The sequence below is a fragment of the Haliotis cracherodii genome, unplaced genomic scaffold, assembly GCF_022045235.1.
Source record: "Haliotis cracherodii isolate W230 unplaced genomic scaffold, xgHalCrac1.p SCAF_20, whole genome shotgun sequence".
Lineage (NCBI taxonomy): Eukaryota > Metazoa > Mollusca > Gastropoda > Lepetellida > Haliotidae > Haliotis > Haliotis cracherodii.
Genome location: NW_027266276.1, coordinates 2,305,232 through 2,377,320, shown reverse-complemented (window position 1 = coordinate 2,377,320; position 72,089 = coordinate 2,305,232). Strand labels below are relative to the sequence as shown.

Below are 72,089 nucleotides of genomic sequence, written 5' to 3'. Positions count from 1 at the left end.
AGAGGAAGAGAGAGGGGGTGAAAAGTGGAGTACATTGGTCGTGTTTCAATAATGACAATTTTGTTTGTTTCGTTTGTTTAACATGTAGTACAATTCCCGATACCAGCTAGGAGGTCACGATCAACCATCACGCTGTATGGCGACAACTCAAAGAAAAACATGACAGAATTGGAATGATTTACGCTGAAAATAAAATATAAATGCTAAAAAGATTTCAGAGATATCAGGGACTGTTCTCAGTATGGAGACGTAGTCAGCGAACTCGACACGGCCAGAATGTCGGCACGGAGTGGCTTCCACCGAACGCAAAATCCCAGTTTCACTGATGACAAATAAACACAGATGAGTTGTAGCGAATCGACCAAATCCCTGACGTTCGGTTTCATAAATTCACCCGCTTTACCTCTCGCTCTGTTGAATACATCTTATACATTATATTCGTAAGATGAAATAATGTAAAAAGACAATTCGTTAGTAACAAAATCTTAAAATAACCCTACATGAAGTGGTTCCTCGTTTAAAACAAACAATTGATCACAATCGCCATATCGCAACCGAATTTTTGCGAATCAGTCATGCGCAGACAGACGACAGTTTTGCTGCGGGATCGGCGTCAATATGGCGTCAAAAGACGTTTTATAATACGGACCCAGCAAGGGGTCTGTGCCCAAGTCTATTCTCTCAGACACAGCTAATACATTGTGAATAGCCCTATCGAAGGCCTGGAAAATTAGGCCTCTTTAGAACCCACTTGATTTGGTGGTGTATCGACGGAGCAGACACGGGTAACGGAGCTTTTAAGTGACTGACGACGCTAAGGACGTATGTTTGTTGTCACGGATGAATAAACACAACAAAATGAACATTCACCGTTGACTTGCGTTACAAGAACATTGCACTGCGGAAACAAAAAGTAGACAAGGCTATTATTTAAAACTATCAACACAACACATGTTTGTGGACCCTTACAACGTGTTTAAACAGTTTGAATCTTAACTAACATATATTTCTACAAACAGTGCCACATGGGTACAATGTGTGAAGTCCGTTTGTGGTGTATCTGCCGTGATATTGCTGGAATATTGCTAAAACCGGCGTCAAACAATATTCACTCACTTAAATGTACATTGTTTTTCCTTGTGCATTTTAGAAAAAATATGTTAATGCAAGAATATCAACATGTTGACATTAACCACAATATATGTACATTGTTGAAAACTTTGAATTGTTTATAACAATGGGTTGATAAGACGTAGAGTTCCCGTGTGTGGGGACAGTCTGAAATAATAGCGTCATAAATTGCGGTAAAGTGTCTGAACATATCAAGAGAGATTTAAGAAATATTCGTGGAACACATATCTTGAATAATTTAGAGAACAAAGCTAATCTCGCCTTTTCTCGAGTCAAACGACATCAATGGTTCCGGCATGACGGACTTCGTGGCCATTTCACGCTACAGCAAACAAGTATGGCCGGAGCGGTCAACAAGAAACGCACACAGTAAACAAATCGCTGACCTTTCTAATAATTCAGGTCATTAACTCGACAATGGGCTGTGAGATTTTAAACTTTAAGGACTGATACTCTCAATAGTTACAGATTCTGTTTTAAACAACAGAGACCTAGTCCAGTAGATATTTGTTTGTTTGTTGTTTAACGCCGCATATATTCCAGCTATATGACGGCGGTCTGTAAATAATCGAGTCTGGACCTGATAATCCAGTGAATAACATTATGAGCATCGATCCACACAATTGGGATACGATGACATGCATCAACCAAGTCAGCGAGCCTGATCACCCGATCCGTGAGTCGCCTTCGACGACAAGCATAGTCACCTTTTACGGCGAGATGGGTTGCTGAAGCCATATTCTACCCCGGATCTTCACGTGTCGTCCAGTAGATGAGCGAATAGGTAGAATAACAGGTACATAAACGTACGTGCGTTTGTCTCGTTCTTTCAACAACTAGACGTTTAGTTGGGCTTGCTTGTATTCAAGCCGGCTTTCTGCAAACGTTAGAGCATATTCAGCTATATTTGATGCATCAGAATGTGCATATCGTAAGTTATAAAACATAAAAATGATTACATTTAGTTGTATTCATTATATTTATTTATTGTTTCCTTGCGAGAAAGTTCAAAAGAAAGTCAGAATCTGTTAACATTTGGCAAGAACAGTAAAATTATTTGATTAAATTCTTGTAGCCGATCAAGGCTGTGAAACAGCATATTTACCATAGAACGGCGTCTTGGCATGTACGGGGGTTAGACGTGGGCGCTGGGTTGTGATAATTTAATACATATATATCACACGGTTTATAACTAATCATTCATACGTATGGACGTGTAGTTTCCATCGTCACACACGCTTTCAAACCCAAGGAATAGGGCAGAAAATACCCAGATATGATAATTGCCCGTCAAGGGTGCCATACTTGTCAAGCATGCCCCGTCAACTCGTCCTTTGCTTTGATCGTGGTGGCTGTGCTGGTACTGTGATGTAAACGATACGTTTAGTTCGGAATGTTAAAGTCGACGTGTTGTACAATATTGGTTAGTCTCTCTCGGTGTAGCCTGCACTGTCATATTTGTAAAGGTCAGGGGTCGCTGACGGATGCCACTCATCCACGCATGCGCAGTAGCATACTAGTAAATCGAGAAATATACGCGACCTAAAATTGCCAATATATATTTCCTTATTTGTTTATGGTGATAATTGAATAATCGAGACAATCCAGTGATTGACATCTTAGCATCGACCCACGCATTTGGGATACGATGACATGAATCAACCAAGTCAGCGAGCCTGACCACCCGATCCCGTTAGTCGCCTCTTACGACAAGCATAGACGCCTTGTATGACGAGAATGGGTTGCTGAAGATCTATTCTACCCCGGATGATGGGGCATGGAGGAGGATGAAGTTTCCATTCGCTATTAGATCTTCGAGTTGAGTGCACCTCTCGCACATAAACATAGTGGGGAAATTTGAAGTTGTATTTAAAACGTAAATGGTCGATAATATCTGAAAATTTAAATACAAATTCCTTTCATAAATGTTTTGAGTTCGAATCGAATGACAAGACTCTAAGAATAAACGTCCATCAAATAACATTTGTGTGCGAAAGAAATTCTGTGGAAACTTTAGATAGGAGTGAGAAGAGTTTTACGCCGCTTTTAGCAATATTCCAGCTATATCACGGCGGGGAGACGACCAACAATGGTCTTAACACAAGTGGGGAATCGACCCCGGATGTTCGGCCTGAAAGCGAAAGCCTTAACTACTAGGCTACCCCATCACCCCTCTGACAGGAGAGATGGAGAGTGTGACGTCCCTTCCCAAACAATGCTATGGTAGCAAACGTTCCAGGATATTTACCATAATACAACTGAAATGTAATACCCTGCATCAACGAGGATGGGCCCGGACTGATTCATTAAAAATTCACTACAAATTTTCGCAAATATATCGAAATTTGAAAGCGCGTTCGTGAGCAAATATTCGTGTAGTAACAGGAAATGGAGATTGCAGCATGTTTGAAGTCGTATTGAATATCTTAATGGTCGATTGCAAAATTAAATGTCTCTGTTTTAGACAAATGACAGGGCACCAATGGAGGACATATCGGCGGTAATGTATCCCTAAACACTAACTGCATAGTGATAGTTCCTCGTGAACAGCAATCCACGAAACTCTGACATTTGTATTGCAAGTCAATCCGTTGATTGTAGATTCTAAATTCCCTCTAAGCAGGCTGACGTCCATTAGTCGCCATGCCGGTGACGTTTTTCATGTCGGTACACTGCAGCCACCTTCCACCAACGTGGGAATGGTGAGGCACCAAGCTATCAAACTCCTAATAGGCGCCACTGGCAAATATTATTTAATTAGACAAGGGTACTTCAGTGGATTTCATAATATTGATAAAGATCGCTAGACTGAATTATAGCACAACCGAGTCAAGATGGCGGCGTTTCCGGTCTAAATTATCGTCTGCTCTTCCGAATTCAGCCAAGCAGAGGCGCAGTAACTGTAGACAGACGTTGGCGATCTTATCTTGCCAATATGTTTTAGTACAGAATGTCAAATTTGCCCGAGGTACAATACAAGCGGCGCCATTGAGTTGCACAATACCATGTAATTGCTGGGAAAATACGAAAATAGTAGAAATTATCTATCAGAGTATGACTGCTCCCGCCTTGAGGCCTGGGGCGCTTTTACCGGGCTGTTAGTCGCATGTTTGGGAGAAGCTTATCTAATAGCATCTCAACCACCCCTCCATCACCGGCGCTCGCAAACCAGTTAAATTTTGATAGGTTAAAATGCGTTTTGAGTGGGTCTTTAGTGTCGTGTTCTGCCAACATGATTTTACAGTGCGTATATGCGAAACACGGTTGACGGATGTCATTTCGGTATAAAAGGAACTCTTTTACAATAAGTAGTAGTGGTAGGAAAACAACATGCAACGTGGTCACGTGGTCGAATTACACACCAATATGGCGGATATTATCATCACAGTCTTCATCATCACCATGAAAAACATAAGCTTAAAAAAAAGAACCCGATTAAATTTTACGGATAAACAGTGAAGACCCAATTTTTAACTTTTGACTAACGGTGACGGTTCTGGCAGCCTGAGACAATATCTACCTATGTCCCACAGATATATCTACATGAGCTTGTAAGCCACCTCGTCATTCTCACTTTCAGACAGAAACCATAGAAGAAGATTTCGTCTTAAACACAAACAGGGGCAAAGCGTGAACGTGACTAGTTGCAATGAAAAGTTATAAACTCTGATATACACATTGGACTACAGACATTAAGGCTCCGAGAGGAGATGCAGATTTTCTTTGCATGAACATTTTGTAAATGGTGGATTTAGTAGTATATAAATGTTATTGGGTGGGTGCATAGCTAAAGCGGGTGATGATTGTAGTTCCTGTCTCAGGTCTTTGTAGAGAGGACTCTGCAGCAGGACATGTTCCTCATCTTCTATTTCATTAATATCACAGGTGTTTAAGTATCTTCCTCTCTCACTCTGAAAGTCGTGAGCACTGCGTCTCAGGCATGTAACTACTTTACGGCGTTCTTATGTGGTGGTTACTTTCAGATATGGTTTAATTTCGAATTTGTCTCCGTTTGTCCCGAGGTGTCTGTGCTTATGTGGTTAAGTGGCTGGAACCGGATCATATGTGGTTATCCAAAACAACTCCATGGTCCCAATTCTAGATCCCAGCTCATGACCCCAATTCAAGATCCCAGCTCATGACCCCAATTCAAGATCCCAGATCATGACCCCAATTCAAGATCCCAGCTCATGACCCCAATTCAAGATCCCAGCTCATGACCCCAATCCAAGATCCCAGCTCATGACCTCAATTCAAGATCCCCGCTCATGACCTCAATTCAAGATTCCAGCTCAAGACCCCAATTCAAGATCCCAGCCCATGACCCCCATTCAAGATCCCAGCTCATGACCCCAATCCAAGATCCCAACCCATGATCTAAATTGAAGACTCAAGCCGATGACCCCAAATCAAGACCCAACCCAAGGCCCAAGACCCCGCCCACCTCAGGTTTTTAAGTATGTCCTTGTGACAACCATATTTACCACCGGTTTGGTACAAGCAGTTTCCGACTGTCGTTGCTAGGTGCCGCTCAGTCTGTCAGCCTTATTAACACCGACATCAACATGACACCTATCAACTATAGCATCTTGCTTTCAATCATGATACAAACACGCCCAATCAATCACATCCCTCCTTCGTTATGCACTCATGGAACCAAACACGACATTAAACCTACGCACATAAATATGCAAGGGATCTTTTCCTTGTCAAACTATTGACAACATTCTTCTCCACTCAGAGTCCTGTGCAGAGCACCGTTCACCCATATAGAATATTTTGCCAATCAATGCTGACATGTTTACATGCCGGCTTAACTATAATAATATCAACATTCAGTGAAATAATTATGGTCAAGCCACTACCGATTTGCGTACATTGCGTCATTAACAAGGGTAAAAACTTAAAAGAATTTGTCAGACAAATCCCAAATGTATTTTATTACAGTCATTTATATTATATCTCCCTGAACGCCGATTAAGTCCATCGCACCACCACACTTATGTATCAGCTTGTTTAACGCTGTTGAGTTCATTGCCCCCTTGGGTGGGTTTAGACTGGACCTGTAAAATATACAATCGGTAGTCACTCCATTTAACCGCCCGATTTCTTTTATTTTTCTGTCTAAGACACGAAGCATGAACACATTGTGGGTCACGCACGAGTTTCAGGCAACCCCTTTTTACAAGACTCCTGAAATGGGTAAGCCCGACAATTGATTGAATACAGATCTAGGTTATATTTAATTCGTATACAATGAAACCTGGTTAAATCAATCGGTTCTACTTTTAGTAAAAGAGTCGGGTTTAACGCATTCCCGGATAAACGAATCACGTGCTGTATCAGTATAGCGGATCCACCAGCCCCGGGGTGTCTCGACAAGGGTACGGATTAACAGGGTTAGACTGTATTCGATGGATAACTTGGAGATGCGGTAACAACAAAATATTCCACTATAAACAATTTCACTGTGGGTGTAGTGAAGGCCCTTCACATCACACAGACCCTTCCACAAAAATATCGCGAAAACTCCCAAGGAAATCTTTTGCAAGTCTATATTCTTTATACGAAGCTGTGCTCCTTTCTATTATATATTAAATGTAAATCTTAAAATACTTTGAATTAAGAGACTAATTATAAGTCTATGAATTACAAGAAATATTTTTCAGTGTGTACACAAATCACACGTTAATAGTGCATTTAAAGTAGGCGACCATTCGGTTTATCCGAATTCGTTAGAGCCGGATATGGACGTATATTTGGAGTCAAGGAACGCGAAATATTCACCTTACTCAAATGTGGATATACGTGTGAAAAAACATGCTGGGATTGTGAGTTTTCTACGCTGCATTTAGCAATTTTACAGCTTTTCCATGCTTGCCGAAAAAGGCGACTCTGCTTGTCGTAAGAGGCGACTAACGGGATCGGGTGGTCAGGCTCGCAGACTTGGTAGATGCATGTCATTGTATCCCAGTTGGGTAGATCGATGCTCATGATGTCAATTAAAGGATCCAGACTTTATTATTTCCACACATATATACGCCATAGTGCTCGAATAGTGCGGTGCGGTGTTAACCAAATAAACAAACTGACCTCATAATGTGGGTTCTCATATATTTGACAGAAGTGTACCCCTACCCTCGATGTTGTAGTCACGTGGTCACGAAATGGCAGGTTAAATGGCACAAACCTGTTAAAAGTGGACGAGACGTGTATCAGGTTATTCACCGAATACAATCTAACCCCGTTAATGCGTACTCTTGTGTACTCCAGCTTGTAAATGGCGTAAGAATCTACATCGAAACGTGGCTAAATGCAATACTCAGAAGCTGTAATCCATAAACCTTTATGTTTTCTTATCTATCGAGATATTATTGTACACCAAATGACGATATCTCATTGGACAAGGTAGTCCAGCTGGGCTTCTATAAACCCTTGGTTTAATGTCTTAATTAGAGAGAACTATCTGTCGCAATGTTGATGAAAAAGACATTTTATAGAATGAGCACATTGTAATCCACTTCACGTTCACTCCCACGCTGATGTTTAAATTGATATTGTCCAGCAGAGACTCAACAATATATAACTGCGTCTGCCATTTGTAAATGGTTAATTGAGAGGCGCGACATTTTGACGTCCGTCTTGAATAAAAAAACCCACATGTATTCAAACAACTTCGAATGAGTACAGCGCCACGATTCGACTTGACAATATTCTGGAAACGAAATGGCTATCCTAATCCCGATATACATAATTAAACCCGTTAATAGGGGCAAGCGTATCTTTCGTGGGGGCACGACCAAGTGCACGGTGTTCCTTGAAGGGAACGCATATAAACCCTTCATAATTGAGATCAAATGTCGACTCTGCAACAGGGCCGGTTCATTGCCACTGAACCGTGGAGGTAAAATTAGGGACGTGTGAGGAAAATGAGTAGATAGAGGTACTGGGGATAGTAACCGTCGATAGAGGTAGACTGTGAACGCAGGCCTCGCTAGGCGCCTGACGGATCGGACTATAACTCGACTTATTTGCTCAATGTATAAAAAAAATGAAAAAAAATATTGAACCCATTTGTTTGCGATTTCGAATGGTCTGAAAACCCACTTGTTCAAAAGACGGTATCTTATTTAACTCGAGTAGAAAACATTAAGAGTAATCATTCCACATTTTGCCTTAATATCTCAAATCTAATATTGAATTTGATCATGTTCCTACACTCAAGTCATTTCCGCTGTCCTGGCGCTGAATATACATTTATTTACTGCCATTACTGTCAGACTTGACAACTACTTACAAATCTGATTTGAAGAGAAGTTTATTGACTTAGCGTTAAAGCGAAGCCTCATGTCCAAATTCCTCTCAAAAGATCCGTATTGAAAGTCAACAAGTAGTCTACGACGTCCTATCGAATGATATGCTATAGGAACGCCAGCAAACACGATCTACTCGCAATGTTCACTTCACCACGTGGTGAAATGTGTACCTCAAATCACCAAGTACAACGCTAATTGCTTGACATAAGACACGCTACTGCAGACATGTCTTTCACAATATGACTTTCTTAGTTTAGTTTCTCCACCGGCGAGTTATTTCTGACCAGAAAGGTGTGTATTGACGTTTAACCCACGGGAGGAATGCAAATATTTGCCCTGAATATAAAAGCTTATTAACAAGGGCACTGAGATCCATCATTGAAAATGACAAGCAATTAACAACTTAAACATGGTCGTATATAACAAACTGCCAAGCCGCCTTATGATAAAGCGGAAGCCCCCTGGCTTCATGTGAAACAGACATACAGTCGACATTGGAGACTAGATAACGATATGTATCTAATAAAAGCAAAACGTCAATAATTGACCGTAAACATTTCATTTATATTTAGAAACCGTCATTGCCTTTTTCTTCTCAAGTTCATGAATTTTGTTAAAGATTTTATAGAAATAGATTAGCAGTGTTGAGACTATTTAGATTATTTTCCTTACCTTTACAATATTAAAAAATAGTCCTCTACAAGCACATGTACATATAATTAGTTGTCACTCAAACCGTATAATTTACTCCAACCAGTTGCCATAATCGAGAAACTTTTAAACCCTAGTTGTTATTTAACAATGCCAGTAATGGCTAATTACTTCTCAACCGATCACCCGATTAAACTAATATTTGCAGTCGAATTTTCTCTTGTAAAGTCAACACACATTTCCTCTCATCACTTAACAAACAATAACCTATTGAACAATCTCCACAAAAAAATCTTTGAAAAAATCTAACTCAAATTGTGCTTTTAGTTTTCAAACATTAAACGCACACCGTTTCTTGGTGGCCATAATTGATCAGTTGAGTTTGTACCTGACCCAACAATACATGTTTCGTGGCGACTCCTTATTACACCACGGTCGCTCCTGAATGGACTGTGTTTGTCTTGTTATTATAGTGTTTAGGCGGTGTTTCTTGCCCCATTATTCCCAAGCCTTTATTCTCGTTCCCCTTTCTCTTTGTTACAAGGTTTCCGAGGCACAGCTACTATTTTCCTTCCATACTTGGCAATTTGGCAGTTTATTTCAGCGTGGCAAATTATTTCAGACACGCAAACTCGGCTAATAAGCCCTTCAAGGTTCGACCCAGCTCCGGTGTTAAACAAAAGGCTTGAGATTGTTCAACAAGATTAGTATATCCCATGACGGTAGCTTGGCCGCGGTTAGGTTCTGGGAGATGGCAATTGCCATTAACACATTTCCTTTATAAATAGCATAGGTTGTTAGGATAATGTGTTCACATTCGATTTGACTACGAACGCTGCTTTTGTGTTCATGGTTTACAGATCGTAGCTATTTCTGAAAGATATAACATTTTTTCAAACATAAATAACGTCGTGAAATATTAAGTACCTTAGTTTGTATCATTTCATGTGGCGTTGGGCAAAGGTAAGATCGTTTTTTTTCAAAGTCGCAAAGCAAACGAATTTTGTTCTGAGAACTCCCTGCTTAAGAATCAATAATTAATAGGTCGTGTCAGACTAATTGTTTGTGTTTTTAAAGTTAAGTAAGTTAGTATCTACAGACAAAATACTTTGATATACGCAGTGCCTAGAACAATACTATGTGTGTACGAACAGGGGTCGACATGCGAGTTGATCCCTAATACCATGTAGATACGACTGTACCTCAAGGCGAGGGCCGTTGCTCAGTTTATCAACCACCGGGTTGTCTGGTTCAAACTGGATTGATTAGGGATCGTGTGATATATTGTGATACTTTTTCCTGTCAGGGGTGGTCGGGTAGCCTAGTGGTTAAAGCGTTCGCTCGTCACGCCGAAGACCCGGGTTCGATTCCCCACATGGGTACAATGTGTGAAGTCCATTTCTGGTGTCCCCCACCGTGATATTGCTAGAATATTGCTAAAAGTGGCGTAAAACCATACTTGCTCAGTCTTCCTACCAAACAACGCACAATTATAGGCCGTGTGATATACAGTGAATTTTGCTGCCTTCCATCAGCACACAACGTTAAATATGACGGGAAATTCATAATATGTGATATTGCTTTGCCGAAAGTCTTTCCAAAGTGGGCTAAATATTTCACCGTTATATTTCAGATTATCACAACTTGGAACTCCTGAAAGCTGGCATCGGTTTGACGGAGAGGAGCATGTGTTACAACATCATAGATTCGGCTCAGAAAAAGTAAAAGTGACGTATATAATCTGGTAAATGTGGGTAAAAACTCTCTCTGTTCCAGAGCACAATGATATAGCGTATTGTTTCATCGTCTTCCAGTCTTCTCATGGCCGCAAGGCTGACATTTTTACGCTAATAATTTTTTCAAGGAAACAGCTGATAAGAAATCCCTGCAGAAATAATTCAAAAAGGTTATGGGGTACGAAAATGCCTTGCAACATGCAATTGTTCATGGAAATATATCGGGTTTTTTTCAGCAGTTGTATAATGAGCTATTTAAGTCTGAATGCTTAAACTGTTTACCACATATAGTGTCCTTATTTACGTTAGCACAACATATGATTGATGTGAGGATTAATTTAAATATATACATATCTAAGTCGCGGAATATTGTCACTACAAAATCGTAATTCACCAGCACGGACTTACACGTTGTGTAGTATAATATTCATATTTTAGACGCTTATATTTTATGTATATTGACTGAACACGTGTTTCATCCCTTGGCACCATTTGGGACGAACATTTTGCATCGATACAGAACTAGTGCTAATCCATCTAAAAGCCCTAGTCAGCTTAGAGATAGAATACAGCTATATTTATACTAAAATCGATATCTAGAAGGGAAGTTGTGTTTTAGACATGAACAACATTGGGCGAGTTAACAGGTCGCACTTGCTTGTGAAATGTACATCGTTCATACTTCATCTCAATCAGCGTCACATCCACATCGCTGATCGAGACGTTAACTTGTGGACAAACTTAATAGAAATTTGTCATTTATGCAATAACTATATTTTATCTTATACACATTTATGATAAATAAACTCAGACATAACCCACACAAGAGAGGTGTTGTTTTGAATGAAAAACGTGGAATTGTATGACATTGAATTATTGTTGATAAGGAAATCGAAATAATCAAAAGAGAACTTGCATCACATTTTAAGTTATATACCACGTGAGGTCGACACGGAGAGGATAGAAATATACTTACATATGCCTGCAAAACACCATCACAACTTACACGTGTTTACTTTCGGTTTTACATGGTTTTTGGTTGTGTTTTTTGGGGGGTAGGTTATTTAACTCCGTTTTGTTTAGAATATTCAGTATATTTCGTTCTGAAACAAACTATATCAGGCTTAAAGGACAGTGTGCATTAATGTTAGAATATAGCAGATTTGAATAACAGCGAGGAAAATGACTTAAAATATACATAAGCTATTTAGAAACAATTATCTAAACAACTTCATTATATGCCCCGTGGCAGTCACAGGTAGAATCAATAGAGATGTTCCGATCAATACCAGAACGAAGTCAGACAAGAAATAGGCACACGTTTCAAACAATCGATCATGATCGGAAGTGTGGAGACCGAAATAGACATGGTTTAAACTGGAAACTGATGACATTTTTCGTTTTGACATGCATTGCTGTTGAAATAGACAAGGTGAAAACAAGCCCTTGTGTCGGGAAGCCATCGTCACTGGGAAAAGAGCGAACTTGACACTGGTGCAAACTAGGCTTAAACAATACAGAATGGCGGTTATATGTATGGTGTGTATTATCCCAGGTCTTATCAGCGGTGGCCATCTCGGAGGGAGCGAGTTTCGGGGGGGAGGGGGGTGGGGTGGGTTCTATCTCGTTGGCCCCTTCTTCAAACCGCTGCAGTCAGAATAAAGCGCAAGGAATGAACAAGGTTTTACACAGGCGATATAAAGACGGGAGTCGATACGAGCACGTTCCCGATCCCCAAAACAAACACGGTTCTAAACTCTTTAATGTCCTTCGCGTCCCTAGGCTAAAAGCCTGTCTGACTTTATACTGTCCTTTGTGAAACGGCACGACTCCCTGTTATACATACAGCACATTACGCAGAGAAATTGATAGGACGGGTTATTGTAAACAAAGCAAGGTGTTTCGGAATATGCGCTCTGACTCCAGACCCCCGGGCTTGAAGGGAGGGACGTGCACGTGATGGCCTTGTCTCACCCTCAATATCACCCCTGGTCGCGGGGGTGGGGTCAACACCTATCTTGACCGTGTTCACATTTATGATGTGTTCGTACCCATGTAGGTCACCTCACAGACAACGTGACTAACCCGGGATTATGTGTGGTGTCAATTTCCGAAATCTACAACCCCATAAATCAAAATGACAACGTTCAATTCATCGCCCGTGACAATGACAAGTCCGGATTCTAACGAAAACACCTGTATTTTGCGCTTCCTGTGTTATTCAAATTTGAATTTATAGATGAATTGGCTTCTGTGGAATGTTGCCATTAAGCTGGAATCAATAGCACCATGTACTGGAACATCATTCCAAACACATCTGATAGCCCCGTTTCTCTGCAAGGACGACGCTTACAGAACCTTATCATCAACTGTATACCTCGCTCGCTTGTCAAGCCTCTTCATTCAATTGATGAAGTCACCTCATCAAAATCTAATTCCTAGCAACTCATTTAAACGTTACTGTAAACTAACAAAGGCCGACCAGGCCGCAGAACACGTCGCTGAATTAACAACCCCGATAGTGTGGCCCGTCTTTGCAAACAACACAAGTCAAGCAGAGACTGCCGTGCACCATCACACACGTCTATTAAATAGAAACTGTACTCACCTTTGCACACAACGTAGAGTAAACTTCCATGGAGAAATAGAATCAAGATCTTCCTCCACACATTCATCGCTGCAGTAGTCGCTCACAACACTGATGCTGGTTCAACGTTGCCGGTGTGTTGATATCGAACGTCGGCTAACTCCGTGAGTCGAGCGAAGCCTTCCTCCGTCTTACGCCGGTAAAGCAAGCGCCGTTCCAACCCGTGACTGTGGCTTGACTGAACGGGCGATCTCTCTCGCTAGGCCCGTAAAGCTCAAATCGGCAACCTGATACCACAGCCATTATGATTTGCAAGCAAGTTTTCTGGGGTGCTATTGGTTGGCAACAAACCTCCCGTGGAAAGGGAGTTGTTTACATATTTAATGAGTTTACGGAAAAATATGTATCTGCCATGCTTGAGTTGCGGCGCCCCTTATTGAAGAGAAAGGAATATAATGGCCTCTGTTACGCGTATTGTGCTGTTGTTTGCAGCGGAAAACACATGTTTGTCAAGCTGTAAAAGAGCGTGTAGACAGTATGATTTGTTTGTTTTGAGCTGGAAAATTAAACATTTTGTTCAACTAAAACAAACACTTAATGTATGATATTTGTTTTCGGTTTGTCATCACACAACCTAAGGCTAAGGTCAAGCAGCAAGACCAAAACGGCGTTATTCATCGAAAGTACATTTATCATGGATGAAACAACCGTAGCTTGTGAGTGGTCACCGCACTGCTGCTTTGTACTGGGTAGACTGGTGTACTATTGAACAAAGAACATGGATGTTGTCTGTCAGTTTTTCAACAAGTAAACTGTACTTAAGATGATCATCTCTAAATCATCATCATCATCATCATCATCATCATCATCATCATCATCATCATCATCGTCGTCGTCGTCAATATATAGTTTTATTCGTCATATCAAAAAAGGAATGATGGTGAAGACGCTGCTGCTGATGATAATGATGATGATAATCAACATCATTATCCTCGACACCGTCGTCGTCACCACCATTATCAAAATCAGCGGCATCATCAACATCACAGACACCATGATCGACATCATTATCGTCACCACCATTGTCACCATGACTACCAATATCATCAGAAGCATCACGATCATCGTCATTAACATCATCTCAATCATCATCGTCGTATTTGCTGTAACCACATTCCCACGACCTCAACATTGGCATCAAGATCAGCAGGAAAAGCAGCTTCGCCATTAACACTTTGAGATGAGATATACATTTTTTGCCTTTGAAAGATAAACTGCGTTCACTGTCGCTTCTTCAACTAGAGCTACAACAGATAAAACTGATACAACGGTTACTACAACTGATACTACTTCTTCAACTAGAGCTACAACAGCTCAAACTGATACAACGGTTACTACAACTGCTACAACTTCTTCAACTAGAGCTACAACAGCTTAAACTGATACAACGGTTACTACAACTGCTGCTACTTCTTCAACTAGAGCTACAACAGCTAAAACTGATACAACGGTTACTACAACTGCTGCTACTTCTTCAACTAGAGCTACAACAGCTAAAACTGATACAACGGTTACTACAACTGCTACAACTTCTTCAACTAGAGCTACAACAGCTAAAACTGATACAACGGTTACTACAACTGCTACAACTTCTTCAACTAGAACTACAACAGCTAAAACTGATACAACGGTTACTACAACTGCTGCTACTTCTTCAACTAGAGCTACAACAGCTAAAACTGATACAACAGCTACTGCTGCTACTACTTCTTCAACAAGAGCTACAAAAGCTAAAACTGATACAACGGTTACTACAACTGCTACAACTTCATCAACTAGAGCTACAACCGCTAAAACTGATACAACGGTTAGTACAATTGCTACTACTTCTTCAACTAGAGCTACAACAGCTAAAACTGATACAACGGTAACTACAACTGCTACTACTTCTTCAACTAGATCTACAACAGCTAAAACTGATACAACAGCTACTGCTGCTACAACTTCTTCAACTAGAGCTACAACAGATAAAACTGATACAACGGTTACTACAACTGCTACTACTTCTTCACCTAGAGCTACAATAGCTTAAACTGATACAACGGTTACTACAACTGCTACCACTTCTTCAACAAGAGCTACAACAGCTAAAACTGATACAACGGTTACTACAACTGCTGCTACTTCTTCACCTAGAGCTACAACAGCTAAAACTGATACAACGGTAACTACAACTGCTACTACTTCTTCACCTAGAGCTACAACAGCTTAAACTGATACAACGGTTACTACAACTGTTACTACTTCTTCACCTAGAGCTACAACAGCTTAAACTGATACAACGGTTACTACAACTGCTGCCACTTCTTCAACAAGAGCTACAACAGCTCAAACTGATACAACGGTTACTACAACTGCTACCACTTCTTCAACTAGAGCTACAACAGCTAAAACTGATACAACGGTTACTACAACTGCTACTACTTCTTCAACTAGAGCTACAACAGCTAAAACTGATACAACAGCTACTGCTGCTACTACTTCTTCAACAAGAGCTACAAAAGCTAAAACTGATACAACGGTTACTACAACTGCTACAACTTCTTCAACTAGAGCTACAACAGCTAAAACTGATACAACGGTAACTACAACTGCTACTACTTCTTCAACAAGAGCTACAACAGCTAAAACTGATACAACGGTTACTACAACTGCTACCACTTCTTCAACTAGAGCTACAACAGCTAAAACTGATACAACGGTAACTACAACTGCTACCACTTCTTCAACTAGAGCTACAACAGCTAAAACTGATACAACAGCTACTGCTGCTACAACTACTTCCACGGCTACTGCTACTAATACAGCTACTGCATCTGCAACTACTAAACTACTACAGATGCTACTACTACACATACTACTGCTACTACTAATACTAATACTACTGCTGCTGCTGCTACTGCTACTGCTACTGCTACTACTTCTACTTCTACTACTACTACATCTCCTCCTTCTCTTCCTCCTCCTACTACTTTTTCTACTAGTACTACTACGACTACGACTACTGCTACTACTACTACTACTTCTACTACTACTACTACTTCTACTACTACTACTGCTACTTCTACTACTACTACATCTCCTCCTCCTACTACTACTTCGACTACTACTACTACTACTACTACTGCTGCTTCTTCTACTACTACTACTTCTACTACTACTACTTCTTCTACTACCACGTACTACCTCTACTACTACTACTACTACTACTACTATTACACTATTATGAGGAATGCAACAAATACCACTGCAACTGCACCTACTGCTCTTTCTTCGAGTCAAATTCAACACCGACTATTGCTAATATGACTCTACTGCGCCGATGTCTACATCACTTTTCCAAGTGTTACTAAATATGATGACAATAATGACAATGTAATCATAAATACCAAAAATGTGAAGAGAAATGTTTCAAGAAGAAAAAGCAAACTTTCTGAAACAAGATGAAAACTTGGAAACTCTGTAAATTCACTGCCACACTAGCGTCCCCCATTTTGCCATGCTTTTAGCGACTGCGCTCGCTCTGGATACAATTCGCATTACACTGTAAGATACAGTCTGAATGATCACTCGAGGAGAAAGAAACCACGCACCCATGAATAAAACATCCACCAAATACAAATATATTTTCCCTTTGTCCATGGCGCAATTTATCAACTGTCAGACATTAAATGAGAGTTATTCGACTTCGGGGGAAGACAGTCCTATATTTATAATGTACCACAATAGGCCAATAAAATATCTTATTCGGCGAATTTCCTGACATGGTCTGTCTCAGTCAGCCTTACCGTATCCGCGGGTTAACCCTTCAGCTGCCGAGTAGCTATTATTGTTTTTATGGCTGTGTGGTGTTAGAGAAAAGGAAGATTTCTTGCAATTGCTGGAAATTATAATGATGCTTCAGGCTTTTGAAGAAAAGCAATTCTCTGCCACAAAGCGTACATTGTTGCAAGATGGGTTTTTTTAAAAAGGAGATATTTAGGCTCATATAGTTTCAATTTTAAAAAAATCTGGTTTTACAGTTGTAGCTAGAAAAAAACAAAAAACATCTACTCGCCATATATAATTTTTAGGATGAAGATATGACTGAGATAGAGTGTTGCAAAATGAATAATACATATCATGCTTATAATTATATTATGATTGTAGATAAGTGGCTTTGTCTGTGGCGATGGTTACAATGGCAACGATTATGACAACGATATCAAACGGGTACACACAGTGACTGATCTAGACTACCAATTTGTCGGACTGGGTTGGGTCGCTGTGTGCTGGCGATTATAGGTGCCTTATTCTGAGAGTGTGGGTTCGAATCCCGAATTGGTTTCCAGCCCGGAAAGGTATTACAATTTGTACTTGACTTAAAAAATGTAATCCCACATATAACCTATTACTGTTAGATTCTTATGATATGACAACTACGATGAAAACAAGGCGAACAATGACGAAAGTGACGAATGCAATTACACCGTCATTATCGACGGCTGCTTATGATGGTGATGGCGATGATGACGATGATGATGATGATTATGATGGTGACAGTGATGATGGTTATGTTCATGACGGTGACGGTGATGATGGTTATGTTCATGACGGTGACGGTGATGATGATTATGCTCATGACGATGATGGTAATGATGTTTATGTTCATGACGTTGATGATGATTATGGTGATGATGATTTTGTTCATGACGGTGATGACGATTATGGTGATGATGATTTTGTTCATGACGGTGATGATTATGTTCATGACGATGATGGTGACGATGATTATGTTCATGATGATGGTGATGCTGATTATGTTCATGACGATGATGGTGATGATGATTATGTCCATGACGATGATGGTGATGTGATTATGATGGTGACAATGCTGATGGTTATGTTTATGATGGTGACAGTGATAATGGTTATGTTTATGACGATGACAGTGTTATGTTCATGACGATGATGTTGATGTGATTATGATTGTGACGGAGATGATGATTATGTTTATGACGGTGAGAGAGTATGGTTTTACTCCGCTTTTATCAATATTCCAGCAATATCACGGCGGGGGACACCAGAAATGGGCTTCACACATTGTACCCATGTCGGGAATCGAACCCGGGTCTTCGGCGTGACGAGCCAACGCTTTAACCACTAGGCTACCTGACCGCCCCTTATGACGGTGATGATGGTTATGTTTATGAAAGCGACGGTGATGGTGATTATGTTTTTGACGGTGACGGTGATGATTATATTTATGATGGTGACGGTAATGATAATATTGATGAAGTTGATGTTAATGATAGTAATAATGATGATAGTAATAATAACAGTGGTGATACTGATCCTCAAGAAGCAGGTGATGGTTGTCGTGGTAATAATGATGACATGAAGATGATGGTGTGCAGTGACGATGTTTGATGACGATGACGATGGTAATTATGATGGTGACGGTGATGAAAATGGTATGGTAATATTATGTTGATGTGACGGTGACTATTTTCATGAGCTTTCTGGTTCAGTGATCACTTGATTGTCTGGTTTGTTTACAGGCTGACATGGAGTACTACTGACCCGTGAACATCCGGGGTAGAATAGGTCTTCAGCAACCCATGCTTGCCGTAAAAGGCGACTATGCTTGTCGCAAAAGGCGATTAACGGGAGCGGGTGGTCAGGCTCGCTGACCTGGTTGATGCATGTCATCGTATCCCAATTGCGTGGATCGATGCTCATGATATCTCTCACTGGATTGTCTGGTCCAGACTCGATTATTTACAGACCGCCGTCATATAGCTGGAATATTGTTGAGTGCGGCGTTAAACAACCAACCAACCAACAAACAAACCAACCAACAAACAAAGGAGTACTACTATGATGCGCCACACAATCAATACTTACTTTTATTGGCAATTTTTATGAATGGCTCGTGCTACCGTTAGGGCTCACCCTTTCGCGAACACCTGGCGTCATCACTGATTTTCAGTGGTCCATTCATATAATTCCACAGCTATCTGTTTCGGCAGAAAATCGAGGATGGTTATTCTCTTGCCTTGATAGTTTATATTCCCCCCATCTACACAATCACACATCTGACGATGTCATATTTAACACATCTTTACCCTCCCGTTGACCTCGAACGCTAACACAATATCGGCCCTAAACGTGCGCAGGCCTATCTCAAAACACTGCCCACCCTAACAACACTACAGGGAAAGTGATACACACAAACACACACATGAATATAATTTCCCCTGTTTATTAAGGATGAAAAATATTCCTATCTTTCAACCCCATTTCATACAACAGCCGAGGTTTGTAAATGAACTTGGGGATCACCGCTGGTTTCGAAAGTCAAGCACTCGGAAAGAGGACGTTACGTCCCTGGCTTCAAAGGCTACCGGTTGTAATTGCTAAACAAATGTCTAACAACCTGGGGTGTTTTAACCCCCTTATCCCGAGGGCCGTCGCAGGGGACCCGACAACGCTACGAGGTCTCACGGGAGAAGCCTGAAGCTCTATCCCGCAGAAAGATATAGGCGAAATCATACTGTTATCTTCAAGACGGGGAGAAGGGGTGGGAGGTGATATATATGTGTAGGACTCGGAGATGAATGCACTATACAGATTTATAGAATGTGGTTCTTGAAAGTAGTAGCCATGTTTAAGGGTAGTGCAGGCCCCATTAAACGGACGTTTGCTTATGTTATTCATAGCAATGGTTGTGATAAAAGAAGATAGCGTCTAATAAAATGTTGAAATAATTAAATATTTATCTACTACTCCAGCGTCACATCGGGGTACCCGGTAGTTAATTTTAGAAAAATAAATAAAAAGAAAATGAAAATTACGATAAGGATTGTAGATGAATGAATGGTAAAATAGTGTTTTTCCATGCGCGAGATTTAATCGATTTAATTTTTAAACAACACTGCAGAATTATTCGCCAGACGCCTTGGTTTGTAGGAATTTTCCATCGACTAATAAATAGCTACCATGATGAAGAAACAGGCTACCACGTATATTTCAATGTGAAAACATCAACTGAAGTTACATGGAATTGATTGCTTAATAGATATATCAATGGACAGGGAGATAGGTAGACGGATGAGTAACGTCAATCACTGGCTGTGTGTGTGTGTGTGTGTGTGTGTGTGTGTGTGTGTGTGTGTGTGTGTCCACGTCAATGTCAGACATGATATAGGGATTGATGCACTGATATTTCCATAGACCAAGGATGACAGATGGATGCACTGATATTTCCACAGACCAAGGATGACAGATGGATGCAGGAGTTTGTATACACGGACGAATGGGATATATAAACGTGTGGATATATTGAACGTACATATCTCTCAGACAAGTTAGGATGTGGAATCAGCGATATATTGGATATATCTGCTTCAAGGATACCTGTCTAGATTGGATGCGTATACATACTTGTACATGCATTAGGATGACATACAGATAGGGACACTTCAGCAGCAGATATACATGCATCGACTAACACTTCAGCAGCAGATATACATGCATCGACTAACACTTCAGCAGCAGATATGCATGCATCGACTGACACTTCAGAATCAGATATACATGCATCGACTGACACTTCAGAATCAGATATACATGCATCGACTAACACTTCAGAATCAGATATACATGCATCGACTAACACTTCAGAATCAGATATACATGCATCGACTGACACTTCAGCAGCAGATATACATGCATCGACTGACACTTCAGCAGCAGATATGCATGCATCGACTGACATTTCAGCAGCAGATATGCATGCATCGACTGACACTTCAGAATCAGATATACATGCATCGACTGACACTTCAGCAGCAGATATACATGCATCGACTGACACTTCAGCAGCAGATATACATGCATCGACTGACACTTCAGCAGCAGATATACATGCATCGACTGACACTTCAGCAGCAGATATACATGCATCGGCACTTCGGCATCAGATATGCATGCATCTATACTTCAGCATCAGCTATGAATGCATCGACTTACACTTCAACAGCTGATATGCATGCATCGACTTACACTTCAGGAGCAGACATGCATGCATCGACTGACACTTCAGCAGTAGATGTGCATGCATCGACACTTCAGCAGCAGATGTGCATGCATCGACACTTCAACAGCAAATATGCATGCATCGACTGACACTTCAGCATCAGATATGCATGCATCGAAACTTCAGCATCAGATATGCATGCATCGGCTGACATTTCAGCATCAGCTATGCATGCATCGACACTTCAGCACCAGCTATGCATGCATCGACTGACACTTCGGAAGCAGATATATATGCATCAACACTTCAGCATCAGATATGCACGCATCGACTTACACCTCAGCAGCAGATATACATGCATCGACTACATTTCAGAAGTAGATACACATGTCTAGACTGACAATTCAACAACTGATATGCAATATGAATGGCTGATAAAGAACATGTTTGAATGAATAGGTGTTATTTGAGTGGGTGTCCTGACGTCCAGAGCAGTAAGTACTAGTATACAGACATACAGACATGGAACCCGTGAAGATGCGGGGTAGACTAGGTCTTCAGCAACCCATGCTTGCCGTGAAGATGCGGGGTAGAACAGGTCTTCAGCGACCCATGCTTGCCGTGAAGATGCGGGGTAGAACAGGTCTTCAGCAACCCATGCTTGCCGTGAAGATGCGGGTTAGAATAGGTCTTCAGCAACCCATGCTTGCCGTAAAAGGCTCGCTGACTTGGTTGATGCATATCACTCACTGGACTGTCTGGTCCAGACTCGATTATTTACAGACAGCTGTCATATAGCTGGAATATTGCGGCGTTAAACAACAAACAAACAAACAAACAAACAAACAAACAAACAAACACAATGTCCACATAACTACGGCAGATTGATGGCGATGGACCTTTAGAGCCGCAAAACATAAAAAAAACCAGACACCTCAGTGATTTAGTCGACTCCGACCTGCCGACAATGATACATTGCCCTGATGGGTGCAACATCCAATTCTGCTATCCGTTCATTAAACAAGTTCTGCAGTAATACGGTATTGTCGCATCCCGTTATCAGCCCAAACCACGTCACCCAAGCCCTGATGGAATCAAAGCTAATGCCACACTGAGTTCCGTTCGGTAATAGATAGGCTGATAATTCTAGTATCCCCCTCCTGACGTCGTTACCAATACTTGATGGGGTTACTTCTAAAATGGCAAACTGAACATGAGAAATACCACGCAAATTACCCCGTTTTTACACGCTTTTAGATTCAACCGTCATTAATCCCTTCGCCATTGTTCTGAGTATCTGTTGCAAATAGGACGCTCATTACTACCAATGGTCTGCACTGACTGCAGAGGCTGGACGCGAGTGATCCGTGGATGAAGCATGGGAAGGTAGATGGATCAGTGTGTTGACACGTTCTAATAAAATGTTGAAATAGTTAAATATTTATCTACTTCTCCAGCGTCACATCGGGGTACCCGGTAGTTAATTTTAGAAAAATAAATAAAAAGAAAAATGAAAATTACGATAAGGGTTGTAGATGAATGAATGGTAAAATAGTGTCTTTCCATGCGTGAGGGTGTAGACAGTAGTTGAATGAGAGGACGGAGGGTGTAGACAGTGGTTGAATGAGAGGATGGAGGGTGTAGACAGTGGTTGAATGAGAGGATGGAGGGTGTAGACAGTGGTTGAATGATATGACGGAGAGTGTAGACAGTGGTTGAATGACATGACGGAGAATGTGGACAGTGGTTGAATGATATGACAGAAAGTGTAGACAGTGGTTGAATGAGAGGACGGAGGGTGTAGACAGTGGTTGAATGAGAGGATGGAGGGTGTAGACAGTGGTTGAATGATATGACGGAGAGTGTAGACAGTGGTTGAATGACATGACGGAGAATGTGGACAGTGGTTGAATGATATGACAGAAAGCGTAGACAGTGGTTGAATGAGAGGACGGAGGGTGTAGACAGTGGTTGAATGATATGACAGAAAGTGTAGACAGTGGTTGAATGAGATGACTGAGACTTAGACAGTGGTTGAATGAGATGACTGAGAATGTAGGCAGTGGTTGAATGAATGCAGTACCAGTCTTAAAGGACCGATCATGTGAAGGACTAGCCTTAAAGGACCGACCATGAGAAGATCCGATATAGGAGAACCGACCCAATGCGAATGACCGATCTCGGAGGACTTAACTTGACGGAACGATCGAACACATGAGGACATATACGAATGAAGAGGACCGAAATTACGTTACATAAGAGGAAATGAAAGTAACAATTTCTGCTCGAAAGTCAGCATATTGCGTGACGCTACTTGGAAGAAATCGATCCATTTCTCATCTGCGCAATTGGAGATATTAATTATTCACAATATGGGCTGCGTGTGTTGCAGCGAGTCTCGTGTTAGCTCCGCGTTAACCTGCATAATTGTTCTGGAACAAAAAGTAAAGAACGTCCCCTTTTCACCAAAGTTGAATGACAATTTGATGCGGAATTCTGGCCATAAAAGGTCGCGGTTTTTATTATCGTGAAATCTAAAATTATTCGTTTGATTTTTTTCTATATTATGTGCTAAGAAGCAATAAAAACATTATCGTTGGTTGAATTATCTCACGCAATGGATGCATGGGATGCCTCATCTTGACATTAAGTCTGGGAAATAAAAAAAGCAGGCGAAAACAAAATGTCGAAAGATCAAAGAAGAAGTACTGCACTCCTTATAGCAACAATCGTGCAGCATTGTGATTTGATTTGCTGTGATTTACAGCAGGTTCTTAGACGGTTTCCATTGATCAATGACATAACATTCTGTATTCTTGCTTTTCACTTTACCATGAAGAAATTAGATACAAAGCTATAAGAAGTAAAGACAAGCGGATCTTGGCAACTTGTGCAAAATAAAGCATTGAGATTAACATTCGGTTATATTTAATTAGTTTTAAACAAATTTAAACGTGTTTGAAATGTATAACCTCGACCTGCAACTTGCTCAGTACATATTTATTAGTTGTCGAATGTTAAAACGCACACGTGAATGTCCTGCACTGGTGCAAATCTAGTCATGGTTCTCGTGTTGGAACTGTACTCCTCACAAGCTCATACCCATGACCTACTACCCCTTCTCCCCCCACTTCACTCCACACAATCTACTTAACACAATTTACACCACACAATCTACTCCAACCCCTCGAGTCTTCACCTTACCCTCTACTTCGTCCAATCTACTTCAAACAATCTACTCAACCAATCTACCCCACACAATCTACTCCACACAACCTACTCCACACAACCTACTCCACACAGTCTACACAACACAACCTACTCCACACAATCTACTCCACACAATCTACTCAACACAGTCTACTCCACACAATCTACTCCACACAATCTACTCCACCCCACTAGTCTTCACCTTACCCTCTACTCCATCCAATCTACTCCACACAATCTACTCCACACAATCTACTCCACACAATCTACTCCACAAACTACTTTACACAACCTACTCCACACAATCTACTCCACACAATCTACTCTACACAATCTACTCCACACAATCTACTCCACACAATCTACTCCACCCCACTAGTCTTCACCTTACCCTCTACTCCACACAGTCTACTCCACACAGTCTACTTCACACAATCTACTCCACACAATCTACTCCACACAATCTACTCCACACAACCTACTCCACCTCACTAGTCTTCACCTTACCTTCTACTCAACGCAATCTACTCCACACAACCTACTCTACACAATCTACTCTACACAATCTACTCCACACAATCTACTCTACACAATCTACTCTACACAATCTACTCCACACAATCTACTCCACCCCACTAGTCTTCACCTTACAATCTACTCCGTCCAATCTACTCGAAACAATCTACTCCACACAATCTACTCCACCCAACTAGTCTTCACCTTACAATCTACTACACACAATCTACTCCACACAATCTATTCCACCCCACTAGTCTTCACCTTACAATCTGCTCCATCAATCTACTCCACACAACCTACTCCACCCCACTAGTCTTCACCTTACCTTCTACTCAACACAATCTACTCCACACAGTCTACTCCACACAGTCTACTCCACACAATCTACTCCACACAATCTACTCCACAGAGTCTACTCCACACAATCTACTCCACATAATCTACTCCACACAATCTACTCCACAGAGTCTACTCCACCCCACTAGTCTTCACCTTACAATCTACTCCACACCGTCTACTTCACACAATCTACTCCACACAATCTACTCCACACAATCTACTCCACCCCACTAGTCTTCACCTTACCCTGTTGTTTACACCACTCCAGCACTCCACAAACACTTCCAACCGTACCACCCCGTCCTCCACCTGCAGCTCACCTTCTCCTGTACCCCCACCACACCCCTGGCCCTCCCTATGTCCCCCTTTCCCACCCTCCTCCTTCTACCTCTCTGTTTAGCGCCTTCCATCACCGACGCTACCCAACACTCTGCCCCTCCAAACTGTCCCCCCAAAAGACGCTCTATCATTCATCTACCTTATCCCATCCCGCTTGCTATACCGCTGTTAAAAGGCGTAATTTTATCATTCCAGTCGTTTCAAACCTGTTTAACAGCGTAGCGACAGAACAAAGGAGCAGCAATCTCTTTCCTACAGATATCACTGTTAAGATTTTATGGTTAATTGCTTTGAAAAATCCCCTTTGTGAATATTATTCCGACTGTATAGGATCGGTGTCACTGTGACCTTATTAATGTGCACATAATTTAGGTACAGCCACGAAGTACACGGTAATACCAAAACAGCAAGTACATTTGTTTCACGACGGCAGGTAATATGGTGTCTTTATTATATAGCACTAATCATGTACATGTGAGGGGGGCACGGGTGGCCCAGTCGTCTAAGTCGCCGTGATTCGCCGTGCAGAGTTGCGTCCCTTGGGCACGCCAGAAACCTATGATTGTGGGTTCGAATCCCGATTCGCCCCGATTATGTTTCTAGGTTCGTCAGCACCATACCCGTGCTCGTGGGTTTCACCGAAGTGGTAAACGTCTGAGACCTGCATCACTTCATTCTTTCCTCCCACATTAAGCTGACACGCCGCGATATAACTGGAATATTGTGAGCCCAACTCACTCACTCACTCACATGTTTGGGAGAGAGCTACCTTAGTTGTGACTTGTACCCAATCATTTCCCTTTTGAATAAAACATGCTTAAATCCAATATATCTGGCGAGCTTCAGTTCCGAGGTGACTCAGTAACGCGAATGAGTAAACGACTTACAGTTCGCCGCTATCCACCCGCGGGTATTACGGGCCATAACTTCACCGTCAACGCCAACGCCAACGTCAACGCTAGAGAATAACCAGTCTCGATTATCTTCAGAAACAGATTCTATTGGGGGTGAAAGGCAAACATTGAAATATTAAATGAAAACATCATTGAAAATCAGCGATAAGTATCCACCCAAACGTGAAGGAGCGATTTTATCGAGAATCACCGCGTCACAATGACTCCCTGGGTTGATCTTGTGTTTGTACCCTGACGGCGTTGATCTTCGCCCAGGATATTGACCACTAATATGCCGAACCCAGGCCCAGTAACTACAGATGAGTTGGCTAGAAATGGGGGTTAACGTCGCGTTCGAGAATGCTTCACTAATACAGCGGCATGCCTGCACGTGTGTGTGTGTGTGAGTTTGTGTGTGCGTGCGTGCGTGCGTGCGTGCGTGCGTGTGTGTGTGTGTGGCTGCGCGTGTTTTGGATCATGTTCGTCTTACTCAACACAAGAAGTGACTCTGTCTTATACTCTGTGTGTGGCGAAAGAGCATCTCATTACTGGCACTCTCCTCCCACAATGCAACACAAAATGGAATACATAATGCATCTATATATTATGTTTATCATGTTCATAATCATGTTTACGTTATCGTTTTATAGTTATTGTTCTGTACTTGAGTGTAATAGTGACAATACATTTTATGTAACACCGTTTTAACCGATGTGAAGAACCATCAGAGATGGGGGATAAATATTGGGATGCGAACTCGGGTATTCAATGTGATACGTGCACCGGCAATCCATGAAGCAACATTTTGGCGAAAAATACTACGCTGAATGTTCCACTCATTCAAAACAAAATAGTCCCAAACTGGCAGTCTGGCCCGTTGACCTTACTTGAATAAGCTTATCTTTTATTTTTATCTTAAACTGTAGTTTCTTCCGAGATGCGCAGCCGCGGGATATTTAAAGTCAATACATCAGCCGTCTTAATCCACAAATCGGAACTTCCTGTTTCCCCGGGATACATGTTTCGTATTCACCCCGGGACTACCGGAAGTCGATGCCATGTCCGCAATGTGATTCGCCTTTTCACTAAAGTGGTGCACTGTAATTGCCGCTAGTCCTCCTTCACCCATCCCATTACCAAACCTTTAAACTAGCTGGGTAAATCACGATGCAGATGTTATCACTGATGTTTATCAGCGGGAACGGCATCTCCTTGCGAGTCCCCACAAGTACTCGCTTGCTACTAAATCAGGATATTTATCTCACATCTCGATAGTGATCTTACACCCGCTGACACACAACACCCCCTCCTGCTCACCCACTCACTCACGCACCCCGATAACACCCCCCCCCCCCCCACCACCACCACCACACACCAACCTCCCCCCCGACTCACCCCGAGAACACTTGGCATGATTTTATTGGAATAAAAGCGACCCTTTCTGTATCTCAAAGACATTTCTGAGCGGAGAGTCGATTGTACGATTCCGACGTGTTTATGAATCACAATCAAATAGTGATGTAACTAGTTGTTCGCGCAAAGATGAGCGTATCCTGCCCCATAGGTGGCTCACAAACACATGCAAAGGCATGCTTGTCTTATTCAATGCGTTTTATGTTTCCCCGACACTATCCTCGTACCCATGGAGAGTCCTTGACCCGCATCAGTATGTACCCATCAATATGACACGCTACATCCCCCCATCCCCCATCCCCCACCCCCGCGCGCACGCACGCACGCACGCTCACACACACACACACACAAACACACACACACACACCTGCCTCTTCCGTAATCCCAAACAGAAATTATTCAGATAATTCACACACTGAAGCCTTATATAAATATTCTAATACCCCCTCATCACCCACACCACCCTCTCCCCAAACCAACCCACCCTACCCTCGTACCACCCAACTGCCACTTTCTTCCTCCCGCCCCTCTTTTCGTTCCCCCTGCTCCCCACTCCATGTGATCCCATTCCCAGTAAATCCCCCCGCCATGTCCCGATGCCTATCTCTGCCCGCCTCTCGCCAGCTACACTCATCTAACTTCTCCGGTGTCGACCAATGGACGTTCTTATACCGAATCGGTTCCGCTTATGTTAGCCCAGCGGGCGCGTGTGTATGCTCCTTCAAATGAGTTGCTTGGAAAATAGCTCTTGGCGCAGCAAGGCCGCGGAGTCAAACACGCTAAAACCCACACTCAACGGGAGTCAATCGTTTTTGCATACTTTCGTATGCCTTTTATTATACTGGAGCCGATACGATGTTTTGGCGGAGGTCGATCGGGGTTAGTGCGGTTGCGTACCACTAAAAACACCGCTGGGACAACGTTTTCTGCCATTTAGGCGATGTGAAATAACGACTGTTTGTTATCAAATTTGGTGAACTGTTTCATGCCAGTTTAGTTGTCAGGAAACACATTAGCTTACTTCGTAATGTGGGTTGTTGTTTGAGTAAAAATGTAACAAAGTTTGAGATAAATGGTGCTTGTTTATAATCAATAAAAAATCAAAGTGAATCGCTACTTTCCTGTTAATTGGAGTAGGTCAAGGACCTCGCGGTAGTGTCGATTTCGACTGTTGAAATGAAGTTCGGTTGGACTTGAATGTTCACATAAACAATGTTGTTCTACGGATTTCATCATTTTTTTCTCGTTATCCAAACTTACTTGGTATAGAAGTATACTTAATCTGAAACCAGCTCTATATATATTCGCGAACGACTAGTTGGATGAGTTAGCGAGCGAATGACATTGTTACAACGCCACTTTGAACTAATTCGGGGGTGAATAACGGAATGTTGTTTAACGCTTCAGCTACATTATTACAGCTGACAAGTATATGTGATAGTTGATATACGTGTGTGTGTGTGTGTGTGTGTGTGTGTGTGTGTGTGTATGTGTGTGTATGTGTGTGTTTGTGTGTGTGTGTGTGTGTGTGTGTGTGTGTGTGTGTGTGTGTGTGTGTGTGTGTGTGTGTGTGTGTGTGTGTAAGTGTGTGTGTTTGTGTGTGTATGAGTGTGTGAGTGAGTGTTTGTGTGTGTGTGTGTGTGTGTGTGTGTGTGAGGGAGAGGGTGATTAGTTAGAGACCGAACAATTGATAATCACATCTCGAAAAGGTTACTTAACCACAAAAATATAATGTTTACTGACTAGTACGGCTACTTCTTTAACAGCGTTAACATTGCAGTACACAAACCCTTGATGCAAGTAGTACGATGCTAATCGTTAAATTGTATTATCAACATTGGTAAGTATCACGGTGTGCATTGGTATATTGTATAATGCAGATCGGTAAATTGAATAATGCACACTGGTAAGTATTACTGGGCGTATTAGTATATTACATCGTGTTACATACCCAGGTACCCGCCTATTACATCGTGTTACATACCCAGGTACCCCGCCTATTACATCGTGTTACATACCCAGTTGCCCCGCCTATTACATCGTGTTACATACCAAGCTACCCCGCATATTACATCGTGTTACACACCAAAATACCCACATATTACATCGTGTTACATACCCAGGTACCCGCCTATTACATCGTGTTACATGCCCAGGTACCCGCCTATTACATCGTGTTACATACCCAGGCACCCCGCCTATTACATCGTGTTACATACCCAGGTACCCCGCCTATTACATCGTGTTACATACCCAGGTACCCGCCTATTACATCGTGTTACATACCCAGGTACCCGCCTATTACATCGTGTTACATACCCAGGTACCCGCCTATTACATCGTGTTACATACCCAGGTACCCGCCTATTACATCGTGTTACATACCCAGGTACCCGCCTATTACATCGTGTTACATACCCAGGTACCCCGCCTATTACATCGTGTTACATACCCAGTTGCCCCGCCTATTACATCGTGTTACATACCAAGCTACCCCGCATATTACATCGTGTTACACACCAAAATACCCACATATTACATCGTGTTACATACCCAGGTACCCGCCTATTACATCGTGTTACATACCCAGGTACCCGCCTATTACATCGTGTTACATACCCAGGTACCCGCCTATTACATCGTGTTACATACCCAGGTACCCGCCTATTACATCGTGTTACATACCCAGGTGCCCCGCCTATTACATCGTGTTACATACCCAGGTATCCGCCTATTACATCGTGTTACATACCCAGGTACCCGCCTATTACATCGTGTTACATACCCAGGTACCCGCCTATTACATCGTGTTACATGCCCAGGTACCCCGCATATTACATCGTGTTACATACCCAGGTACCCCGCCTATTACATCGTGTTACATGCCCAGGTACCCGCCTATTACATCGTGTTACATATCCAGGTACCCGCCTATTACATCGTGTTACATGCCCAGGTACCCGCCTATTACATCGTGTTACATGCCCAGGCACCCCGCCTATTACATCGTGTTACATACCCAGGTACCCGCCTATTACATCGTGTTACATGCCCAGGCACCCCGCCTATTACATCGTGTTACATACCCAGGTGCCCCGCCTATTACATCGTGTTACATGCCCAGGTACCCGCCTATTACATCGTGTTACATGCCCAGGCACCCCGCCTATTACATCGTGTTACATACCCAGACACCCCGCCTATTACATCGTGTTACATACCCAGGTGCCCCGCCTATTACATCGTGTTACATACCCAGACACCCCGCCTATTACATCGTGTTACATACCCAGGTGCCCCGCCTATTACATCGTGTTACATGCCCAGGTACCCCGCCTATTACATCGTGTTACATACCCAGGTACCCCGCCTATTACATCGTGTTACATACCCAGGTACCCCGCCTATTACATCGTGTTACATACCCAGGTACCCGCCTATTACATCGTGTTACATGCCCAGGTACCCCGCCTATTACATCGTGTTACATACCCAGGTACCCCGCCTATTACATCGTGTTACATGCCCAGGTACCCCGCCTATTACATCGTGTTACATACCCAGGTACCCGCCTATTACATCGTGTTACATACCCAGGTACCCGCCTATTACATCGTGTTACATATCCAGGTACCCGCCTATTACATCGTGTTACATACCCAGGTACCTGCCTATTACATCGTGTTACATACCCAGCTACCCCGCCTATTACATCGTGTTACATGCCCAGGTACCCGCCTATTACATCGTGTTACATACCCAGGTACCTGCCTATTACATCGTGTTACATACCCAGCTACCCCGCCTATTACATCGTGTTACATGCCCAGGTACCCGCCTATTACATCGTGTTACATATCCAGGTACCCGCCTATTACATCGTGTTACATACCCAGGTACCCGCCTATTACATCGTGTTACATACCCAGGCACCCGCCTATTACATCGTGTTACATACCCAGGTGCCCCGCCTATTACATCGTGTTACATGCCCAGGTGCCCCGCCTATTACATCATGTTACATACCCAGACACCCCGCATGTTACATCGTGTTACATACCCAGATACCTGCCTATTACATCGCGTTACATACCCAGGTACCCCGCCTATTACACCATGTTACATACCCAGGTACCCCGCATATTACATCGTGTTACATACCCAGGTACCCCGCATGTTACATCGTGTTACACACCCAGATATCCGCATATTACATCGTCTTACATACCCAGGTATCCGCCTATTACATCGTGTTACATACCCAGGTACCCCGCCTATTACATCGTGTTACATACCCAGGTACCCGCCTATTACATCGTGTTACATATCCAGGTACCCGCCTATTACATCGTGTTACATACCCAGGTACCTGCCTATTACATCGTGTTACATACCCAGCTACCCCGCCTATTACATCGTGTTACATGCCCAGGTACCCGCCTATTACATCGTGTTACATACCCAGGTACCTGCCTATTACATCGTGTTACATACCCAGCTACCCCGCCTATTACATCGTGTTACATGCCCAGGTACCCGCCTATTACATCGTGTTACATATCCAGGTACCCGCCTATTACATCGTGTTACATACCCAGGTACCCGCCTATTACATCGTGTTACATACCCAGGCACCCGCCTATTACATCGTGTTACATACCCAGGTGCCCCGCCTATTACATCGTGTTACATGCCCAGGTGCCCCGCCTATTACATCATGTTACATACCCAGACACCCCGCATGTTACATCGTGTTACATACCCAGATACCTGCCTATTACATCGCGTTACATACCCAGGTACCCCGCCTATTACACCATGTTACATACCCAGGTACCCCGCATATTACATCGTGTTACATACCCAGGTACCCCGCATGTTACATCGTGTTACACACCCAGATATCCGCATATTACATCGTCTTACATACCCAGGTATCCGCCTATTACATCGTGTTACATACCCAGGTACCCCGCCTATTACATCGTGTTACATACCCAGGTACCCCGCCTATTACATCGTGTTACATACCCAGGTACCCCGCCTATTACATCGTGTAACATACCCAGGTACCCGCCTATTACATCGTGTTACATACCCAGGTACCCGCCTATTACATCGTGTTACATACCCAGGTGCCCGCCTATTACATCGTGTTACATACCAAGCTACCCCGCATATTACATCGTGTTACACACCAAAATACCCACATATTACATCGTGTTACATACCCAGGTACCCGCCTATTACATCGTGTTACATACCCAGGTACCCCGCCTATTACATCGTGTTACATACCCAGGTACCCGCCTATTACATCGTGTTACATACCCAGGTACCCGCCTATTACATCGTGTTACATACCCAGGTGCCCCGCCTATTACATCGTGTTACATACCCAGGTACCCCGCCTATTACATTATGTTACACACCCAGGTACCCCGCCTATTACATCGTGTTACATACCCAGGTGCCCCGCCTATTACATCGTGTTACATACCCAGGTACCCGCCTATTACATTATGTTACACACCCAGGTACCCCGCGTATTACATCGTGTTACATACCCAGGTCAGATCGCCTTGTGGATGGTCTGTTGGATTTTGTGTCAGATTGTCTTTTGGATTGTTTGATGAATTGTGATTCAAATTGGTTTTTGGGTTGTTTGTTGTATTGTTTGTTGGCTGTCAAACACATTTAGCTTTTTTGCCACAGAACTATATTCAACACGTTTATTTTTGTAAAACATGTTTTCAACATTTCTATATTATTCATCTCCTTTCAATGTTCTTTTGATATTAACGTTCACATCTCAGTCGTACATAAATCATTTTATTTCTTCACAAGAAGAGTATTCATTTCATGGAGTGTTTATCATTTCCTGTTTTGCACAAACAGAAAGAAAAGATAACTTGAAAAATATAACCAGAGCATCCTTGTCGCTGTGTTGCTGGTACAGTGACAAAGGGTGGTGGTGCTTTATCTTGGCACCCACTGTGTTTTGTCGAGATACTTCACTGAGCATGCACGCACTACAACAACAAGAAACAACATTAACATAAAACAACAAGAAACAACATTAACATAAAACAACATTCTAAATGCAACACGGAATACGCTGCTCGGTACAATTCTGTTTTCTTTTCGCCATATTTAAACAGCACATCTGGAAAATACTTTCTGCAACGGCTAAAAAATATTTTCCTTTTCATCAAAGACCATTTTATTGTCTCCAGGAAGAGCAACATAAAACTCATAACCCAAAAAACTGTTGCCATGGTGAGGAAAAGGTGCTCATCTTTGCTCTTAAAAATCTGGACGGGCGAACGAAGGGGACATGTCATTACTTTCCTGAACCATAAATCCGAAATACACGCCAATATTTCACTGATTTTATCATTCTAACGACATCAAAGACTGTGAATCACGTGACTTCTGTGTCAATAAAACGACGCATTCTGCCAGCATACAGGAATATTCAACAACTGCGAAAACTATGATTCTTTGACATCTAAGTGTATAGACCCTTGAAACGTCCTGTCACCAAATCACAAAGAAAGACTGGTACCACATGCTGTAGGCGATGCTCGTCGCCCAGAGGTCACGTGATAGCTTTGGTCATGTGACCTCGTTTAACGCTGTGCTTTGAAGTTGCCGCTTTAAAACTTGGTGCGGAAATCCGTCGCGCAAATGTAATCAAAATGCCCTATCATTCTTCAATAAAAGGATTTCTATTATTTTCTGTTGTATATAAATGGAAAAATGTTCGTTTGTATAAATGATTTTCTAAAGCAAATTATCCACGAGGTCAATGGGTTAAACGACTATTGTACAACATCATACGGATGCAAAACCATGCTTCAAGAGTCGACAGTAGGAGATCCCCCTAATGAATAAGTTGTTCCACTTCCATAAAAACAATAACCCTCCACACTAATTCATTTCCTGACATTATGAATCATACAAGAAAAAAATATCATGTTTGTATTATTGGATTTACCGTTTTAGATAAACAAAAATGATTAAATAAAGGACCGCGATGAAGAACACGAACGGGCTTATGAGAGTTGTCTTTCGCCGCCAAAGTCCAGCAATATCTCATTGTCCCCGTCTCGGGTATCGAACCCGTGTTTCCGGTGTTACGTGCGCACGTGGGGCTACCCCATCGCCTTGACTTCATGATTAAAATGGCCTGTTCGCCTGGAGGGTGTAGCGTTCGAGTCCTGATGGGTACAATATGTGACGGCCATTTCTTGTTCCCCCGACGTGATATTGCAAAAAGCGGCATAAAACCATATTCACTCACTTTACAAAAAGACGTTCCAAACAATAGACATTCGGATTGCACGGTTTCCGAACTAGTGAGGTTTCATTGTACAGTCAACATTCATATTGAATAGGATGTTAATAAACAAAACACGCTGAAACATCAATGTACAGATATACCCAACATGCTCCTACCCACACTACCCGTGGACATCCGGGGTAAAACAGGTCTTCAGCAGCCCATGCTTGCCGTTAAAGGTGACTATGCTTGTCGTAAGAGACGACTAACGGGATCGGGTGGTCAGGCTCGATGACTTGGTTGATGCATGTCATCGTATCCAAATTGCGCGGATCACTGTATTGTCTGGTCCAGACTCGATTATTTACAGACCGCCGTCATACAGCTGGACTATTGCTGAGTGCAGCGTTAAACAACAAAGCAACAAGCAAATCCTACCCCCACTCTCTCCTACAGCCTTGCCCCCTCATACACTCCCCTCCCCCCTAACATACACACTCTCTCTTTCTCTGCCCCCTTCAAGCTACTTGCACAAAGAGTCATCCTTCTTTCAAGATTCTTCCGAAACTTACTTTCCATGTAACAAAATATAATTAGCATGTTGTCGTCAAGTGAACAAAAAAGAGGATATTTATTGGCCGTCTGTAGCATGAAAATCTCCCTGGTAACAAGACACGGGCTTAACCGACGGTTATCATGCAATCTTCTCTCACGGCGAAATTTCTTGTTTTGTTTAGCGAAAAAAGAACACAGGATTTCCTACCCAGGAATGCTTTTGGCCAAGGGTACATATATTTTATCTTTTTCATCACGAGAAGCCTACTTTGATAATAAGCTGAAGCGTCCACGGTGACAGAGGAGTACGCGCATGAGACGCCATAGATAGCCGCCTCTTCAGATACAGCGTGAGAGCACCATCTTCCGAATGACTGAATACGACCGCTCATTACGACGTAATAACGACAGCACGAAGAGCACCGACCCGGGCGGTGAAGGGAAACTGTCTAAGTGTATTGAATATACTTAGAATGAATTGTATCTTGCAATGACCTTGGGAGTTCTCAAGCATGTACGGCCGCCATTTTGGTATGGTCGTCGGTCCGTCAATGCACAAGTTGTCAGGAGCTATTTTACGGATGAGCTTCATCCGCGGCAGTTACCAATGAGCCTTTGTGCGCAGTCTGAAGTTAAAGCCGCAAGCGACTTCGGGCTGCGTTTCAAACTGACAACTGTCACTCGTGAACATTAAAAGCAAACTATAGTTAATCTTACACAATAGTTATATCGGGTGATGCGATGTGAAAGTGCCTAGCTTCTGATGTACATTCGGCTAAACGTCAGGTTGTCCAACCGAATTTACGACTTGTTTAGGTTGTGTAGAAAAGTGGGACTGTTCCATAATGCAAAACGTCATTTAACGTAGCTGTTCACTGTCAGTGCTGGCGAATCAAATGTCAGATTACGAACGTTGTCCCAATTAATATCCTATAGAGCAGAAACGCCACTTGTTACGTGTTCTATCGGACTATTATATTTAATCATAAAGTTCTTTCTAAGCTAGCGGCTGATGATACAAGAAGGCCTATTTGTTGCGGATGCTGTAATAGATTGCGACTAGACGTGAAATATCCTTTAGGTAAATACATTTTGTCGATTTTCAGGTAGATATCTGTTATATTTGGCAGAATAAGTAAATGAATGCCTGGAGTTTAGCAGTTGACAGAACAGGTTTACTGTTTGTTTCAGACAAAAAATCCAAACTCATTAAAATCAGATTTTTTGCTCCGATACAACCCCTCTCTTAACACAGAGTGGAAGTCTGCTATACCGACCCTGTAACAAATATATCTAATACAGCCCACGCAAGTCTAATATTGTGCAAGATTACTTCAGAATCTGAAAATGCAGAAAATTCTCTGGGCTCGTTTTTATAATATGTTATAACTATACTTTAACAACTGTTTTTTCTGTAAAATATGTTCATTCGGAGACTAGACGTAAGTCTTACAGGATGCCAACGTTTCGGGCAATAAGATATGTTGGCCCCAATAACAATGGGTACAGCACGTGCTGCTTTTAGCACTATTACACAACAGCGGTGATCACACGCAACCGTGGCATCACAACCGAGATCCATATTGGGATTCGAACCCTCCCACCACTTGCCTACTCTACCGTGAATGATATTCAGTCAACAATAACCCTGCAATATGGTAGCTACTTCACACGGTCTGTCCGAGCAGGGAGTCGAACAGGGAGGTCGTTTGGGTAGCTACGGTAACAGCATTTCTCTGCAGCCCCCTATAAACTATCTTGATATTGACTTGTCGCTGCGCAGAGCTACAGGTTGATATAGTGCATATCGGATAAAAAAATACGTGATTGTCACTGGATCGCAATATCTTAATTATGCTACCACAACCCGGCAGCTACAGCTATTTCTATGGATCAATTGACATCGAACCATTGACAATTCAACCAATAAATACACCTCAAGAATAGAACTATTCTGATTGTGAAGAGCGAACGCTTAACCACTAAGCTACCCCACGGGGCTACAGTTGGTTAGTTGGTTTGTTGTTTAACGCCGCACTCAGCAATAGTCCAGCTATATGACGGCGGTTTGTAAATAATCGAGTCTGGACCAGACAATCCAGTGATTAATATCATGACCATCGATCCACGCAATTGGGATCGATGACATGCATCAACCAAGTCATCGAGCCTGACCACCCGATCCCGTAAGTCGCCTTTTTACGACAAGCATAGTCACCTTTTACGGCAAGCATGGGTTGCTGAAGACCTATTCTACCCCGGAATCTTCACGGGCCCCCAGGGCTACAGAACAGACTAAATGTTCTTTCAACCTCACATCACACCGACTCCAAGCTTCAGGAAGACTTCGGCAATCAGTGTGTGAAGACAACGTCTTCACCGACTTCACCGCCCGACAAGCGACTACTCCGACATCTGCCGAGCCCATCACCGCCACGGGGAAACAGATACACGCCTGACTCGGTGCTAATGCACAAGAAGTGTACTGTGATATTCTTTCCGCGCCCTCGTAGTTGACTTCCACCGTTGGGGGCCTTGAAAGACGCGTTTACTGCTGTGTGTGTGGATGTGTCTGGAAGTGTGTACGTTATGTAATAAACATTTTTGTGTGACTATGCGTTGTGTTTGTGTAGTGCTCGCGCGGCAAAATAGTTCAGAGAGCTGTTTGCTTGTTTGTCTGTCACTCTTTTTGTTTATGTCTTTAATTATTTATTCGGTGCTGTGTATATTTAGTCTTTTATCTGCCCTTTGTTCTGCCTAGTCATCGTTCACATGTTTCCACTTAACGATATGCTGATGGTTCTGTTGTACAGGTTTATGTCAATCGCCATAGGTAATGGTTCCTTTCATTATCATCATTGTCATGCGTGGTCTTAATCGTGCTTGCGTCATCAGTAGATAGTGTTACTTCAGCATCGCAATCGTTGGTTTTTTTTAATTGAGCGTTTTGGGTTTAACTGCGCTTTGAACAGTTATATCACGGCGCGAGAGCAAACCCCGAAGTGGTACAGGCCTCAGACGTGTACCACCTTGGTTAAACCCTCGTGCACTTAGCTACATAATCGGGCCTGAGCGGGATTCAAACCCATGATCAAAGGTTTTCTGGCGTGCCCAATGGACCTACCGCAGCGAAAGACATGTGACGCAGCGCATGAAAAACCTGCATCACTTCGGTGTTTTTTCCAACATCAAAATGCCACGCCGTGATATCACTGAAACACTCACCCAAACCAAAGTCACTCACTGCACGACATAAACAACTGTGTCAAATGTTACAATCGAACAGTGCAAATGAACATACAAACCGCCAACTGATATCAACACACACACTGCCAGCTGATATCATGACGCTCACTGCTACGAGCTATCAACACACACACTGCTAACTGATATCAACACACACACACACACACTACCAACTGATATCAACACACACAAACACTGCTACGAGCTATCACCACACAAACTGCTAACTGATATCAACACACACACACTTCCAACTGATATCAACACACACACACACTGCTACGAGCTATCACCACACAAACTGATATCAACATACACACATACACTGCCCACTGATATCAACACACACATACTGCCCACTGATATCAACACACTATACTGCCCACTGATATCATCACACACATACTGCCCACTGACATCATCACACACATACTGCCCACTGACATCAACACACACACACACACACACACACACACACACACACACACACACACACACACACACACACACACACACACACACACACACACACACACACACACACACACACACACACACACACACACGCACGCACTGCAAACAGACATAAATCATGTTCTGTGTCATCATACGTTTGATCATAGACTGGCGGTCGAACACTGAACTCTTACCGGGTAATCTCTTCCTACCCGGACTGCAGCTCACCTAGACTTGCACAGGACTCTAAGACAATAATTATTACTTTAAATCATAATTTCTACATTATGTAAATAATACAAACAAGTTGTCCCTATAAAAGACTGGAGTCCTTACTGTTCACATATCTAGACATGCCTTTTAGGAGGATAGAATTATCCATGGAATTTTATTTCAGTGCTGCCTTTGAGCAAGGCTACAGTTCACCTTACATGTTCTTAAATGGTTCATGCAAACTTTTTGTAGATTGCGGATTTCCGAGTATCTAGTCGATCCGGTTTTTTCAGTGGTTACATAATGCTTCGGGCAGTTCTGAGAGTATTGATGCTCCCGAAACTCGTACAATCGTCTGTTCCACCTCATTCTGGAACACACAGTTCTCTCAGAGGCGGTGTATTGTGCCCAATCTTGATATAGCTGTACCAGGATCCGCTGAGTCTGGGTTTGAATCCTAGGTTTGTCCTCATTGTGATCGCTGGTCTGTCGGTACCAAACTGGGGTTCATCGTCTACGACCTTATTCGGCCTCCCTAATTCAATGGACCTCCTCCGTGGTCTAGTGGTAGAGCGTGTGCCCGGCGAGCGGAAGGTCCGCGGTTCGATCCTCGGCTGCGTCATACCAAAAGAAGTTGGTACTTGTTGTTAACCTGCCTGGCGCTCGGCGTTAAGGGGCTAAAAGAAGGGCTGGTCGGCTCGGGGAAGTATACTCTGTCTGAGTGGGGTATTCATGTTAATCTGCGGCATGGTATTTTAGTGGGCTAGCACTATAAATCGCCATCAGTACAAACAGCCACACACACACACACGTGCATGCACGTCGCCATTTAGGTGCAATCATCTCTTACGCGACGTTTTAACCCTATTTCAACGAGACGAGATGTTATTTATGGAGTGAGTGAATGAGTATTACAGTAATACCAGTAATACCAGTAATACCACGTGGTGGGACACCAGAAAATGGGCTTCACATATTGTACCCATTTTGGGAATCGAACCCGGGTCTACAGCCTTTTAATAACGAACCCTGTGCTGGTTTGTTTTTCGTTATTCGAAAAACGAATAACGAATCTGCTGCTAACTTCTGCCAGGTATTATAAGTAGAACGTATCTAAGAGGTTTCTACAACGTCGTAATTACACAAGTTTAAGAGTCTCTTTTGGTTTGTAGAGCTGTCTCTTAGCGCTGATTGAATGCACATGTATGAAATGAACAATTCAGGTGATGGCTGTTTGAAAGGATGTGGTGCACGTGGACAACATGCGTGGCTAGTGACGTCAAAGTCATGTGATCGTAGCCATACGCAGTTATGTCCTTCTCAATTAGATTTTGAGTGAGTGAGTGATTTGGGTTTAACGCCGCTTTTAACAATATTACAGTTATATCACGGCGTGTCAGCTTAATGTAGGAGGAAAGCCCGAAGTGATGCAGGTCTCAGACGATTACCATTTCGGTGAAACCCAAGAGCACGGGTATGGTGCTGACAAACCTAGAAACATAATCGGGAAAGGCTCCAATCTTTACAGTCAACCCATCAATCCTGATGAGGACAGCTCTAATCTCTACATCAATCACCCATCAATCCCAATTATTCCAGCGTAAACTCTACAGCTCACCTATCAATCATGATGAAGACAGCTCTAATCTCTACAGCTCACTCATCAATCCTGATAGTTACAGCTCTAATCGCTACAGCTCACCCATCAATCCTGATGAAGACAGCTCTAATCTCTACATCTCACTCATCAATCCTAATGAAGACGGCTCTAATCTCTACATCTCACCCATCAATCCTGATGAAGACAGCTTTAATCTCTACAGCTCACCAATCAATCCTGATGGTTACAGCTCCAACCTCTACAGCTCACCCATCAATCCTGATGTTTACAGCTCTAATCTCTACAAATCACTCATCAATCCTGAAGGTTACAGCTCTAATCTCTACAGCTCACTCATCAATCCTAATGGTTACAGCTCTAATCTCTACAGCTCACTCATCAATCCTGATGGTTACAGCTTCAATCTCTACATCTCACCCATCAATCCTGGTGGTTACAGCTCTAATCTCTACAGCTCATCAATCTTTATGATCACGACTCTAATCTCTACAGCTCACCCATCAATCTTTATGATCACGGCACTAATCTCTACAGCTCACCAATCTCAACTCCACACAAAACATGTTACATTGGTCGTCAGCTGATTCTGAAATGCCATTAAGGCTACATAATGTATTCATACATCCGTAATTTAACACGCTAAATGTTTCTACTTATGGACGCATGAACGGCCGAACGGACGGGAAAATACGTAGGTTGATGACTGAGATGAGGTAAGCCTAAAGGAGTTTCAATATTATTTACAAAGTTAAGAAAAACTTAAACTTCAAGCACGCAGGTTCGTTTTAAACGTCGAGAGGTAGTACACATCAAAGATGCTAAATGCTTCTGTCTTTCTGCTTCGCGTTAGCTGGAGGCAAAACGCTACTTTCTGAGCCAACAATTTGTAAATAATTTACAGCAAACAGACAGTTTTCTCTCTGACAATAACCATGGGCTATATCGATTCTCCTCCACAAAGGAGGGAGCCACGCTTGTTAGTCGAGCGTACTCTCGGTCCAACAAATCAGATGCAAATATTCCCGGCTTCCCTTGCTGTTGTTTCCTCGTCCTCATCCCAGCTGATACACATGAACTAGATCAGAACAGATCACCCAATTAAGTACGGTGTATAGTCCATTTGGTAACGATTAAAAAAGAAATACATTCATTTTTCATGCATTACCGTTTATCGAAGATCCAACATTTACTCTTTCAATGACCCAGTGTGCTGCTATTATAGTGAACAGAATTCACCATGGGGATTTTTGCAGTTTTAGCAAAGCGGGTTTGGTTTTATGATTTATATTTTATGAATTATATCAACATGATGACCCACTAGCAAATCAACTGTCTCTCATTACAGCTTGATAAAAAACAGTTTTGATCAAGTAATTTGAGAACCTTTTCATGTATTGCGAACAATGTAGGATAAACTGTGTTTGAGAAACATGTTCCAGGATATGTAGCTCTGTGTTTGATGCTCGTGTGTCAGGGTATGTAGTTCTTGGTATGTCGATGCACGTGTGTGAAAGTATGTATCTTCGCGTTTGATGCACGTGTGTCAGGGTATGTAATCTCTGCGTTTGATACACGTGTGTGAAAGTATGTATCTTCGCGTTTGATGCACGTGTGTCAGAGTATGTAATCTCTGCGTTTGATGCACGTGTGTGAAAGTATGTATCTTCGTGTTTGATGCACGTGTTTCACGGGAATGTAATCTCTGCGTTTGATGCACGTGTGTGAAAGTATGTATCTTCGCGTTTGATGCACGTTTGTCAGGGTATGTAATCTCTGCGTTTGATGCACGTGTGTGAAAGTATGTATCTTCGTGTTTGATGCACGTGTTTCACGGGAATGTAATCTCTGCGTTTGATGCACGTGTGTGAAAGTATGTATCTTTGCGTTTGATGCACGTATGTCAGAGTATGTAATCTCTGCGTTTGATTCTCGTGTGTAAAGGTATGTATCTCCGCGTTTGAAACACAGTTCCGTTAAAAGCCTTGTGGTGTATGTTATAAACCAAGTCGTTAGATGTCCTTGTGCGCAGACTGTGCTACATACATTGACACATGAGCATCACACCCAGAGCTACTTTCCCTGGCACACGTGCATCAAACACAGAGTTTCATACCCAGAACATCCAATACATCCAGGAACATCCACTATATGTATACGTCATATATATATATATATATATATATATATATATATATATATATATATATATATATATATATATATATATATATATATATATATATATATATATATATATATATACGACTTATGACGGCTCTCAAATACACGTATAGTGATAGTTATCCAAACAAATCACATTAATGATGTGTTTTCGAATTACTGTGACGTCATTACAAGTTTAGGAGGGTCGGAGAAAAATGCGGACTTGCAAATACGAACTAGCCATTTTTAGTGCGTTTTATTAATATGTGTTTCTGTTAAGAGGCAGACGAATATATCGATGGGAGATTGTCCTTGTCAGGCAAAAGAAAGTATACAGCCATGTTTGATGGTATCTACAAATGAAACAAACAGGAGTCAATCGATGGTGATGTATTTGATACGGGTTACATAGTTGTGTCTTGGGCCTTAGGTTTGCACTGCTTCGGCAACTGTTTTCGGTTAAGTTTTTTAGAGTGATTTAGAACATTAGTAAGTTCTTGGTCAAGTTCCGTTTTCCCCGACAGTCTATTTACACGGAGACACCGGCTCACATCGAGCACTTACGTCCGGACAAGCCCGCATTACCTGAAGTCCAAATTCAATATATACTCTTCAAAAAAAGAAACTTGACACTGACTTTCAAAATGTAATATAATGCGATTGTTTCAAAATAGGACACAGAAACCATAATTGAAACACTGTTTGAACATCAATGTACACAATGTTCAAAACATTAATCGTGTCACCTAGACAGACACACGTACACGATTCAGTTAATGTCACAGGGGTACAGAAAATGTCAGTATTGGTTGTGCCCACCACGTGCATCAATCAGCGCTTGACACCGACGACCTATAGATGCAATCAAGTTGTCAATAACACGCTGTTGTATGTGCTGCCATTCATGCTGAAGTGCATCAAGAAGCGCCGGAAGTGTTTGGGGCGGTGGATTCCTTCTGCGAACGCGCCGATCCAACTCGTCCCACAGATGCTCAATCGGGGACAAATCTGGTAACCGGGCTGGCCAAGGTAATGTCTGGATGTTGTTGTGCTGTAAGAAGTCCTGACAAACACGTGCAACATGCAGTCGAGCGTTACATCTATGTCAAGTTTCTTTTTTTGAAGAGTATATATTAGATGCCAAAGTCGGTGTTGTATGTGGAATATTGTTTCCACGTGTGGTGCGTACTGTGTTCCCATGTGTACTGCGTACTGTGTTTCCACGTGTACTGTGTACTGTGTTTCCACGTGTACTGCGTACTGTGTTTCCATGTGTGCTGCGTACTGTGTTTCCACGTGTGCTGCGTACTGTGTTTCCACGTGTACTGAGTACTGTGTTTCCACGTGTACTGCGTACTGTGTTTCCACGTGTGCTGCGTACTGTGTTTCCATGTGTGCTGCGTACTGTGTTTCCACGTGTACTGCGTACTGTGTTTCCACGTGTGCTGCGTACTGTGTTTCCACGTGTGCTGAGTACTGTGTTTCCACGTGTGCTGCGTACTGTGTTTCCACGTGTGCTGCGTACAGTGTTTCCATGTGTACTGCGTACTGTGTTTCCACGTGTGCTGCGTACTGTATTTCCACGTATGCTGCGTACTGTGTTTCCATGTGTATTACATACCGTGTTTCCACGTGTGCTGCGTACTGTGTTTCCACGTGTACTGCGTACTGTGTTTCCACGTGTACTGCGTACAGTGTTTCCACGTGTGCTGCGTACTGTGTTTCCACGTGTGCTGCGTACTGTGTTTCCACGTGTACTGCGTACTGTGTTTCCACGTGTGCTGCGTACTGTGTTTCCACGTGTGCTGCGTACTGTGTTTCCACGTGTGCTGCGTACTGTGTTTCCACGTGTGGTGCGTGCTGTGTTTCCACGTGTACTGCGTACAGTGTTTCCACGTGTGCTGCGTACTGTGTTTCCACGTGTGTTGTGTACAGTGTTTCCACGTGTACTGCGTACTGTGTTTCCACGTGTACTGCGTACTGTGTTTCCACGTGTACTGCGTACTGTGTTTCCATGAGTGCTGCGTACAGTGTTTCCACGTGTGCTGCGTACTGTGTTTCCACGTGTGCTGCGTACTGTGTTTCCACGTGTGCTGCGTACTGTGTTTCCACGTGTACTGCGTACTGTGTTTCCACGTGTGCTGCGTACTGTGTTTCCACGTGTGTTGTGTACAGTGTTTCCACGTGTACTGCGTACTGTGTTTCCACGTGTACTGCGTACTGTGTTTCCACGTGTACTGCGTACTGTGTTTCCATGAGTGCTGCGTACAGTGTTTCCACGTGTGCTGCGTACTGTGTTTCCACGTGTGCTGCGTACTGTGTTTCCACGTGTGCTGCGTACTGTGTTTCCACGTGTACTGCGTACTGTGTTTCCACGTGTGGTGCGTGCTGTGTTTCCACGTGTGCTGCGTACTGTGTTTCCATGTGTGCTGCGTACTGTGTTTCCACGTGTGCTGCGTACTGTGTTTCCATGTGTATTACATACCGTGTTTCCACGTGTGCTGCGTACTGTGTTTCCACGTGTACTGCGTACTGTGTTTCCACGTGTACTGCGTACAGTGTTTCCACGTGTGCTGCGTACTGTGTTTCCACGTGTGCTGCGTACTGTGTTTCCACGTGTGCTGCGTACTGTGTTTCCACGTGTGGTGCGTGCTGTGTTTCCACGTGTGCTGCGTACTGTGTTTCCATGTGTGCTGCGTACTGTGTTTCCACGTGTGCTGCGTACTGTGTTTCCACGTGTGCTGCGTACTGTGTTTCCACGTGTACTGCGTACTGTGTTTCCACGTGTACTGCGTACTGTGCTTCCACGTGTGCTGCGTACTGTGTTTCCATGTGTACTGCGTACTGTGTTTCCACGTGTGCTGCGTACTGTGTTTCCACGTGTGCTGCGTACTGTGTTTCCACGTGTGCTGCGTACTTTTTTTTCATGTGTATTACATACTGTGTTTCCATGTCTATTGCGGACACTGTTTCAATGTGTACTGCGTACTGTGTTTCCACGTGTACTGCGTACTTTTTTTTCATGTGTATTACATACTGTGTTTCCATGTCTATTGCGGACACTGTTTCAATGTGTACTGCGTACTGTGTTTCCAACAGAATACATACAAAACCATTAACATTTAAATTAAGACGTTTATTTAAACATATCTTTTCGCATTGTTTACCACACTGACAAATACCACAAACATATAAATTATAAAGTCGGACAAGTCCATAATTTCTGTTTAAAATGTATGGACTTGTTTGTTTTTTATCGATAACTAAAGAGAATTATTTTTATCCTTGGTTTTGACAGGGAATAATACCTTCAAAGAAAAAAAGGCTTTTAATTTTTATCTTACTCTCGTTTTCTTCGCGTTTTTGCTGGCACTGATTTATGAGCTGGACTCAACCAACCAACCAACCACACCCTTTAGCGTGTGCAGAGGATTTTTTTAAATATTTTATCGCAACTTAACAAAATGATGCGCGCTCGATCAATGTCTTAGGTTTAAAATTTTTCTTAATTTCAAACTGAATTTAAAATCTATGGACAATCTCTCAGCAACCTGGTCCCCGGGGAGAGGGGTGTCCTTGTAGCGTCCCCCGTATTGAAACAAACTATTGTGTGAATTAAATTAGATTCTACGGCATTTGTCAAAAGTTGACTTTTATGCCGCATTACCGGCAAGTTTATGTAAATTTTATGCTTGAAGATTTCTGATTAGTATCCACAGCCCGAACATCAAAGGGATGCAATTGCGCAACAATCCCCATGCAGACTGCACGCTCGTAGCCTTGCACGTGTCGAGATTGAAATCAAACGACAGGGATTTTTTAAAAATATTTAATTGACACGAAAACGGAAGCTTAAATGATTCACGATTCTAAAAACATGAAATATTTTCAGAGAAAATGAAATGATTGTTTTATCATTCTCAAACTCGCCAGATTGTGGTTTTACTTGGAATTTGTTTTTCCCAAAACAATTTTGTCATAAAAAAGAGGTATAGAAATGACTTTCACAAGCCTTTATATGATAACGTAACAGAGGCAAACAGACCTGAAAACTTTCTATCTAATATTCTAACAACAGATTTTACTGGAAAAAAAACTACATTGATGATTCGTGAATGTTTGATACTGGCAGAGTACAACTACATACAGCAGTTTTCGTCAGACGTAGGCTATTTATACTGATCTCACGGGTAGATGGGTGGCACAACATAGTGCTTAAAGCGTCAGCTTGCCACGTCGAAGAGCAGGTTTGATTCCCACACTGCTAGTTTTCCTTTTAATCTGTTTTGGCGGACATTCGAGACTTGTGTATCTCTGGCGATGACGTTATTTATTTAAATCCTTCAGGGCCTCCCTCCAAGCCCACCCACACACATTGATATAACTATATTTTAATTTATTATATTCTATTTTTTATCTTGTGGGCGAGTGGGGTGGGTGCTCATTACAACACCGCACAGACAGACAGACAGACAGACAGACAGACAGACATACACACACAGAACACATACACATATATACACAAACACACACATACATACGCAAACACATACACATACACATACACACACACTTGCATATACATCTACACTACATCTACATTCTTACACACACATACACACACACATATACACACACATACACACACACAAACACACACATACATATACATACACGCACATACACACATACACATACACACACATACACACACACAGACACTCACATACACATACATACACACATACACAGAAACGCATATATACATACACATACACACATGCACACACATATACACAAATTACACACACAAACACATACATACACACACACACATACATACACACACACATACATATGCGTGCACACAAAGATACACACACACACAAAGCATATCCAACAATGCAGGAAGAACCGACTACAGTCACAACGATCACAATATCCGTTTGTCGGTTTGGACAGCTGCTCATGCTATCAACCACTGGTTTGTTTGTCCGACAGGCTTTATTATATCCATACCGTCAGGGTGCAGCTTAAACACAACTGGTCCTTGGCCTCGTCCACATGTTGCCGACACCATTTCGACAAACAGGTACAGCTAGCAGAACAGAACACATACACATATATACACAAACACACACATACATACACAAACACATACACATACACATACAAACACCACTAACAGGTACAGCTAGCAGAACAGAACACATACACATATATACACAAACACACACATACATACACAAACACATACACATACACATACAAACACCACTAACAGGTACAGCTAGCAGAACAGAACACATACACATATATACACAAACACACACATACATACACAAACACATACACATACACATACACACACGACAAACAGGTACAGCTAGCAGAACAGAACACATACACATATATACACAAACACACACATACATACACAAACACATACACATACACATACAAACACGACAAACAGGTACAGCTAGCAGAACAGAACACATACACATATATACACAAACACACACATACATACACAAACACATACACATACACATACACACACGACAAACAGGTACAGCTAGCAGAACAGAACACATACACATATATACACAAACACACACATACATACACAAACACATACACATACACATACACACACGACAAACAGGTACAGCTAGCAGAACAGAACACATACACATATATACACAAACACACACATACATACACAAACACATACACATACACATACACACACGACAAACAGGTACAGCTAGCATCATACAATCCTCCCACATCAGGCTGACTGCCGAGATTTAACTTAGTACTGTCCCGTGTGACGTTATTCAAACGTATTCACTCACTCACAGACTCATAGATTCTGGACGGGGCAACAGAACAGATGAATACAGCGTTCAAGCTGTGCACATTTTGAAAAAAAAACTTTTACATTTTTTTCTGTACTTGAGCAAAATATTCCATTTTCACAAATCACAGTTATCTTCCTGTTTTCTATTGTATATTACATCGTGTCCAATAACGCACAATGAAAACGCTAGCAGACATTGTGGCTCTGATGGCGTTGTAGCAGAGAAATAGAAAGTTGAGTGCATTTTATAGGCTCTACGAATTTGAAACTCCATTTATCATTGGGAGACGTGGCGTCTGACGTGTGATTCAGTAGATACACACGTCGGAGCCCTGATCGAGTGCACACAACGAGAACCAGTATTTAGCCCTGATCGAGTACACCAACACTGGATTTCGTTGTATCGTCAGTGTTGCAACAAACAGCATAACAGAGACGAAATATGAGTGCTTTTATAACTAAAAGCCTTAAATTTCAAATGAAACTGTCTTGTCTTGTCGTTGGACAACTGTTGGAGACTTTATCTTGCCCTCTCATTTTATAGGAAACCTTTGTGTTGTCCTATCATTTTTATAGAGAGCCTTTGTGTTGTCCTATCATTTATATAGAAAGCCTTTGTGTTGTCCTATCATTTATATAGAGAGCCTTTGTGTTGTCCTATCATTTTTATAGAGAGCCTTTGTCTTGTCCTATCATTTTTATAGAGAGCCTTTGTGTTGTCCTTTCATTTTTTATAGAGAGCCTTTGTCTTGTCCTATCATTTTTATAGAGAGCCTTTGTCTTGTCCTATCATTTTTATAGAGAGCCTTTCTGTTGTCCTATCATTTATATAGAGAGCCTTTGTCTTGTCCTATCATTTTTATAGAGAGACTTTCTGTTGTCCTATCATTTTTATAGAGAGCCTTTGTCTTGTCCAATCATTTATATAGAGAGCTTTTGTCTTGTCCTATCATTTATAAAGAGAGCCTTTGTCTTGTCCTATTATTTATATAGATAGCCTTTGTCTTGTCCTATCATTTATATAGAGAGCCTTTGTGTTGTCCTATCATTTATATAGAGAGCCTTTGTCTTGTCCTATCATGGTTATAGAGAGCCTTTCTGTTGTCCTCTCACTTATATAGGAAGCCTTTGTATTGTCCTATCCTGGTTATTGAGAGCCTTTGTCTTGTCCTGTCATTTTTTTAGAGAGCCTTTGTCTTGTCCTATTATGGTTATAGAGAGCCTTTTTGTTGTCCTCTCACTTATATAGGAAGCCTTTGTATTGTCCTATCATGGTTATTGAGAGCCTTTGTCGTGTCCTATCCTGGTTAATGAGAGCCTTTGTCTTGTCCTATCATTTATATAGAGAGCCTTTGTCTTGTCCTATCATTTTTATAGAGAGCCTTTGTGTTGTCCTATCATTTTTATAGAGAGCCTTTGTGTTGTCCTATCATTTATATAGAGAGCCTTTGTGTTGTCCTATCATTTATAAAGAGAGCCTTTGTCTTGTCCTATGATTTTATAGAGAGCCTTTGTCTTGTCCTATCATTTTTATAGAGAGCCTTTCTGTTGTCCTATCATTTATAAAGAGAGCCTTTGTCTTGTCCTATCCTGGTTATTGAGAGCCTTTGTCTTGTCCTATCATGGTTATTGAGAGACTTTCTGTTGTCCTATCATTTTTATAGAGAGCATTTGTCTTGTCCTATCATTCTTATAGAGAGCCTTTGTCTTGTCCTATCATTTTTATAGAGAGCCTTTGTCTTGTCCTATCATGGTTATAGAGAGCCTTTGTCTTGTCCTATCATGGTTATAGAGAGCCTTTGTGTTGTCCTATCATTTATATAGAGAGCCTTTCTGTTGTCCTCTCACTTATATAGGAAGCCTTTGTCTTGTCCTATCATTTTTATAGAGAGCCTTTGTCTTGTCCTATCATTTTTATAGAGAGCCTTTGTCTTGTCCTATCATGGTTATAGAGAGCCTTTGTCTTGTCCTATCATGGTTATAGAGAGACTTTCTGTTGTCTTCTCACTTATATAGGAAGCCTTTGTATTGTCCTATCCTGGTTATTGAGAGCCTTTGTCTCGTCCTATCATGGTTATTGAGAGCCTTTCTGTTGTCCTGTCATGCATATAGGAAGCCCTTGTGTTGTCCTATTGTGGATCTAGCCATAGAGAGCCATGGTGGTGCTCTATTGTTACAACAGGGGGCTTTGCCTTGAGGTCAGAATACTTGATAATGAAGTCAACAACCACAACAAGAAATATAAATTACCAGTATAAGGATAACGTATAGTATAGCTTTACTGAGTATGTTAATACACGCTACACTCTATCTTAGCAATCTGGTACCTTTGCCCTGCACTGACTAGGTTGACAAGGTCTTTTCATGTTTCATTGACTCGAAAACGGAAACTTTATAACCTTGCACGATGTTTTGCATTTTAAACTCGTTAGGTTGCCGTTATACTCGGCATGTGTTTGACAGTTGTACGTCGCGGACATTTATTGGTACTATCTCGATGCCAAACCTTGGGTTGCATTCCTCCTCTTTATTCATTCCGTAGTTTCACACTCAATGTCTCATATGTCATTGGCTGAGGCCCCTCACGCATTTTCTTATTCATAAAATGTCGGCTAAAACACTGCGTTCAAGAACTTGTCCGGACTCAGGCATTAAGAAACATTATCGTGCATGAATATATGACGTTCTGCTGATATCCTTTTTCGAAAAAACATTACTCTTGTGCACAGTTTTTTACAAGATAATTGCCATAACAAGTGCAATTTCTGAATTTGCATCGCCTCCGCTCCAGGTCAGTTTTAAGGAGTAAATATGACAATGTTAGCTTCAGACTGAGGTGGGTCTCTGATCTGAACCATATCAATCCTGAGATCATTGCACGATGAGGTCATCGCATGCTGTCGTTAACGTGTTTCGGTTAGAATTTTCGGGATGAAAAAACTAAGTTCAGAAGACAGAAACACATCTGTAAAGATACCGTGTCCGCGAACAAAAGCAGATGTGCTCTGTTATTCGTCTCAGTTTCTACTTCATCACAAGAAGGTTATGATTCTAAACCTAGATTAAGAATTACGAAAAAAACGAAATTAACTCCGGAGAAAGGACAAAAAAAATCAGACACGTCGTATTTAAAATCGTAATCCCAGCTCAAATAATTATAACCCCCGATTCCTCGAAAATTGGGGGAAATGGCGAATTTCTGTCACAATGACAATGATTGACAGTTAGCTCCCTTGGTGCTAGTCACGTGACACAAAAATCTCTGAAACGAGGCTGCAGCAGAAGCGCGCCTTGTCAGATCCAAGCGACTCCTCCTCAGGATGACAAATGGTTATTCCTCGTAGACACAATGGCACCAATCCGAAGAAAAGACTTCAACATTCTCTCCCGAGCGTTGCTTAATATGAATAGGTGAAGGGATCCATTTCGCGTCCACAGCTTAAACACGTCCCCTGGGACGGGCTCGCTCCGGAGTGCGACTGTCATACCAGATTTAGCTTCATTCTTTCCAAAGTACTAAGTTTTTATCACAGACAATGTCGAAAGGGTTTTATCTGTAATTTGCTCTGGAAATACAAAAGCCTTCTTTAAATTTCAGGTTCATCGATCGAATTACTCACAGCGCTCGTTGGTCGCGGTAGTAGGAAAATGTTGATATGATTAGGGTGTCCGAGTCAGTACTATCAGGCGCAAGATTACATGAAGTAGGTTGCATCACGAACTTGTATTATAGGACCGTGGTTGCATTAGTGCAAGATGGAATTCAGATTGTTTAATTAGCCGTTCATCAGGGGTGAAGCAATGGTATTGTAACTACACACATTTCCTCATGTACTCGGGACCAGAGTGCTTCGGTGTCCGCTGTAACAGTTTCGGAGAGAGAGAGAGAGCGAGAGAGAGAGAGAGAGAGAGAGAGAGAGAGAGAGAGAGAGAGAGAGAGGAGAGAGAGAGAGAGAGAGAGAGAGAGAGAGAGAGAGAGAGAGAGAGAGAGAGAGAGAGAGAAGGAGAGAGAGAGACATACGGTGAGAGACAAAGAAAGAGAGAAAATACACTTCCTGATACTGAAGAAAACGTTGCCAATGAAGAGGGTTAAAAAAGAACTTTGTTTGAATGGCAAAACAAAAATATTCCAGACAGCAGTGTGAAAGAGTGTCAGGGAGGGTTAACGTTTCGATATATAAAGAGTATGAGGGAGGGCGAACGTTTCGATATATAAAGAGTATGAGGGAGGGTGAACGTTTCGATATATAAAGAGTAGGAGGGAGGGCGAACGTTTCGATATATAAAGAGTAGGAGGGAGGGCGAACGTTTCGATATATAAAGAGTATGAGGGAGGATGAACGTTTCGATATATAAAGAGTATGAGGGAGGGCGAACGTTTCGATATATAAAGAGTATAAGGGAGGGTGAACGTTTCGATATATAAAGAGGGCGAACGTTTCGATATATAAAGAGTATGAGGGAGGATGAACGTTTCGATATATAAAGAGTATAAGGGAGGGTGAACGTTTCGATATATAAAGAGGGCGAACGTTTCGATATATAAAGAGTATGAGGGAGGGCGAACGTTTCGATATATAAAGAGTATAAGGGAGGGTGAATGTTTCGATATATAAAGAGGGTGAACGTTTCGATATATAAAGAGTATAAGGGAGGGTGAACGTTTCGATATATAAAGAGGGTGAACGTTTCGATATATAAAGAGTAGGAGGGAGGGCGAACGTTTCGATATATAAAGAGTATGAGGGAGGATGAACGTTTCGATATATAAAGAGGGTGAACGTTTCGATATATAAAGAGTAGGAGGGAGGGCGAACGTTTCGATATATAAAGAGTAGGAGGGAGGGTGAACGTTTCGATATATAAAGAGTATGAGGGAGGGCGAACGTTTCGATATATAAAGAGTATGAGGGAGGGCGAACGTTTCGATATATCAAAAGTATAAGGGAGGGTGAACGTTTCGATATATAAAGAGGGTGAACGTTTCGATATATAAAGAGTATAAGGGAGGGTGAACGTTTCGATATATAAAGAGTATAAGGGAGGGTGAACGTTTCGATATATAAAGAGGGTGAACGTTTCGATATATAAAGAGTATGAGGGAGGGCGAACGTTTCGATACATAAAGAGTAGGAGGGAGGGTGAACGTTTCGATATATAAAGAGGGCGAACGTTTCGATATATAAAGAGTAGGAGGGAGGGTGAACGTTTCGATATATAAAGAGTAGGAGGGAGGGTGAACGTTTCGATATATAAAGAGGGTGAACGTTTCGATATATAAAGAGTATGAGGGAGGGCGAACGTTTCGATATATAAAGAGTATGAGGGAGGGTGAACGTTTCGATATATAAAGAGGGTGAACGTTTCGATATATAAAGAGGGTGAACGTTTCTATATATAAAGAGGGTGAACGTTTCGATATATAAAGAGTAGGAGGGAGGGTGAACGTTTCGATATATAAAGAGTAGGAGGGAGGGTGAACGTTTCGATATATAAAGAGGGTGAACGTTTCGATATATAAAGAGTAGGAGGGAGGGTGAACGTTTCGATATATAAAGAGTAGGAGGGAGGGTGAACGTTTCGATATATAAAGAGGGTGAACGTTTCGATATATAAAGAGTATGAGGGAGGGTGAACGTTTCGATATATAAAGAGTATGAGGGAGGGTGAACGTTTCGATATATAAAGAGGGTGAACGTTTCGATATATAAAGAGGGTGAACGTTTCGATATATAAAGAGGGTGAACGTTTCGATATATAAAGAGTAGGAGGGAGGGTGAACGTTTCGATATATAAAGAGTAGGAGGGAGGGTGAACGTTTCGATATATAAAGAGGGTGAACGTTTCGATATATAAAGAGTAGGAGGGAGGGTGAACGTTTCGATATATAAAGAGTAGGAGGGATGGTGAACGTTTCGATATATAAAGAGTAGGAGGGAGGGTGAACGTTTCGATATATAAAGAGGGTGAACGTTTCGATATATAAAGAGTAGGAGGGAGGGTGAACGTTTCGATATATAAAGAGTAGGAGGGAGGGTGAACGTTTCGATATATAAAGAGGGTGAACGTTTCGATATATAAAGAGTAGGAGGGAGGGTGAACGTTTCGATATATAAAGAGTAGGAGGGAGGGTGAACGTTTCGATATATAAAGAGGGTGAACGTTTCGATATATAAAGAGTATGAGGGAGGGCGAACGTTTCGATATATAAAGAGTAGGAGGGAGGGTGAACGTTTCGATATATAAAGAGTATGAGGGAGGATGAACGTTTCGATATATAAAGAGTAGGAGGGAGGGTGAACGTTTCGATATATAAAGAGGGTGAACGTTTCGATATATAAAGAGTATGAGGGAGGGCGAACGTTTCGATATATAAAGAGTATGAGGGAGGGCGAACGTTTCGTTTCTATTTATATAAAGAGCGTGGGTAAGGGTGAATGTTTCTATGTATATAAAGAGGGTTGGGGAGAGTGAATGTTTTGACACAGCCGAAAGAAATCTTTCGACACTCAAATACAGGATGTAGAGAGAAGATCTGCATAAAATGAGATCAACAAATGCTGCTTATAGTTAAGAACTTCTAATCTGATTACTCACAGCTATTTTTTTAAGGTCAATTTCTAAATTGTTAAGGTGAGTTTGTTTTAACGCCGCTTTGAGCTAGTTTTATCAAGTCGTGTCAGCTTGATGTGGAGCAAAGATGTCAGACCTTATTTCACCTATTTGCTGACTCCCACGTGCACTGGTACAGTACAGTATCCTGAAAAAAACGAGGAGAAATTAGTCAGACAGAATCTGGAATTTCAACCATAGTCATAGGATCGTGGCACGTCAAAGGGAGGTAACTCCGTACACCGAATCACGGCGCTTAAGACCACCGTAGACGACCCGTATTTCCTTCCCGTGACGTCATCCTCCCCAATTCGAATAGACCAATTGCAAACGCCAAGGTAATGTGATTCTATCGGATGCGCACATGAATATGCTCACACATATGACGAGAAATTGAATCACTTTTAAAAGCATTTAAACGTCGAGGTTGAAAATATTCGACTGGATAAATTAACGTATAAGAACATGTATATTGGTGTTTTCACTTTTAAACACTGCGAACAATACTTGGCAAATATGTATTTATCAGTGCACAAAAACTCCGTGGCAAGTCATTGGAAACAACAACGCCCAACATACCAAGTTTCATATACTCTGAAAATCTCAAAATATATTCTGCGTCGTTCCTCACAATACCAGGGGACAAGTGGATTGTGAGGAGAAGTAAACGTCAGTGTAGATTCAGTGTGTAGTCGGTCATTTCAAGTAGAGGCCACTTGAACATTGTTTAGATGGAGTTAATTCGCCTGTGAAGCGCCGCTGGCGTTACGACATACCGGAAAGCAGCTCTTCAGACCACTTGTTGGCATAGTTTTCATGGGCTGTTGAGAAAAATGGGCAAATATGCGTTTTTACGAAATCCTATCAATTGAAAAGGAGAACAAAGGAATGAGTTTTTTTCAAGATGCTCGAGTATATTCGGACAGTTGAAATGTGCATATACCATACTGCAGGCAGTATAAGGTGCACAGTGGCATGGTTCTATAGTCATCATAATTATTCGAGTAATCTAATTGAAATAGACATCCATTTATTAAAAACACTAAATTCGAAATGTAGTCGTCATTTGTTATCTTTTAATATATTTATTGACTTTGTTTAAGTTTAAGTCACGTGACCCCTGGAAGTGCTGAGGGAAATGCGACCCATTAATACATGGCTATCATTATAAAACAGCCAGAGACGGCGCAAGACTGATATAAATGGAATATACAAAAGGTATTTACCCACATAATAAATTGCTTAAATCTCCGCGTTGTCCTATTAAACAGCAGGTTTGGGCAGTTAGATGCACCCAATATTTGAATAAAACACACGTTTGAAAGGTTTAAAAAATTCGGGATTGTAGCAACACTGTCGTTAATCCCTGCTAGCGGGAAAATACGGGTTGGCCTATTCCTATCATGTTAGAGATCATCTGTCGCTTGTATCCCTCTATTTTCAGCTTGCTGGAAAAAACGGCTCTTCGGATTCTTGTCATGATGGGGAGAAATGTATGCCTTTGTACAGAGACAAATTGTAAACTGTCGTGCTAAAGAAAATAAACATTTGAAAACTGGATTGGAACACTAAATTACAAACGTTATGAAAACTTCACTCGGTGGAAAACAGTCGCCGAATCACTGAAAACATCGAATAACCATTCTTTGTTTGTTTTATATCCTTTTTCAAACATGGGTGTATACTTTCTTTCGTCTGGAGTTTATTAATCTATGAATCGTCATATTCGTATTTCGAGGAAAGCGAATTGTTAATATGACAACAAAAACTCTATACGGTGTTACGTGTCGATTTTCATATTGAAACAATACAAGTTTGTTCACCCAGAAATATGTGCGTGTGAAACCAACTAACACCCAACAAATGGAATACAATCAACAAATGGAATACAATCAACAAATGTAATACAATCAACGAATGGAATACAATCAACGAATGGAATACAATCAACGAATGGAATACAACCAACAAATGGAATACAACCAACAAATGGAATACAATCAACGAATGGAATACAATCAACAAATGGAATACAATCAACGAATGGAATACAACCAACAAATGGAATACAATCAACAAATGTAATACAATCAACGAATGGAATACAATCAACGAATGGAATACAACCAACAAATTGAATACAATCAACGAATGGAATACAACCAACAAATGGAATACAACCAACAAATGGAATACAATCAACGAATGGAATACAATCAACAAATGTATTACAAATTTCACTAAGTTTACAAATCAAAACCAAATACTGCACAGCAATTACGATGGCAGTACACTATAGAGTGGTAGTACAATATTCAATGGCAATATACATGTATGTAATATGATGTCAGTGGTCAGTATCAAATACAAAAATACAGTGGTGATGGCACAAGTCAGTGATGATAATATATTCACCCAGCGGTGACAGTGGTCAAGCTTCCGGTATGGGCCTAAGCAGGGGATCATAGACGATGAGTGATACTCACACGAAAGCTGGTCTTGATGTAATGAAATGTGTGAGAGATACGAGAGTCACGCTCTTATCCAATTATATACAGTCTAAGTAGCTACTGGAAATCTCTACACATCGCCATCACATCACAGAATAGTCTAAATGTTTCAATAACACACAAGGTGCACAGTATTCTGAAAGTTTGCATATCACACTAGCATATAGATATAGTAACTTCCTTACAACTGCTTACATAAAATAGTACTCTCCTGACAACCAATCACCGCCCAAACACAATGTGACGAGCTTCTACCCAACTCCTACAGTTCCAATCAATACAATACCCTGCCATATACCTACAACCAGGGACGGCACGGACATCGTCTTAAACGATTTGTCGAGCAAATGGATCTGGAGCAAAGGAGATGTCAGTTTATACAAGTGTTGTCTCATGTCCAAATATGCTAGTGTTTATCCTGGCCATGTCTGTAGTGATTGTGACTACAGATCCCGCTAAATCCGCCACATTTGATGGTACTCCAGGTGCACGGCGAGTCAGCGTAAAGATGTGGGCGGTAAGCCGAAATGACTCAGGTCGGAGACGTTTACCACTTTGGTTCAACCCTTGTCCTGTACCGTCACTGTGGAATACATGACTTGTATATGTATTTCATAAAAACAAAACCAATCTAGATTTTTATAATAGCAAGTCTAGCCTGCTCTAGAGAAGCTCTTTTCAAACTCAGCATCAGGAAGCCATACCCAACCCCCTCAGAATCCTCTAAGCAACTGGGTTCATGTCAGTTGAGTGAGTGAGTATGGTTTTACGCCGCTTTTAGCAATATTCCAGCAATATCACGGCGGGGGACACCAGAAATGGGCTTCACACATTGTACCCATGTCGGGAATCGAACCCGGGTCTTCGGCGTGACGAGCGAACGCTTTAACCACTAGGCTACCCGACCGCCCCTAATATTAGAGAGAAATGTTTTGTCTAATAAAAGAGTTCATAGACCACATGTTAATCTCATTAAACTCACGTGTATGGAAGGATTCGAATCTAGAAGTAGCCGATCCTGTCACGGCAGAGGGAAGCAACTCTTAACATCAAGGTACTGACCTTATATTCAGACAATATACATATTTATATAAATAATTCAATACTCTTGGAAAAATGTAAGAACACCAATTATACCCTAAACTATTACAAAAAGTTTTATTTCTAAACAAAAGCTTTACTTCTCTACTTTTGGGACCTTGGAAACACAAAACACAAGACAAACCGAAATAAGTTTGCGTTTTATCCTCGAAAGAAACTTAAGGACATTACCATTATCTAGGTGCCTGTCATTGCGGCATCATATGATCTGTGTCATGCGAAAATACGAAAACCTTCACAAACTAAATCTCATCTTCGAGTAAAAATGAAACGGCAAACCGACCTCGCGCGCTCCTCTCCGCATTTTGTCAACGAATTATGAATTAATAATAGGTAATCCACATTTTAAATTTCAAAACACGACATCCCAGCAACACTTGTCGCCCGAGGCTTGCTCTTTCAAGTCGGTTCCCGACCAAAAACCTCTCCACAAAGCATGTGTTCGGTTTATTTGCTGAAAAAAAACTACCGTCAAAAATACAATTGAACATGTTTACTCTCAGCACACAGCGTAAACACAGCGATCAGCTAACCCTAAGATAATCTAATTTACAACAAGCCAGTAAAACGACAGCTTTTAGACATTTACGTTGGCGTCTTGCAGATTTAGGCCTTGGCTCTAAGTGATTAAAACATCTTGTCAGTTTCTTGACACGGCGCCGTGTTTTCTATATGTATATATATACTAGGTACGATGTACAAGGGGATGCTCTCTCAGGCTCTGTAGTATAAGACTAGTATTTTGACATGCGATAGCAGCTCTCGTAGATACAGGTATAGGAGAAGAGGAAATTATCACTTAATGATGTTAATATTGGAGCTACGGCGTCTGTGGCCGAAACGCACAGAACGCGCGAGAAAGGGGTTGTCGGGCACTGTTCAAGTAAGACTTGGGCTCACTTTGAGTGAGTGAGTGAGTTACTTAAAAAATCAAGTCACATCGGCAGTATTTCAGTATTTCAGCCATATCGTGACTATAAAAAGTTAATATACAAAAAAGATGTCAATAAAGGACAGCAGAAAAACTACATTCATCACAGATTTTATATAAAACTAGCATATAACCATAACATATACATCTCAATACATAACAATACATGATAAAAACGGGCTATAGGTCACCAACAACTAGGGTCCATTCGGATCTTTGCAATCTGCATGGACCCCAGCAGGATTTACATCATCCCTTCAGGTGTTGGCGATTATTGACAAATTTAACAGAACACATATTCTACGATTCAAACTATGATGTAAATAACATACTTTGAATGACATGGACTTTGAACAAGGAACATGTTGTTTCGGAATCTCGACCATATCAAAGCTGTTGAGGTGTTAATTCTAGTTTCGTAACCAGGTGGCACTCAAATACAGATACTGTTAAACTATCCAACCCAGACTAACATTTAATCTATGAAATCTTATATTACACAATATCCTTCTTGACTCTAAAAATAAAACATAACATGCTGACAAGCCTGGAGACATAATCAGGGCGAACCCACGATTCCCGTGTGTCCAATGAGAGGTAACTCTTCACGGCGAATTGCGCCGCCTTAGACGACAGGGCCACCTGTTTCCTAGCTGAGGATGGCGTTCGATGATACACTAAGGCAGCCAGGAAACCACATGCTCACCTCACGTCATCTCCATCGCTACCACACAACCAACAGAGTGTGGTCCCCGTTAATACACAACCAACACAATGTGATCCCCCTAATACAGAAATAACACAGTGTGATCCCCGTTAATACACAATCAACACCGTATGATCCCCGTTAATACATAAACAACACAGTGTGATCCCCCTAATACACAAACAACACAGTGTGATCTCCGTTAATACACAACCAACACAGTGTGATCCCCCTAATACAGAAACAACACAGTGTGATCCCCGTTAATACACAACCAACACAGTGTGATCCCCGTTAATACACAACCAACACAGTGTGATCCCCGTTAATACACAAACAACACAGTGTGATCTCCGTTAATACACAACCAGCACAGTGTGATCTCCGTTAACACACAACCAACACAGTGTGATCCCCGTTAATACACAACCAACACAGTGTGATCCACGTTAATACACAACCAACACAGTGTGATCTCCGTTAACACACAACCAACACAATGTGATCCCCGTTAATACACAACCAACACAGTGTGATCCCCGTAAATACACAACCAACACAGTGTGATCCCCGTTAATACACAACCAACACAGTGTGATCCCCGTTAATATACAACAAGCACAGTGTGATCCCCGGCAATACACAACCAACACAGTCTGGTCAACATTAACACATAACCAACACAATGTGATCCCCGTTAATACACACCCAACACAGTGTGATCCACGTTAATACACACAACCAACACAGTGTGATCCCCGTTAATACACAACCAACACAGTGTGATCCCCGCTAATACACATCCAACACTATGTGATCCCCGTTAATACACAAAAAACACAGTGTGATCCCCGTTAATACACAACCAACACAGTGTGATCCCCGTAAATACACAAACAACACAGTGTGATCCCCGTTTATACACAAAAAAAACACAATGTGATCCCCGTTAATACACAAAAAACACAGTGTGATCCCACTAATACACAAACAACACAGCGTGATCCCCGTTAATACACATCCAACACAGTGTGATCTCCGTTAACACACAACCAACACAATGTGATCCCCGTTAATACACAACCAACACAGTGTGATCCCCGTAAATACACAACCAACACAGTGTGATCCCCGTTAATACACAACCAACACAGTGTGATCCCCGTTAATACACAACCAACACAGTGTGATCCCCGTTAATACACAACCAACACAGTGTGATCCCCGTTTATACACATAAAAACCACAATGTGATCCCCGTTAATACACAAAAAACACAGTGTGATCCCCGTTAACACACAAACAACACAGTGTGATCCACGTTAATACACAACCAACACAGTGTGATCCCCGTTAATACACAAACAACACAGTGTGATCCCCGTTAATACACAACCAACAGAGTGTGATCCCCGTTAATACACAAACAACACAGTGTGATCTCCGTTAATACACAACCAACACAGTGTGATCCACGTTAACACACAACCAACACAGTGTAATCCCCGTTAAAACACAACCAACACAGTGTGATCCACGTTAATACACAACCAACACAATGGGATCCACGTTAACACACAACCAACACAGTGTGATCCCCGTTAACACACAACCAACACAGTGTGATCCACGTTAATACACAACCAACACAATGGGATCCACGTTAACACACAACCAACACAGTGTGATCCACGTTAACACACAACCAACACAGTGTGATCCACGTTAACACACAACCAACACAGTGTGATCCACGTTAACACACAACCAACACAGTGTGATCCACATTAACACACAACCAACACAGTGTGATCCACGTTAATACACAACCAACACAGTGTGATCCACGTTAACACACAACCAACACAGTGTGATCAACGTTAATACACAACCAACACAGTGTGATCCACGTTAATACACAACCAACACAATGGGATCCACGTTAACACACAACCAACACAGTGTGATCCCCGTTAACACACAACCAACACAGTGTGATCCACGTTAATACACAACCAACACAATGGGATCCACGTTAACACACAACCAACACAGTGTGATCCACGTTAACACACAACCAACACAGTGTGATCCACGTTAACACACAACCAACACAGTGTGATCCACGTTAACACACAACCAACACAGTGTGATCCACGTTAACACACAACCAACACAGTGTGATCCACGTTAATACACAACCAACACAGTGTGATCCACGTTAACACACAACCAACACAGTGTGATCCACGTTAATACACAACCAACACAGTGTGATCCACGTTAATACACAACCAACACAATGGGATCCACGTTAACACACAACCAACACAGTGTGATCCACGTTAACACACAACCAACACAGTGTGAGGGTCAAGAGGGATATAACTAACATTAATCACAGTGTTCCCCTGACCCTGAAGATCCGGGGTAGAATAGGTCTTCAGCAACCCATGCTTGCCATAAAAGGTGTCGTAACAGGATACTAACGGGGTTGGGTGGTCAGGCTCGCGCACGATATCAATTACTGGATCGTCTTGTCCAGACTCGATTATTTACAAACCGCCGTCATATAGCTGGAATATTGCTGGGTGCGGCATAAAACAACAAACAAGCAAAACAAACTGTGTCAGAAAAACATGGTCTTGAGTTCGAATCCCGGTTCGCCCTTATAATGTTTCAATGTTTGTCAGCACCATACCAGTGATAATGAGTTTCACCAAAGTGGTAAATGTCTAACACCTGCATCACTTCGAGGTTTCTTCCCACATTAAGCTGACACGCATGAATTTAATGGAATATAGTTTAAAGAGGTATTAAATCAAACTGGCTTAAATGCGATGACATACTTTGATTTTAGGCATTTGTAGAAGGTCTTCCCCTTCTTACTCTTGTAGGATTATAAATATTTACTTTTTGAGGTTATGGAGAATTTCTTGCATGAAAATACCGAATAAGTGTTTCTGCAGAGCTGTCGACCTGTCAAGATGGCCATAGCGTTAAGCAACTCTAGTTACACTCGAAACGCGCCAAAGTAAATTGAGTCTCTTTTCTCTGTAGATTTCCCAGACTGATTTCAAGATTGGAAACGACTTCCACCTTCTTCAATTTTCTTTTATCTCGCCAAGAGTGGTCTCTGCGACAGGTTCCAATAAAATATACTTTTTACAAGCAATTTTCTTTAAAATGCTTGGGTTCTGAACACCGCTTTCAGATGCCTTGTCATTTTCATTTTGTTTCCAAATTCCAAACACCGCCCAACCCCACTCGAGCGGGAGGCGTCCGCATTTATAGTTAACTGACTATAAAGTCCAGTTTCCACCCTTGCCGAACTAGGCTGGTTTTATGGAGCTACATTTTGGCTGGACTAACGAGTCTATGCACAGTTCAATCAAATTCGCGCACCGAAATCGAAATCCGGTTCGTAAACTGTCATGCAGATTTCGGTGGACTGCAGGATTTGCAAAGCATGTGCACCGCTTACTCTTTGTCAAGAGATATTTTCTTAATCTTTTCATGTTGTTAATTGAGGTGCTAACGTGATTTGATGCACTTGGCGATGTAAGACTCGTTTTATCACAATATATATCTTGATTATCAATCAGATCGTCTTGACTGGGCGCCACCGTTTTGTTTGAGGCAAACGCAAGTGATACGAGAGGTTGAATCTGATTGGTCAAAAGGTGAGGCATAGGAAGGACATAACTCGTAATAGCCACTGGTGGCGCTACGACCGAGTCAAGGAATTCCAGCCTAGTTCTGCAAGGGTGGAAATTGTACTATGACGCTGCCGGGGATCGAACCTCGATCTACCACTAGACCACGGAGGCAGTCCACTACACATATAGTACAGGAAGAATGATTCGGTCTACTATACCAGATAAATAAACATCATAATGTTGATGTAATAATCAGCCCATGCCCATGGTTCAAGTCCGTTACATTTCCTTTATGACTGTGGGGTCATACCAAATATCACTCCACATTTATAAATGCACTTGTATACAACGCCTAGTGTCGACTAACATCCAGTTTCAGAAATGAAAATATTTTATCTTTAGAAAATATACTAAAAAGGAGCCCAGATACTCTCTTCATTTTCAGCCTGAAACAGCATTAATCTAGACTTGCCAACTATTACAGACTTGCATGGGCTTTATTGGATATATTTGTTTCAAGGTTTGTATGACTGCGACCACTGTGATGAGACTAGATGACAGGGTTGGGTGATGTAGGGAGGGTTGGGTGATGTAAGGAGGGTTGGGTGAAGTAAGGAGGGTTGGGTTATCTAGGGAGGGTTGGGTTATCTAGGGAGGGTTGGGTTATCTAGGGAGGGTTGGGTGATGTAGGGAGAGTTGGGTGATGTAAGGAGGGTTGGGTGATGTAAGGAGGGTTTGGTTATCTAGGGAGGGTTGGGTGATGTAAGGAGGGTTGGGTTATCTAGGGAGGGTTGGGTTATCTAGGGAGGGTTGGGTGATGTAGGGAGGGTTGGGTGATGTAAGGAGGGTTGGGTTATCTAGGGAGGGTTGGGTTATCTAGGGAGGGTTGGGTGAGGAAAGGAGAGTTGGGTGATGTAAGGAGAGTTGGGTTATCTAGGGAGGGTTGGGTGATGTAAGGAGAGTTGGGTTATCTAGGGAGGGTTGGGTTATCTAGGGAGGGTTGGGTGATGTAAGGAGGGTTGGGTTATCTAGGGAGGGTTGGGTGAGGAAGGGAGAGTTGGGTGATGTAGGGAGGGTTGGGTTATCTAGGGAGGGTTGGGTGATGTATGGAGGGTTGGGTGATGTAAGGAGGGTTGGGTTATCTAGGGAGGGTTGGGTGATGTAAGGAGGGTTGGGTGATGTAGGGAGGGTTGGGTTATCTAGGGAGGGTTGGGTGATGTAGGGAGGGTTGGGTGATGTAAGGAGGATTGGGTGATGTAAGGAGGGTTTGGTTATCTAGGGAGGGTTGGGTGATGTAAGGAGGGTTGGGTGATGTAAGGAGGGTTGGGTGATGTAAGGAGGGTTGGGTGATGTAAGGACGGTTGTGTGATGTAGGGAGGGTTGGGTGATGTAAGGAGGGTTGGGTGATGTAAGGAGGGTTGGGTGATGTAGGGAGGGTTGGGTGATGTAGGGAAGGTTGGGTGATGTATGGAGGGTTGGGTGATGTAAGGAGGGTTGGGTGATGTAGGGAGGGTTGGGTGATGTAGGGAGGGTTGGGTGATGTAGGGAGGGTTGGGTGATGTAAGGAGGGTTGGGTGATCTGGGGAAGGTTGGGTGATGTAGGGAGGGTTGGGTGATGTAGGGAGGGTTGGGTGATGTAAGGAGGGTTGGGTGATCTGGGGAAGGTTGGGTGATGTAAGGAGGGTTGGGTGATGTAGGGAGGGTTGGGTGATGTAGGGAGGGTTGGGTGATGTAAGGAGGGTTGGGTGATGTAGGGAGGGTTGGGTGATGTAGGGAGGGTTGGGTGATCTGGGGAAGGTTGGGTGATGTAAGGAGGGTTGGATGATGTAGGGAGGGTTGGGTGATGTAGGGAGGGTTGGGTGATGTAGGGAAGGTTGGGTGATGTAGGAAGGTTGGGTGATGTAAGGAGGGTTGGGTGATGTAAGGAGGGTTGGGTGATGTAAGGAGGGTTGGGTGATGTATGGAGGGTTGGGTTATCTAGGGAGGGTTGGGTAAACTTGGGAGGGCTGTGTGATCTGGGGAGGGTTGGGCGTTCTAGGGAGGGATGGGTGATCTGGGGAGGGTTGGGTTATTTTGGGAGGGTTGGGTAAACTAGGGAGGGATGGGTGATCTGGGGAGGGTTGGGTGATCTTGGGAGGGTTGGGCGTTCTAGGGAGGGCTGGGTGATCTGGGGAGGGTTGGGTGATCTTGGGAGGGTTGGGCGTTCTAGGGAGGGCTGGGCGATCTGGGGAGGGTTGGGTGATCTTGGGAGGGTTGGGCGTTCTAGGGAGGGCTGGGTGATCTGGGGAGGATTGGGTGATCATGGGAGGGTTGAGCGTTCTAGGGAGGGTTGGGTGATCTGGGGAGGGTTGGGTGATCTGGGGAGGGCTGGATGATCTGGGGTTGTTCATGGTGGACATGGACTGGGTGATCTAGATCACCCGTACTTGGTGGTTTCACAAATGTCCATGTCCACGTCTTTTGCGGAGTTATGCGACGCGAGTAACACAACCGATGACTCACAGCTTAAGAACCAAAGAGAAGGACGGGACCCCACAATGACTTAGAATCACGTTACATTTACCAATTTAATTAAGGTGAGCGCGACGTCGAACCGAGTCACGTCAATACGTGTTGTCTCACACGACTCGGAAAGGAGCCAGCACCGCAATCGTTTGTCACTGACTACGAATATCAAGCCAACTAATTCCCCTGTATCGCTTTCCACAACTAAAATAACCCCACCATCTCGTCTCCATGTAGACGAAAATACCATTTTCATCTTTTAATTCTCATCCCGTTCGTACTGCCGTGGCACCGTCCATATTACATCCCAACACATTACTTTCTCCTCAATTACATCATAACCATGTCTTCATGACAATTTCGCGTGCACGCGATGAGGGTAATCAAAGGGGGGACTCGGACGTGGACGCAGAACAATCACCCCCCTGCCCCCTCCCGTCATCACTCAGCCACATGTATGACGTCACGCACTCCAGATCACGCCGTCAAGAAACGGACACCAGCCCAGTGGAAAGTTGAAAGTCATGGGCCATTCAGTCGGATATCCCTTGCAAACAATTTAATTAGATTTCGCCCCTTGTTATCAATATTTATACGAATTAATACGATCTTGTCAGGAAAAATGAAATTGCTTGTCCAGGCAGAAACGTTACTCAAATCCGATTACGACAACTGTTCCAACATGGTTTACGGCATGTCGCAAAAAGGTTATTCCAGCTTAGTAATTTCAGTTCCCACTACTTCCAGATTCCTGCGCTCAAAAACTGGCTAGTATTGGAAATTTGTTCCATCAAGCAGCCATAATGAAGCCCGTCCATCAGACGGCCACTGCGTGTAAACAGTGGCAATGCATCTGCACGCCGTTGGGCGCCACCCTGCCGCCATGCTTGTCACGGATGTGGCGTTTGTTCGACCGACGGACGACACGCAGTGCCACTCTCAGCGGCTGCAGCAGCGAGGACGCGGAGCGATGACGGCATCGACACGCCAGCATGCCATTGATAGGGAACGTAGACTTGACTGAAGACCCTTAGTGTTGGTAATCAGTACTGAAGCATGTCGACATACGTGTTCAAGTCCTTTGACTTCCAGGAGTTCTTTGTACAGTGATAAATATTCACGACAATTTACCATTCCCTCCAAATACTCAGTCTTGTTGGAGAATTAAACCAAATGAAGTTTCACAACATCTCAAGGGACTCAGCAATGGGTATTGTTAAGCTTGTTGAAGGCAGAGGGCATGTCTACTGACCATCTTTGACATTTGGAAATGGACTACAAGTTGTGAATAAATGAAATGTGCAACTCAAAAGAAGTCAAAGAACATCCCATTTTTCATGGCATGATAGTGAGCGACTGAGCTGGGTTTAACGATGCTTTTAACAGTATTCTAGTTATATCACAGCTTGTCAGCTTAATGTGGGAGGGGGGCGGTCGGGTAGCCTAGTGGTTAAAGCGTTCGCTCGTCACACAGAGGACCCGGGTTCGATTCCCGACATGGGTACAATGTGTGAAGCCCATTTCTGGTGTCCCCCGCCGTGATATTGCTGGAATATTGCTAAAAGCGGCGTAAAACCATACTCACTCACTTAATGTGGGAGGAAAAGGCAGGTCTTAGACGTTTACCACTTCGGTGAAACCCACGAGCACGGGCATGGTGCTGACAAACCCAGAAGCATAATCTACATCCACCCACGTCATGCTAGATTAACTATATTCACATGGAAGAGTTTCCTTCTTTCGAGACCCATGAAGATCTGGGGTAGAATAGGTCTTCAGCAACCCATGCTTGCCACAAAAGGTGACTATGCTTGTCGTAAAGGCGACTAACGGAATCGGGTGGTCAGGCTCGCTGACTTGGTTGATGCATGTCATCGATCCCAATTGCGTGGATCGATGCTCATGATATTTATCACTGGATTGACTGGTCCAGACTCGATTATTTACAGACCGCCGTCATATAGCTGGAATAAAACCAGACCAAACCAAACCAAATCGATATCCTTCTTTCGATATGTATACCCGAGGTCCGTCTCAAGACACTTACAGAGGGTCACTTCGTCCCGTACACTGCTCGGAACTAACCTTTACTGTTAAGTAATCGGAAACATGGGGATTGATATGGGAATTGTTTCAGGCGGGTTCCGAGGGTCATTTAGGTCTTCTGTGCCGGATATAGGGGATTAGCTTTCCATTTAGGACAACCCAGGTCTTCTGTGCCGGATATAGGGGATTAGCTTCCCACTTAGGATAACCCAGGTCTTCTGTGTCGGATATAGGGGATTAACTTCCCATTAAGGATAACCCAGGTCTTCTGTGTCGGATATAGGGGATTAACTTCCCATTCAGGACAACCCAGGTCTTCTGTGTCGTATATAGGAGATTAGTTTCCCATTTAGGATAACCCAGGTCTTCTGTGTCGGATATAGGGGATTAGCTTCCCATTTAGGATAACCGATGTCTTCTGTGTCGGATATAGGGGATTAGCTTCCCATTTAGGACAACCCAGGTCTTCTGTGTCGGATATAGGGGATTAGCTTCCCATTTAGGAATACCAAGGTCTTCTGTGACGGATATAGGGGAATAGCTTCCCATTTAGGATAACCCAGGTTTTCTGTGTATAACCCCAAGGATAAGCTTTCCATTTAGGATAACCCAGGTCTTCTGTGTCGGATAAAGGGGATTAGCTTTCCATTTAGGATAACCCAGGTCTTCTGAGTTGAACACCAAGGATTAGCTTTCAATTTAGGATAACCCGGGTCTTCTGTGTCGACACCAAGGATTAGCTTCTCATTTAGGATAACCCAGGTCTTCTGTGTTAAACGCAAAAGGATTAGCTTCCCATTTAGGATTACCCAGATACTCTATGAAAGACACCCCTTCTGTGCCCCTTCTGGTATCGAGCCTAGTCAGTTTGCGTGATGAAGGATCTTTGATATGTGTCGTCGGCTTTGAGGTAATGTGAGAGAATGTGAGTGAATGCGCTTTGAACTGTATATGGTGAGAATGGTGCTGACAAACCAAGAATCATAATCGGGGCGAATCTGGGAATCAAACTCGGAACCAACGGATCATAAACACCGAGGGCCGGATCTCTGAGCAGAGAATTGTGACAGTGCCTCAGGCGACTTTCTCCTCCTGCCCCTGTGCGAAAGGGGGCGGTCGGGTAGCCTAGTGGTTAAAGCGTTCGCTCGTCACGCCGAAGACCCGGGTTCGATTCCCGACATGGGTACAATGTGTGAAGCCCATTTCTGGTGTTCCCCGCCGTGATATTGCTGGAATATTGCTAAAAGCGGCGTAAAACCAAACTCACTCACTCACTCACCTGTGCGAAAGACAACTTTCCTACAAGTACATGACTCCAACGTCCACGCAGAGACATAAGTACAACCAAGTATTGGTTTGACACATAGTTAATATATATATTCAAGGGTCAGCGCTCGTTGCAATGCAGTAAGGAAACGCATGGAAATTGTGATAATTAAAGTAGAAAACCAGGTCAAAAATCTCATTAATATTTTCATGTGTAATCTTCATTGAAATTCAAGTTCAATCCAACGCTTAGCGTCAATGACATCCGAGCAGCGAGATTCAATCAGGACTTTTGGATGGCGATAGGGGCATCAATGATCTGTGTCGCCCAGCGTTAGCCTACCGAGACGATCTAAGCTGATTGGATTCCATTGTTACATAATTAAAGCAATAAAGATCACGGTCGAGGGCCACCAGACTGGCTGGCTCCAGGATCCTGGCCATCAAAGCTGGCGATTGGTGTACAACCAGGATTAAATATTGCAGATGGTTCTAGAGCGGGTTCAAGTGATCTGAAGCAGGGCCATTTAATTACAGCCATCCGCAGGGCCCTAGGGGCAGGGAGAGGCATCAGTTATGCAGTGTTTAGTATTAAGCAGAATAATACATAGCGAATGGTATTTTTATTGAATTATTGGCTTTACGGATTTTTTTTTCAAATAAAAGTTTCGAAGCTTAACCGGTAATAAGTATTATCGGTCGAATGAGATCAGAGTTGTAGCGAACAAGTCAAGTGAATACAGTACCCCCTTCCCCTCCTGTTTTCATTGCTAGAAGTACTTGAAGACTCGGCCAGAATGAGAGAAACGGTCTCCAGGTTTTGTTCTTTTCTCAGGATCTGCATATCCGTCAACCAAGTAGAAAATAGGTAAACGTTTAAGTTGCTGAATGATCTTGGTGTAATTTACGCTAGTAAATCAGTAGTAGCTGTTATATTCATGTTGTAGAGGTTGTAGTAACAGTAGTAGCAGTAGTAGTAGCAGTAGTAGTAACTGTAGTAGCAGCAGCAGTAGCAGTAGTAGTAACAGTTGTAGCAACAACAGTAGTAGTAACAGCGGAAATAGTAACAGTAGTAGTAGTAGCAGTAGTAGTAGCAGTAGTAGTAACAGCGGTAGTAGTAGTAGTAGTAGCAAC

At 42.5% G+C, this 72,089-nt stretch overlaps 3 protein-coding genes across 3 annotated transcripts in view; all 3 read right to left on the bottom strand.

Annotated features, from left to right (window-relative positions):
* The window catches only part of LOC139470015 (BMP and activin membrane-bound inhibitor homolog), a 44,399-nt gene extending 30,763 nt beyond the window's left edge, over positions 1-13,636 (bottom strand). Inside the window, exon 1 of the mRNA XM_071252307.1 lies at positions 13,443-13,636. Within this exon, the coding sequence (XP_071108408.1) occupies positions 13,443-13,509 (67 nt within the window). The 5' untranslated portion in view covers positions 13,510-13,636. The remainder of the gene's footprint in view (positions 1-13,442) is intronic.
* Positions 13,637-17,955: 4,319 nt separating this feature from the next.
* Positions 17,956-46,681, bottom strand: LOC139470432 (uncharacterized). Its single transcript, XM_071252841.1, has 2 exons — positions 44,960-46,681; positions 17,956-18,354 (listed from the first exon to the last, which is right to left on the bottom strand). The coding sequence occupies exons 1-2, from the start codon at positions 46,679-46,681 to the stop codon at positions 17,956-17,958; spliced, it is 2,121 nt and encodes a 706-aa protein (XP_071108942.1).
* Positions 46,682-67,111: 20,430 nt separating this feature from the next.
* Positions 67,112-67,528, bottom strand: LOC139470431 (uncharacterized). The gene has a single exon (XM_071252840.1). The coding sequence runs from the start codon at positions 67,526-67,528 to the stop codon at positions 67,112-67,114; it is 417 nt and encodes a 138-aa protein (XP_071108941.1).
* Between the last annotated feature and the right edge of the window lie 4,561 nt (positions 67,529-72,089).

What these genes read in the sequence shown, in the direction of transcription:
- LOC139470432 (XM_071252841.1), bottom strand. Translation starts at nt 46,681, where the DNA reads ATGAAAAAAAAGTACGCAGCACACGTGGAAACACAGTACGCAGCACAC. An exon ending in ACGTGGAAACACAGTACGCA is followed by an intron (nt 18,355 to 44,959) that starts GTACACATGGGA and finishes CATAACCATCAG; the next exon opens with CATTGTCACCATCATAATCA.
- LOC139470431 (XM_071252840.1), bottom strand. Translation starts at nt 67,528, where the DNA reads ATGAACAACCCCAGATCATCCAGCCCTCCCCAGATCACCCAACCCTCC.